General features: G+C 39.1%; 2 protein-coding genes across 7 annotated transcripts; both read right to left on the reverse strand.

Annotated features, from left to right (window-relative positions):
- Nucleotides 1-14,520: 14,520 nt before the first annotated feature.
- LOC135650558 (uncharacterized) lies at nucleotides 14,521-15,666 on the reverse strand. Its single transcript, XM_065170030.1, has 3 exons — nucleotides 15,511-15,666; nucleotides 15,185-15,375; nucleotides 14,521-15,016 (listed from the first exon to the last, which is right to left on the reverse strand). Exons 1-3 carry the CDS (start codon nucleotides 15,664-15,666, stop codon nucleotides 14,521-14,523), a joined length of 843 nt encoding a protein of 280 aa, XP_065026102.1.
- An 8,130-nt stretch (nucleotides 15,667-23,796) lies between these two features.
- Nucleotides 23,797-31,474, reverse strand: LOC103999710 (exonuclease DPD1, chloroplastic/mitochondrial). 6 transcript variants are annotated; one of them, XM_065170968.1, is made up of 7 exons: nucleotides 31,121-31,474; nucleotides 30,836-30,988; nucleotides 28,976-29,130; nucleotides 28,659-28,810; nucleotides 27,905-28,517; nucleotides 26,760-26,965; nucleotides 23,797-24,251 (listed from the first exon to the last, which is right to left on the reverse strand). In XM_065170968.1, exons 5-7 carry the CDS (start codon nucleotides 28,444-28,446, stop codon nucleotides 24,043-24,045), a joined length of 957 nt encoding a protein of 318 aa, XP_065027040.1. In that variant the 5' UTR covers nucleotides 28,447-28,517; nucleotides 28,659-28,810; nucleotides 28,976-29,130; nucleotides 30,836-30,988; nucleotides 31,121-31,474; the 3' UTR covers nucleotides 23,797-24,042. The 6 variants fall into 6 exon arrangements, with proteins under 6 accessions (XP_065027040.1, XP_065027043.1, XP_065027042.1 ...); XM_065170971.1 differs by lacking the exon at nucleotides 30,836-30,988 and having other exon boundaries at nucleotides 28,976-29,059; XM_065170970.1 differs by lacking the exon at nucleotides 30,836-30,988 and having other exon boundaries at nucleotides 27,905-28,447.
- Nucleotides 31,475-72,089: the final 40,615 nt, after the last annotated feature.

Genomic DNA, 72,089 nt, shown 5'->3' on the forward strand with positions numbered 1-72,089 from the left:
CCCCTGAAGAACTCAAATTGGGTCGAATGGTTCAACCCATTCGGACCCAGGTTGCTGTGGGAGGTGCAACCGCCCAGGCAGGGAGGTAGTGTTGAATCTCGGATTTTGATGATGAAACTAATTGATTGTGTTTAAATGTTTGACTACATTTTGAGTGATACAGGTCTACTCGATCAGGATTAGACAATTAATGCAGGAGGAATTGACGTTGCGTCGGAGGAGATCACGTCAGGATATTGGATGGCAGAAGGCTTCGGGCGTCGGGCATCGGGCCAAGAGCGGAATTGCGCCAAGGATATCGGCGTTGTGGAGGTCAACCGCCGATTGGGCAACAAGCCGCAAGAGAGGACGATGCGCCGAAGAATCGGACGAAGCGCCAACCAATGACGTGCCGAGCAACAGAATGTCAATTCGCTTTATAATAATTGTCTAGATCGGAGTAGAGTTTTGGTTTGTGTATGCAGGATTAACTACGATAATGATGAAGACATAAAGCGAAACAAAGTGCTGGAGTCAAGCGCGAAGGATTCGTTGGGAGTTCGAGAGTTCGACGGAAGTCCGAAGGTTCGTTGGGAATGCTGCCGGAACTAGCCGAGAATGAGTAGGGAGCTTGCCGAAGGGTTTTTCGGAAGCTCGCCGGAAGGTTCGTTGGAAGTTCGCGGAGCTCGCCGAGAAAGATCGGAGCTTACCAAAGAAGCTCATTGGAACTCGCCAAGATCAAATCGTGAAGTCTAGGAGCTTGCCGGGAGTCCGCAGAATGGTTTCCGAGAGTTTATCGGAAGACCGTCGGAAGTTCGCTGGAAGCTCGCCGAAAAAAGTCTTGACTTGCGGACTTTGTAATAGCTTAGAAAATGTCTTTAAATTCGTAGTTAGCATGTTAATTAGGGTTAGGATTAGGTGTTAATCCTATAACCCAAGTAGGGGCCAATTGGGCCCAAGTTCGGACTAGTTTGGGGCAAGATTGAAGCCTAACTAGTGGGCTGAAAACACTGTAGTCGGGCTGAAAACACTGTAGGCGGTGGCACCGCCTAGCTGGGCGGTGGCACCGCCCAGCACCCAAGCCCTGGGCGGTGGCACCGCTTGGCTGGGCGGTGGCACCTCCAACAGCGGGAACCCAAAGAGAATTCAAATTTTGAAGCCCAAATTTGAATCCTCTTGAGGCCTATAAATACCCCTCAAATCTCAGCTGAGAGAACAACTTTTTGAGTAGCAAGTGTTTGAGAGAAAAGCCTTAGAAAAGTGTTAGCTTGTCTTGTTTTCAATTTGCTAGTGTTCACCTCCTTCTTTCTTGTTGAAAATCTGTAAGAGAGTGAACCGCTTGTAAAAGTTGTAAGAGGGGTATTCACCCTTCACTTTCAAGAGATTTGCTAGTGGAAGGTGGAAGCCTCATCGAAGAGAGGCCTCGCAAGTGGATGTAGGTCACTTGACCGAACCACTTTAAAAACGACGTAATCTCTTGTTTGCATTTCTTATTGTCATTTACATTACTGCAAATCTTCTTACTTGCTTTGTTTCATCATTACCTTTGCTGCGCAACTTTAAGAATACGCTTTCAAGTTAAGCTTTTCAAGTTCCGTTCTTATCGTACGAAAAATTTGTCGAAATCAACGTTTTAATCCGCTGCACTAATCCACCCCCTCCCCTCTTAGTGCCACTCCGATCCTAACAATTGGTATCAGAGCCACGTTTTTCTACCTTGGTTTAACACCCAAATAGAAATGACTCCTTATGGCTTTCAAGAGGGTCACTCTCTCATTCGTCCTCCCTTTTTCAATGGGACGGACTACACTTGTTGGAAAACTCGAATGAGAGTTTTCTTACTTTCTTTGGATTTGAATTTATGGGACATAGTCGAAAATGGATTTGAAATGTCTTCTCTCCCAATGAACCATTGGAATAATTTGGAGAAGAAGATGTTTTCTTTAAATGCAAAGGCTATGAATGCCTTATATTGTGCACTTAACAAAAGTGAATTTAATCGTGTTTCGATGTGTGACTCGACTTTTGATATTTGGAGAACTCTAGAGGTCACTCATGAAGGCACTAGCCGAGTGAAAGAGTCCAAAATCAATATTCTTGTGCATTCTTACGAACTTTTCCGGATGAAACCAAGTGAGTCCATCGGAGACATGTACACCCGGTTCACGGATGTCATCAATGGACTCAAAGCTCTTGGTAAAAGTTTTTCTAATTTTGAACTAGTCACTAAAATCTTAAGATCCCTTCCAAAAAGTTGGGATCCAAAAGTTACGGCTATTCAAGAGGCCAAGGACCTTAAAACATTCCCTCTCGAAGAACTTATTGGGTCTCTAATGACCTACGAAATGAACAATATGACAAAAAAGAAACTCGAGAACAACCTTCCAAATGATAGGAAGGATTTGGGACATAGAACACATGAAGACCACTCGAGCATAAGCTCAAGTGATGGTGAACTTAAACTACTAATGAAACAAAAATTAAAAAGCAAAAAGAATGGAACTACTTGCTTTGAACGCAAGAAGAACAAAAGTTGGGATGAATTGAGCTCTTTCGAAGACGAGGAGAAAATCAAGAAAGGCGAGGTGGCAAACTATGCCTCACCCTCTTTCAACAATGAGGTAATCAAAATCCCACTAATTTATTTCGATATTACATAATACTTTCTTGAGTTATTTTTAATTTAGTTTAGGATTAATTTTCTTGAAAATTGCATGTGTTATGTTAATGCAGTAAAATGTTAAATATAAATCTAATGCTTATACACCTAGTAAGATTAATCTTATATATGTGCTTGAGAAGCAAGAATTTGTATTTTGACGATTTCCATATTGATTTTCAATGACGATGCATGACTTTTAAATGGAATGCTTGATGATTTTTTTATGAACCTTATCTTTGGTTTTCAAACATGATGTATAGTTTTGACATAAGAACAAAAATTTGAAGCATGCTAATATAAAGTCAATCATATAAAGTAAAACTAAAGAAATTTTAAATATCTATAAGAATCATTCAAAATTATGTTCAATAAGACCTTACTTGATGTTGTAATGAAACCATTGAACGTTTTGATGCTATGATTTGATGATTTTATGCATGAGATTGTAAAGTTATACATGATGATTTTTATGATTTATTGGTCTTGATGGTTTTTATGATAAAATTCATTTTTCGATCCTAAATGTTGATGCACATTTTTATCTAGCATAAATGACATGAATTTAAATAACTAAAAAGAGAAAAGCATTGTTCTTGAAAATTATTTTTCTCTATCTTGTTGATTTATATGAATCCCTTGAAAATGATTTTGGTTTGATGATTTGAATTAGAAATGAGTTATATCAAAATCATGATATTGATTTGACAAAATTGAATGAGTTGAAAACAAATAATGATTTTTCTCTTGAATACAACTTGTAATATTTTTACATATATATTTTCATCTTGATTTCTCGATATTTGATACATGAAATTTTTCCATGAATCAAAATTCTTTCATGATGTGATTCTTCTTGGTATTCACTAAAAATGATACATTCAAATTAACCTACTCTACTTGACATCTTGATAATTTATGACTTGAATATCATGTATAATATGCTCATAATGATGATTGAGTTATGTATGAAAAATGGAAGATATAGTTTTGAAATTTTGCATGTTCGAATTTGAAAATATTTGATATGCATGAAAATATTAAACATTTTGAAACCATGTTTTAGTGTTATGCTTAATGATCATGCTTAATAAATTTCGAAATTATGGATGATGAATCTTTTACGATTTATGGATCATTGATTTTTACCATAATGAAAGTACCTTATTGATTTTTGTTGTAATAAATCTTACTCTTTCGGTTTTAAACATGATAAATGTTTTTATTTGGTATAAATGAAACAAAATCATATGTTTTGAAATAATCGAAAAGAGGATAACATTCTTGAAAATTATTTTGCTCAATCTTATTGATTTTGATGAATCCATTTGTATCATTTTTGTGAATCTCATGGATTTTGATAATGATTTTGATGATTTAAATTTGAATAATATTTTATTGAAATCATGATCTTGATCTCTTGAAATTCATAACATGAAATCCTTTATGAATCAACATTTTCTTTTCTATTTAAAAGAAGATTTGTCGAAATGTTTCATAATCTTTTAGTATTCATAATCTTGACAATTATGTATTGAAACTTTATGTAAACCAAGAATGTTCATCATGATTCTCTCTTTGAATATTTAAAGAGGAGAATTTTCTAGATGGTTCATGATTTTGATGATTGAATATTTGATATGCATGAATTGAGATCTTGTTCTCCTACCACTCTTTTTGCTATTCACCAAAAGGAAGACTAATTCTAATAAACCATGATATGCTATATGAATTTTATTGTATTCATGAAGTAAGATCTCATCACTAATTTTTGTTTATATTCCTTCATGTAATTATATGAATGTATGAAACACTTATGATATGATTTTTTTTATACAATTCCATGTATTCGTGAAATATTAATCTCATCACCCAATTAATTCCTCTTGATACACCTAATGTGATGAAGTGAAATTATGCATGAAATACAAATGGGGATAAGTTTTTGGTAGGATATAATTTGACAAATTGATACCATCATGATATGAAACATTTATGATTTGCAATGATATATGCAATACTTGTGCTTTCTAATTATGATGTGATGTATTACATATGATGTAAATCATGATTTAAAATACTATGAGTTATCGCTAAAATGATGTATTATAAATATTGATTTAATGTTTTGTATCATGAATACTCTAAATGATGAATATTTGGTATCATGATCAAAATGTTGACAAATAGTTAAAAATTTTAGTATCATGTATGATATCCTTATAATGTTGATCGATTTATTCAATATCATGCATGAATGAATATAAGGTTTTTGAAAATGTGCATATTCTAATTTGAAAATATGATGATGCACAATTAAGATTGATACTTACCTTTGTCATAATTGATGTAATGGGTCTTCCCTTCTTTTTGACAATGACAAAGGGGGAGATAGATTGCTTGCACAAGTCAAGAAGATACAAAAACTTGATTGCTTGCTTGCCTATCTTAAGTAGCAAAGATTGCTAACTTGCTTATTTCAAGAAGCAAAAGTTGTCTTCTTGAACATCATTATCTTGCCCATCTCAAGAAGCAAGACTTGCAACCTGCACATTGCAATAGGAAGTAAGAATCGATAGCTTACACACTTCAACAAGAAAGCTATCTTGTATTTGCTTTTGAAATTTTTACTAGCTTGTATGTTACAAAACTTGCTCACTTGTTCAAATACTTTGCTAGCTTGCACTTTGTAAAGGAAGCAAAAATAACACTTCTCAAAAGAGAAGAAAAACTTACTGTCTTGAACATCTTTAATATGCTAGCTAGCATGATGTACAATTTGCTATTTTGAATATTACAAAGAAATACTATCATGCACATTGCAAAGAAAAGCAAAGTGCAATCTTGCACAAGAAGCAAGTGTTGAATTGCCATGATTGAACTTAAGAATCTTGCTATACTTTTGTGCTTATATGTTGTGATGAAAATCTAGCTTTATGTTGCAAAAACTTGCATATCTTTTAAAATAGCTAGAGCTACTTCTCCTTTTTGTTGATGACATAGGGGGAGAAGTATATTGATGACTTCATGCATTGAATTAAATATTTTATATATTTGCATGATAGTTTAAATGTTTTTCATAACATGTGATGAATGTTACTTGGATTTGGGATAATCCAAGTGTTTTATCAATGGCATATTGATAGGGGGAGTTTAGTTAAACTCCGGGGAGTTAAGGTTAACTCCGTTAGTCATCAATTAGTTGTCATCATCAAAAAGGGGGAGATTGTTGAATCTCGGATTTTGATGATGAAACTAATTGATTGTGTTTAAATGTTTGACTACATTTTGAGTGATACAGGTCTACTCGATCAGGATTAGACAATTAACGCAGGAGGAATTGACGTTGCGTCGGAGGAGATCACGTCAGGATATTGGATGGCAGAAGGCTTCGGGCGTCGGGCATCGGGCCAAGAGCGGAATTGCGCCAAGGATATCGGCGTTGTGGAGGTCAACCGCCGATTGGGCAACAAGCCGCAAGAGAGGATGATGCGCCGAAGAATCAGACGAAGCGCCAACCAATGACGTGCCGAGCAACAGAATGTCAATTCGCTTTATAATAATTGTCTAGATCGGAGTAGAGTTTTGGTTTGTGTATGCAGGATTAACTACGATAACGATGAAGACATAAAGCGAAACAAAGTGCTGGAGTCAAGCGCGAAGGATTCGTTGGGAGTTCGAGAGTTCGACGGAAGTCCGAAGGTTCGTCGGGAATGCTGCCGGAACTAGCCGAGAATGAGTAGGGAGCTTGCCGAAGGGTTTTTCGGAAGCTCGCCGGAAGGTTCGTTGGAAGTTCGCGGAGCTCGCCGAGAAAGATCGGAGCTTACCAAAGAAGCTCATTGGAACTCGCCAAGATCAAATCGTGAAGTCTAGGAGCTTGCCGGGAGTCCGCAGAATGGTTTCCGAGAGTTTATCGGAAGACCGTCGGAAGTTCGCTGGAAGCTCGCCGAAAGAAGTCTTGACTTGTGGACTTTGTAATAGCTTAGAAAATGTCTTTAAATTCATAGTTAGCATGTTAATTAGGGTTAGGATTAGGTGTTAATCCTATAACCCAAGTAGGGGCCAATTGGGCCCAAGTTCGGACTAGTTTGGGGCAAGATTGAAGCCTAACTAGTGGGCTGAAAACACTGTAGTCGGGCTGAAAACACTGTAGGCGGTGGCACCGCCTAGCTGGGCGGTGGCACCGCCCAGCACCCGAGCCCTGGGCGGTGGCACCGCTTGGCTGGGCGGTGGCACCTCCAACAGCGGGAACCCAAAGAGAATTCAAATTTTGAAGCCCAAATTTGAATCCTCTTGAGGCCTATAAATACCCCTCAAATCTCAGCTGAGAGAACAACTTTTTGAGCAGCAAGTGTTTGAGAGAAAAGCCTTAGAAAAGTGTTAGCTTGTCTTGTTTTCAATTTGCTAGTGTTCACCTCCTTCTTTCTTGTTGAAAATCTGTAAGAGAGTGAACCGCTTGTAAAAGTTGTAAGAGGGGTATTCACCCTTCACTTTCAAGAGATTTGCTAGTGGAAGGTGGAAGCCTCATCGAAGAGAGGCCTCGCAAGTGGATGTAGGTCACTTGACCGAACCACTTTAAAAACGGCGTAATCTCTGGTTTGCATTTCTTATTGTCATTTACATTACTGCAAATCTTCTTACTTGCTTTGTTTCATCATTACCTTTACTGCGCAACTTTAAGAATACGCTTTCAAGTTAAGCTTTTCAAGTTCCGTTCTTATCGTACGAAAAATTTGTCGAAATCAACGTTTTAATCCGCTACACTAATTCACCCCCCCCCTCTTAGTGCCACTCCGATCCTAACAGGTAGCACCGCCCAGGCTATGTCTCCCAGCGAGACTGGGAGGTGCAACCGCCCCAGCCAAGAGGTGGCACCGCCCCGGGCTCAATCTCCGAGCGAGACTGGGCGGTGCAACCTCTTCTGTCAAGAGGTAGCACCGCTAGAGCTCAAGTTTCGAGCTCTGCCAGGCGGTGCAACCTCTCCAATCAGGCGGTGCAACCGCCTGAGCTCAGTCTTCGAGCTCTGGCAGAGAGGTGCAACCGCCCCTGACAGAGGTGGCACCGCCCAGAGGCTCAGTCTTCGAGCTTTACCAGGCGGTGCAACCGCCTGATCCCGGAATTCTGGGAATTGACAGATTTGAGCTCCAAATTTGAACTGGGTTGGGGCCTATAAATACCCCACCCATTCAGCACTGAAAGCACAGAACACACACTCGAAATCTTGCTGTCTTTCTGTGTTTCTTAGAGCTCAAAACTGCTAGTTCTCCTCTTTCTATTCTTCAAGTTTGAGTTGTAAAGAGAGGAGAGAAAACTTCTGTAAGGGTTGTCTCCTAAGCTCGTCAAAAGGAGTGAATCTGTAAGAGGGTGGTTGGCCTTCGCCTATTGAAGGAAGGCCTCTAGTTGACGTCGGTGACCTCGTCAGTGGAGGAAGCCAAAAGTGGAGTAGGTCAAGATTGACCGAACCACTCTAAATCTCGGTTTGCATTTCCTTTGAGTATTTTACCTTCACTGCAAACTTCTCAATAGCTTACTGCCCTCTGCGATTTTACGAACGAGTTTCAAGGTTTAGACGTAAATCTGCATTTAGACGTAAAACTACGTTTAGACGTAAATCGGCTTTCCTCGTACAATCATCATATTTCAGTTTACATTTACGTTTTGATTTCAATCATAACTGTTTACTGCCTTCTGCGATCTTACGAATAAGTTTCTAAGTTCAGAATTTTCCGAATCTGCGTTTAGACGTAAATCGGCTTTTCTCGTGCGATCATCATATTTCAGTTTACGTTTACGTTTTGATTTCAATCATAACTGCTTACTGCCTTCTGTGATCTTACGAACAAGTTTCTAAGTTCATAACTTTCTAAATCTGCACTTAGACGTAAATCATTTTTTATCGAACGAACGCAGCTTTCGTTTTAATCGCTGAAAAATTTCCGCTGCACTAATTCAACCCCCCCCCCCCTCTTAGTGCTCTCGATCCTAACAATTGGTACCAGAGCGGGGTTTTTCTCATTTCGGATTTACACCCGAGAGAAATGGCTCTTCATAGCTTTCAAGAGGGCTTTTCGGTCTTTCGTCCACCGTTGTTTAATGGATTGGACTACACTTATTGGAAAACTCGAATGAGAGTTTTCTTGATTTCTTTGAATTTGGATTTATGGAATATCGTTGAAAACGATTTTCAACTTCCCTCTAAACCGATGAACGAATGGTCGAATTTAGAGAAGAAGTATTTTTCTTTAAACGCAAAGGCTATGAATGCCTTATTTTGCGCTTTGGACAAAAATGAGTTCAATCGGGTTTCTTTGTGCGAAACGGCTTTCGATATTTGGCGCACTCTTGAAATCACGCACGAGGGAACTAGTAGAGTCAAAGACTTGAAAGTTAATATTTTACTGCATGATTTCGAGCTTTTTCATATGAAACCAAGCGAAACCGTTGTTGACATGTCCACCCGTTTTACGGATGTCGTCAATGGTTTAAAATCACTTGGTAAAAGCTTTTTGGATTTTGAACTCATTAACAAAGTTTTACGCTCACTTTCTAAAACTTGGGATTCAAAAGTAACTGCTATTCAAGAATCGAAAAACTTGAACCAATTTCCACTTGAAGAACTAATTGGTTTATTGATCACATATGAAATGACGTGCAATACACGTGAAGAACTTGAGAACCACCTTCCAAAGAACAGGAAGGATTTGGGACATAGAACATTTGAAGACCACTCGAGCATAAGCTCAGGTGATGGTGAACTTAAACTACAAATGAAACAAAAATTAAAAAGTAAAAAGAACGGAACTACTTGCTTTGAACGCAAGAAGAAGAACAAAAATTGGGATGAATCGAGCTCCTCCAAAGACGAGGAGAAAATCAACAAAGGCGAGGTGGCAAACTACGCCTTTACGCCTTTCGACGCTGAGGTAATCAAAATGCCTTTAATTTACTTTGAAATTACATGATGCTTAAAGCATTTTTCTTTTTTATTTAATTTTCTTAAAAATTACATGTTTAATAATTTTATAATGAAAATACAAACAATTAGGAATCATGCTTATCATTCTAGTAATTTTGAAAATAATCATGAAAATTGCATGTTTATGATAAACAAAATGATTGTGATTAAAAATACCTTATGAAATCATGCTATATGTGGTTGAGAAGTAATAATGTGTATCATTATTGATTTCCATTGTTATTTCTTGATTTTGAGTATATGAAATCATGCTTAATTTGAAGTTATGATTAATGAGTATATATTTTTTATGTATGATGATTCTTGATTATCGATTTTCATGATAATAATAGTAGCTTTAAAAAATTGATGCATGTTTTCATAAATGAAAAGGCATGCTAACATGAAATCGATCACTTAAAATGAAACACTTAAAAAAGGGATAAAATATATTATCAATGAAATCATGAATCTATTTATGTTATAAATTTTGTGAGCCATAAAAATGATTTTGATGATTTAAATTTGAAATGAGTTTTATCAAAATCATGATCTTGATTTTTCTCTTGAATGATTGTGACTTGTATTCCTTGTATTCATGATATGATTTTTATGCAATTCTTTGTATTCATGAAATATTTATCTCATCACCCAATTATTTATTTTTCAATATTCCTCAAGTGATGATATGAATGCATGAGATATTCATGAATTTATTTTGATGTATGCAAATGAGAAGCTTCAATCATGCATGGTAGGATGCAATGTGACAAATTAATACCATGATGATTTGAAATATTTATGATTTGGAATGATGCATATGCTTTTTATTATGATAATGTATGATGTGTATCATGAATGCTTAAAAAAAATTAAATAAATAAATGTTTATATCATGTTAGATGGTTTTACATATTATGCATGATAAGCTATACTGATGAGTGAAACAATGATTGAAATAATATGAATGATGATTTGGAATCATGCATATAATAATGAGTTTATATGTTTTGAAAATGTGCATGTTTTAATTTGAAAATATAATGATGCACAAATGAGATTGATACTAACCTTTGTCATGATTTAAAAATTGATGTAAAGGGTTTTTCCCTTCTTTTTGACAATGACAAAAGGGGAGATAGCTAGCTTGCACAATTCAAGAAAAAAGCAAATTGCACTTCTCAAAAGAGAAGAAATTGCTATCTTGAACATCACCAAGAAGTGCTATCTTGCAAATCTCAAGACACACAAATGCAATCATGCAAAATTTATAATTTTGCACATCATTAAAATTTATGATGCTTTGGTGATTATGCAAGTTCTAAAATGTTATAAAATTCACTAGCTTGCATGATGTAGAACTTAGCTATATTGAACATCACCAAGGAATGCTATCTTGCCTATCTCAAGAGGCAAAAAGTTAACTTGCACATCTAGCAAAACTTATATTTCAAGAAGCAAGAGTTGCTTTCTTGAACATCTCAAAATTGTTAGCTTGCGGGCCTTAAAATATAGAAATTTTTTGCTAGCTTGTATTTGGTAAACTTGCTATCATACTACCATGATGATGAGCATGCCTTATCTTCATGATTATATTTGAAAAACTATGGCAAAAATATGTCCGAATGATTAAACGGGTTAAAATTATTTTTCGGACTTTTTTGATTGAATGATCAAATCACTTGATTGCAATAATGATTTTACACAATTACTTGCCATGATTACATGTTGGAAATTATGTGCTTGAATACAAAAATTTCCATGATAATAAGCATGTTTTACCTTCATGATTGTAATTGAATATCTCTAGTAAAACCCTGTCCGAATGTATGAAAGTGTCAAATTCCATTTTCGGATTTTCTTGATCCTAACAATTGGATTTTCTTGATACATTATCCTCTTCCGAACTTAACAAGCATATGTCATATCAAGTTTAATTCACATTATTGATTTTTGACATATGAAATCATCTAGCAAATGCACTTATCATGTGAAAAATATTTTTCGAGAAACATATTTGATGATTCCCTCTTATAAAAGGAAGATATACAAGGATTTGACTCACTTACATATCTTAATCCTTGCAAAAATGAAGTGTGCTTTAACATCTTATCGATTTGAACTTCACATATGGCTTTCCTCCTTCATGTAAAAAGATAACAAATAAAAAGGAAGAAGCAATAAAAGCTATCTCTATGTCATGTTTTCCTCGAGATGTTTGCATAATTGGTATCCTATCACTCACTGTTGGAAAATGACATGAACCAACTTATGGCATCGCACTTATATTTAAAATTTGCTTATATCGTTCTCCTTGTTGTTGATGACAAAGGGGGAGAAATATATAAATTGATACTATGAGTGCCATATTTGAAGAATATGAATAGATGTCATGAATGCCATATTATGATGAGATATCAAAAGCAGCATTCATATGAATAGGTGCTATGAATGTCATATCATGTTAAGATATCAAGAACTTGAATCGTAATTTTACATATAGATATCTTACCATTTAATAATAGCAAACTTGCATGATGGTAACAATAGATATTATGTTTTTCATGCAATGAGTTAAACTTACATCACAAACACTTGATTGTGGTACTTCTCCTTTTTGTTGATGACAAAGGGGGAGAAGTATGTTGATGACATGACATGTTGCTTGAATTTTTGAATCCAAGAGTTTCTATCAATATGGCATATTGATAGGGGGAGTTTGTTTAAACTCTGGGAGTTAAGGTTAACTCCGTTTATGATGACATGTTGCTTAGATTTTTGAATCTAAGAGTTTCTATCAATATGGCATATTGATAGGGGGAGTTTGTTTAAACTTCGGGAGTTAAGGTTAACTCCGTCATCAAGTGGTTGTCATCATCAAAAAGGGGGAGATTGTTGAATCTCGTATTTTGATGATGAAACCACTTGATATATGTTTATGATTTAATATGCATTTTGAGTAACGCAGGATACTTCGATCAGGATGAGACAATTAAAGCAGGAAAATCATGTTGTGCTGGAGGAACATGTCAGAAGATTGGACGTCGGGCCGGTGGATCGGTCGACGTATCGACAGAAGGCTTCGGGCCGTGGACTCGGGCATCGGGCCAAGAAGTGCGGGTATTGTGCCAAGGATATCGGAGTTGCAGAGTCAACTGGCCAATTGGGCAATAGGCTGCAGGAAAGGACGATGCGCCGAAGAATCGGACGAAGCGTCGAGGGACCAATGACATGCCGGACAACTTGGTTAATTGCTTAGGATTAATTGTCTCGATCAAAGTTTTTGTTTTAAGTGTGCAGGATTAACTACGATGAAAGTAAGACATGCAGCAGGAGTTGCGCCAGAGTCATGACAATGATCACGTTGGGAGTTCGAGAGCTCGACGGAAGTTCGGACAATCGTCGGAGGTTCTGCGGGAACAAATCCGAGAAGTCCAGAAGCTTGCCAAAGGAGCTCGTCGGAACTTGCCAAGTGGATCATCGCAGTTCAGGAGTTTGCCGGAAATCCGCAGGAGCATCACCGAGGGTTCATCGGATGATCGACGGAAGTTCGCCGGAAACTCGTCGGAAGAAGCGAGTGACGCACCGAAGCAAGCTGCAGAATATGTCTTAGGAAATAATTGTAGTTAGCACTTTGATTAAGTTAGAAATGGGAGGTGATCCCATTAGCTTAATCCTGGGGCAATTGGGCCCCTAAAGAACTCAAATTGTGTCGAATGGTTCAACCCATTCGGACCCAGGTTGCTGTGGGAGGTGCAACCGCCCATGCAGGGAGGTAGCACCGCCCAGGCTGTGTCTCCCAGCGAGACTGGGAGGTGCAACCGCCCCAGCCAAGAGGTGGCACCGCCCCGGGCTCAGTCTCCGAGCGAGACTGGGCGGTGCAACCTCTTCTATCAGGAGGTAGCACCGCCAGAGCTCAAGTTTCGAGCTCTGCCAAGCGGTGCAACCTCTCCAGTCAGGCGGTGCAACCGCCTGAGCTCGGTCTTCGAGCTCTGGCAGAGAGGTGCAACCGCCCCTGACAGAGGTGGCACCACCTAGAGGCTCAGTCTTCGAGCTCTGCCAGGCGGTGCAACCGCCCTAGTCAGGAGGTGCAACCGCCTGATCCAGGAATTCAGGGAATTGACAGATTTGAGCTCCAAATTTGAACTGGGTTGGGGCCTATAAATACCCCACCCATTCAGCACTGAAAGCACAGAACACACACTCGAAATCTTGCTGTGTTTCTGTGTTTCTTAGAGCTCAAAACTGCTAGTTCTCCTCTTTCTATTCTTCAAGTTTGAGTTGTAAGGAGAGGAGAGAAAACTTCTGTAAGGGTTGTCTCCTAAGCCTGTCAAAAGGAGTGAATCTGTAAGAGGGTGGTTGGCCTTCGCCTATTGAAGGAAGGCCTCTAGTTGACGTCGGTGACCTCGTCAGTGGAGGAAGCCAAAAGTGGAATAGGTCAAGATTGACCGAACCACTCTAAATCTCGGTTTGCATTTCCTTTGAGTATTTTACCTTCACTGCAAACTTCTCAATAGCTTACTGCCCTCTGCGATTTTACGAACGAGTTTCAAGGTTTAGACGTAAATCTGCATTTAGACGTAAAACTACGTTTAGACGTAAATCGGCTTTCCTCGTACAATCATCATATTTCAGTTTACGTTTACGTTTTGATTTCAATCATAACTGTTTACTGCCTTCTGTGATCTTACGAATAAGTTTCTAAGTTCAGAATTTTCTGAATCTGCGTTTAGACGTAAATCGGCTTTTCTCGTGCAATTATCATATTTCAGTTTACGTTTACGTTTTGATTTCAATCATAACTGCTTACTGCCTTCTGTGATCTTACGAACAAGTTTCTAAGTTCAGAACTTTCTAAATCTGCACTTAGACGTAAATCGTTTTTTATCGAATGAACGCAGCTTTCGTTTTAATCGCTGAAAAATTTTCACTGCACTAATTCACCCCCCCCCTGCCTCTTAGTACTCTCGATCCTAACAGAGTTCATGAGAGTGAGGTTCTCATTGGTTAAGCCAAGCTTCTTGAAGGCGTCGAGGTACAGTACGTCGGTAGAGCTCCTGGTGTCAACCATTACTCTTTTGACCCGAGCATTGGTGATCCGAATGGAGATCACCAGAGCGTCATCGTGATGGGAGCGTTCAACCTCCTCAGTTCCAAAAGTGATTTCGGGCTTAAGCTCGGGTCTGGGGTGTTTTTCCACCGTGCTTCGGGCATAGGCCTTCCTCGCCATTGAGCTGCTATCGCCAGCCTCCGGTCCTCCAGTAATGACATCGATCTGCATCTTAACAGGTCCCCTAGGGCACATAGTTACTTCTCCTAGTTCCTTGAGGTAGCGCCTGAGGTGACCTCTTTGGATTAGCTCCTCAATTTGATTTTGGAGGTCGCGGCAGTCTTTCGTGTCATGGCTATAGTCCCAATTGAACCTGCAATATTTAGACTAGTCCTTGTGAGTGGCCTCTAGGGGATTGGGTTGGCACAAGAGACCTTTCTCCCTAATCTGGAGAAAGATCTCGGTACGGGACATATTCAGAGGCAGAGGTGGGGGCCTTGGGAGTAACAGCTCAGGCCGATCGAGCCTCTTGCGAGGTTACGATGGTGGCACCGAAGCCGCTCCTCGGGACTGGTCCATCCTCGGCCTCTTGTTGTCCTCGTGCCTCCCTGCCATTAGGGCTTCGGCGGTGATGTACTGGTTGGCACGTTGTAACATTTCGGGGATGGTCGCGGGCGGCTTCTCAATCAGTGACCAAAAGAACCTCAAGGGCCTCAAGCCCATCAGGAACGCCTACATGATTAAAGAAGGGTGAGCATCTAGGAATCCTTGGATTTTAGCGGCAAATCATGCCACGAATTGGGAGAGTGATTCACCCTCGCATTGGGATAACGCGAGTAGGGTGGCGATGGAAGGCTTGGGTCACACGCTGGCCAGGAAGTTTTGCTCGAACTCCCTAGTGAGCTGATCAAAGGATGAGACCGAGAATGGGTGTAGCCGGCTTAACCATGCTCGTGTTGATCCCCTGAAGGTAGTCGGGAATGCTCGACATATCAGGGCATCAGAGGTGCCATAAAGGGCCATCTGAGCCTGAAACGCGACAACATGATTCGTGGGGTCGGAGCCGCCATCGTATGTTTCCAATGTTAGCTGCCTGAAGTTGAGAGGTATAGGCTTGTCCTATATTTCCTGAGTGAAGGGGGATCCACCCGAGCTACCTTCGCCCGTCTTGCCCCGCGACTTCTGGAATTCATGTTAGAACTCATCCAGGCGTCAGTTGACCATGGATAGTTGGATCCTGAATGAGTTGTCTGTCGAGTCAGACGATATGGTATCAGGCTCGGAGTGGGGTGGAGCGATCTAGTAGGGTGCATGTATGCTCTGTTCGAGTAGGCCTCTCATGTTCATTGTCTACTCTTGGTCTTCTCCCATCTCGAGTTGCTCCCTGCTTGGCCTTTGCTACGTCGGGTCGGTTGGGGGAGCCGCGAGTTACACAATCTATGGTATAAGTGGGACGATCATCTGCATCATTCCCGCCAAGGCCTGTTCTTACTTAGCCAGGCCGAGAAACGCCTCGGGCGAAATGACTGAGGGTCCTGTGGTGTGTCTAGGGGGAGAAAACCCCAGATCATTAAACAAGCGCCAGTAGTGATCTAGCGTCGAGGCCAGGATTCCCTTGTCTCTAAGGATGGGGAGGGGCTGATCTTCGAGTCCGGTATAGGGGTGACCGGTTGGTGGTTCTCCCTCGGGGAGAATTCCTGCAGGATGCTCCTATGATATGGCCCTCCTTCTAGCGCCAAAAATATTGATGAACTGATGTGCCGTGGCTGATGAGTCAGCACGGCCTGGTCCATGGGTCAATGTTAGGAGTTTTCGGTCGGCTGAGCTGGTTGCCGAGGTCGGTCATGCCCTCAGGACGGGGTGCTGGCGCTAGAATGTTGATTGGCATCTCTCAATCAAGATGCTAGTTAGTGGCTTTTAGTCGGGATGGTCGTGACTCGGGGGATGGCCGCTCTCCTGCACAGAAGGCTCTCGTTGGGTGATTGCTGACTTTGGCCCCTCAATGAGTAAGTTAGTGCTTGGTTGGTTTTATTTGTTTTTACCTCCCCCTAGGCTAGATATAGGCCAGGGTTTTTTATACTACTGTATAAGAGTCGACCGTACGATGGTTTGGTGTGGCGGCCAATCCTTGAGGGACGAGATGGTATCTTTGTGTGGCCATCGTCCCGAGCTTTCCGGGATAGGATGGGACGTACTAAGGAATGCCTTGGTATGGATTCTAGCTCGGCGCATGGGATTGCTCCTCTTACTGACCTGGAAGTGGCGTGGCGCAACGTTGATTGTGACATAGCCCGGACCCAAAATATACCTTATCACCGGACAACATAGGATTCGCTTGTAATCGATTATGTCTAGATCGAGTTAGTTTAGAGTCTAATTAAGTTGGTTTAGAATGTAATTAGACCAACTCAATTAGGAGCCAACTAGGCCCAAGTTTGGCCTGTGTTGGGCTAAGTGAAAGGCCTAAATAATGATCTAATAGGTGGAACCGTCATGGCATAGTCTCCAAGACTATATCAAGCAGTGGTATCGTCAATCTGGGTAGTGGTATCACCAGATTGGGTGGTGGTACCACCTAATGGCAGGGTGTTAGGTGATGGTACCGCCTAGTGTCAGTGCTATTGGCGGTGATACCACTAGGACCTAGGAAACCCAGGATGAGACACTTTTAGGCTTCAAGTTTGAATCCACTTAAGGCTTATAAATACCTCTCTCATCCCTGGTTAACACACATAAGAATTAAGAGCAAAAAGAAATAAAAATATTATTGTAATCTTGTGAGAACTCCTCTCAAGCTCTAAGTGTTAGTCTTGTTTAAGAGAGGAGTGAAGGAGCTGTAAAGGTTCTCTCTTGAACCCGTCAAAAAAAGAATCAAGGTGTAAGGGTAGTTGATCTTCGCCCATTGAAGGAAGATCATTAGTGGATGTCAGTGGTGTCGACAGAAGAGGAATCGGTGGAGTGGATGTAGGTCACAACGATCGAACCACTATAAAATGATTTATATTTTTGTTTTGCTATTTATCTTTATTACTTTTGCTACACACCCTTCTGTATGCTTTCAAAGTTAATATCGTTCCAAAACGGGTTTAATCGGAATGAAATATTTTTAAACCAACATTTTTATCTGCTGCACTAATTCACCCCCCCCCCCTCCTCATAGTGCCGACTCAATTCTAACAATTAATATCAGAGCCACGTCTTTTTCATTTAATTTAACACCTAAGAGAAATGACTCTTTTTAGCTTTCAAGAGGGCTTTTCTATCATTCGTCCTCCCATATTCAATGGGACGGACTACACTTATTAAAAAACTTGAATGAGAGTTTTCTTGCTTTTAATGGATTTGAATTTATGAAATATTGTCGAAAGCAATTTTTAAAAGTCTTCTACTCTATAAACGAATAGAATGATTTGGAGAAGAAAACTTTTTCCTTGAATGCTAGAGCTATGAACGCTCTATTTTGTGCTTTGAGCAAATATGAGTTTAATCATGTTTTTATTTGTGAAATGACTTTTGATATTTGGCATACACTTAAAATTACACACGAAGGCACTAGTAAAGTTAAAGATTCAAAAATTAATATTTTGATGCATGATTTTGAATTATTTCGAATGGAACCATGTGAAACCATTGGAGACATGTACACCCGATTTATAAATATCGTCAATAGTCTAAAAGTGCTTGGTAAAAGTTTTTCTAACTTTGAACTCATTAACAAAATATTGAGATTCCTTCCAAAGAGTTGGGATCCTAAAGTAATGGTCATTCAAGAGGCCAAGGATTTGAACTATTTTCAACTTGAAGAATTTATCAGATCTTTAATGACCTATAAAATGAGTTGTATGGCACAAAGCGAACATGAGAACAATCTTTCAAAGAATAGGAATGATTTGGCACTTCGAACAAAAAAATACCACTTGAGTGATGACTTAAGTGATGATGATGACGACTTTGAACTCCTCACAATGAAGCTTAAAAAAAATTTAAAACAAGAATCAAAGAACAAAAATAAACCTAAAAAGAAGAAGCTATAAAAGAAGAAGAAAACACTCAAGGTGACTTGGGACGAATCAAGTTCATCTGAAGATGAAGAACAAATCAACAAAGGCAAGGTGGCAAACTATGCCTTAATAGATTTCGAAGACATGGTAATCAAAATCCCCTTAGTATACTTTGAAGTTACATGATGCTTTTCATGAGTTATTTTTAAATTAGTTTAGAAAAATTATATGTAAATTGTTAATAAAAACAAATTAGGATCATGCCAGTTATTTTGAAAAAATGATCATGACAATTGTATATTTTATGATAAAGGAACAAAATATTATATTTAAATATAATGCTTGTACACCTAATAAGATTAATTCTATATATATTTTAAGAAGCAATAATATGTATCTTGAGGATTTCTATATTGCTTTTTGATTTTGATTTTAATTGAAAATGCTTTATGTTTAATGAAATCATGTTTGATGATTTAATGATGCATAATGATGTAAGACGTAATAAAAATGTTAAAAGTCTTGGATCTTTGTGATTTATGATTTATTGATCTTTTTCTTTTGATTTTAAATATGATGGATGATTTTCTTGAGCATACTTATATAAAATCAATCACATAAAAAGGAAAATGTATTATCATTGGAATCAAAATGATAAATCAAATCACTTGTTTAAAGAAGCCTTATGGTTAATATGTTATATTTTTTGTCATGATGATTTTGATGATGAGATTTATTTTTCGGTTTTAATCAATAATGCATGAATTTGGCATAAAAACTTGGGCATGCTCGTAAGAAATCAAATCACTTAAATTGAAATAACTAAAAAGAGGAAAGCATTTTTCTTGAAAAAAAATTTTCTTGACTTTTCAAAAAGATGAATCTACTTATGTTATTTTATGAATCTCTTGAACTATTAAAGTGATTTTGATGATTTTGATTTGAATGAGTTTTATCCAAATCATGATTTTGATGATTGAAGATTTCATATACATGAATTGAGATATTTTTCTCCTATGTTTCATTTTGTGATTTACTAAAGAGAATATCTTTTTCGGAATCTATGACTTAAAATTTCTTTTGAAGATATTTTATTATTTGATCTCCTAAGATTTTCTTTTGATTATTTAAAAGGAGATTTGTTAAAATGAATCATATCTTTTGGTATTCACATGATCTTTGATATTATCTTTCATGACATGATATGTAATTCATTTATATTTGTGGTTGTAAACCTTATATTATAAGTAGAGCATTGATGAAAAAAATTAGTACCATTGTATTCACTCTACTTCTTCCTTGTTTATAATAACAAAGGGGAGAAAGAAAATTGCTAGCATATCAAGAGAAACAAAATTGCTAGTTTGAATGTTAAATTTAGGCAACTTGTTAAATCTCACAAATGCATAAACTCTCTTTATACATTTTTCAAATCATGATATTGACTTCTTGATTTTTATGACTTGAGTCTTCTTTTTGAATCAAGATTGTTTCCCTATCATTCCTTCTATATACAAAAGAAGAGATATGTCAAAAATCATGACTTGATCTTTCATTTTTTATGATTGGAATAATGATTGGAATATTGATGTAAATTTGTTATTTATCTTTGTCATGTTTTAAAAATTATTGTAAAGGAAAAAAGAATTACAAGATTATATTCTTCCCTTCTTTTTTCAAATGATAAAGGGGGAGATCTAGCTTGCATGATAATGTATGCAAGAAGAAGCAAAAAACTTGCTAAGAAGCAAAACTTACTAGCTTGTTCATCTCAAAAGATGCAAAAATTTTGCCAACCTTCATATATGAAAAAAAATTGCTAGCTTGCCTATCCGAAGAAGCAAAAGTGCAAACTTGCAAAATTTATAATCTTGCACATCTTTAAAATTAATGATGATTTGGTGATTAGGCATGCTCTAAAGTAATAAAAAATTTTGCTAGCTTGTATGTTGCAAAACGTGCATATCTCTAAAACTTGATAGTTGCACTTCTCCTTTTTGTTGATAAAAAAGGGGGAGAAGATATGATGATAATGTAAAATCATGCATGGGATGATGTACTTGGATATTTTGATTATGCATGATTTTATGATGTATGCAATGATATGATAAATTGGTTATTTCAATACTCATGTTGCATGCAATGTTAAAATACTATGATTTCAAAGTTTATATCAGTATGGCATATTGATAGGGGGAGTTTGTTTAAACTCCGCCATCAATTGGTTGTCATCATCGAAAAGGGAGAGATTGTTAAATCTCATATTTTGATGATGAAACCAATTGATAGTGTTTATCTGATGTGTGTTTAAGTGACGCAGGATTAGCTTCGATCAAAAAAGGTAAATCGATTAAAGCAGGAGGAATCAGACGTTGGACCGGAGCAAACATGTCAGAAGAATGGACGTTGAGCCGGAGGATCGGTTGACGTGTCGGTAGAAGGCTTCGGTCCGTGAATTCGGGCATCGAGCCAAGAAGATCGGACATTGCGCCTAGGAGATCAGATGTTATGAGAAGACAACATGCTGATTGGGCAATACGTCGAAGGAGAGGACGATATGCCGAAGGATCGGACGAAACGCCGAAAGAACCAATGACATACCGAACAATATAGGATTCGCTTATAATCCATTATATCTAGATCGAATTAGTTTAGAGTCTAATTAAGTCAGTTTAGAATGTAATTAGACCAACACAATTAAGGGCCAACTGTGCCTAAGTTTCGACTGTGTTGGGATAAGTGAAAGGCTCAAATAGTGATCCAATAGGTAGAACCGTCGTGGCATAGTCTTCGAAACTGTGTCAGGCGGTGGTACCACCAGTCTGGGCGATGGTACCACCTAGACACAATCTCCGAGAGACTGTCAGGCAATGGTACCGCCTAGTGTCAGTACTACTAGCGGTGGTACCGCCAAGACCCGAGAAACCCGGGATGAGACATGTTTAGGCTCCAAGTTTGAATCCACTTGAGGCTACCCCTCTCATCCTTGGTTAACACACATAAGAATTGAGAGCAAAAAGAAACAAAAACACTATTGTAATCTTATGAGAACTCATCTCAAGTCTTGTTTAAGAGATGAGTGAAGGGGGTTGTAAAGGTGATCTTCCTGTGAGCTTCCGGTGATCTTCCGGCAAACTTCCGACGATCTCTCAATAATGTTCCGGCGGACTCCCGGCAAGCTCCTGGACTTCACGATGATCTTATTGGCGAGTTCCAATGAGCTTCTTTAGCAAGCTCATAGATTTCTCGGTTGGTTCTGGCAGAACTTTCGACGAACGTCTAGACTTCCGACGAACTTTCGAACTCCTAACGAAATCGTGTTCTTGACTCTGGGACTTCATTTTGCTTTATGTCTTGCCATCGTAGTTAATCCTACACACACAAAAACACACTTCGATCTAGACAATTATTACTAAGCATGAATCATATTATTGGTTCATCGATGCTTCGTCCGATTCTTCGGTGCATAGTCCTCTTTTGCGGCCTATTTCCCAATCGACCAATTGACCTCCGTAACTATGATATCCTTAGTGCAATATCCCCTCTTTTTGGCTTGATGTTCGAATCCATGGCCCGAAGCCTTCTATCGATACGTCAACTGATCCTCTGGCTCGACGTCCAATCTTCTAACACATTTTCCTCCAGCCCAACATGATTTTTCCTGCTTTAATTATCTCTTCTTGATCGAAGCATCCTGCGTTACTCAAAACACAAATTAAATCATAAACACTTATCAATTGGTTTCATCATCAAAATCTGAGATTCAACAGAATTTTTTTTATCTAAACTCATCCTTCAATCTCACTTTAAGTATCTCAATATTTAGTAACGACACTCCTTTTTTATTTACATTATCATTTGATTTTTTATTACTCCCTAAGTAGCTTATGATCCTTCATATACATAATATTAAAACTCAAACTTCCTTATGTTAATTATAGTCAAACTCATTCAAGTCTTGAGATTCATTTAAGATCTATTAAAATTCAATTGTCACTTCTAACCATACTATACATACCTATTATCATAACTTAACCTCATGTTTAAGTCCATCCCATTTTGTCTTATTGAGCTATGCTTAACATAAGCATTAATGGCTCAACCAATATTTTGTAAAGCATTCTCTATTTTTAAAAAATATATACTTCAATCTTAAAATTAAAAATATAAATATGTCATTTATCATATTTACGAAACATTCTCATCACAAATCATATCATAAAGTAAAGATAATATATATTATTTGTATTACATACTAGTTGTAATTCAATATGTAACACTATCTTATCTGTCAGCTAGTGATGCATTTGGTTGTTTGATTTACGACTAAAATAAAGAATGATATACCATGAATATATATTGTATGCGTTCTTATAATTTGTACATGATTCCTTGCTGATTCATGTACACCTTCTTTTTTACTAGTTGATAACTTACATATTTATTATTGATTATGTTTATTTTTGACCAACAAGTTATCAAACTTTCTTATGATTTGTACATGAATATATATTGTATGAGTTCTTATGACTTGTACGTGATTCCTTGGTGATTCATGGACACCTCTGTTCCTACTAGTTGATAACTTACATATTTATTATTGATTATGTTTATTTTTTAGCAACACGGTGTTCTCAATCTTTCCATTGATTTGTAACCCCTCCTATATATTTGGCGCTCACTAAATCTACTCCTTAATGATTATAATAGCTAATTCTGAGTTAACGTGGGATGATTTAAAAAGAGCAAGATAGCTAGAGCAATCATAGACAGAACGGGATGGTGGATATAGAGTTTTGTAACTAATCTTTTGTTGCATAAGTGTGTAAAATATCTAAAAAATTATATTGAAAAATAGTATACAATATGCATGGTAGATCATTGAAAAGAGGTTCATTGACAGTATAGTTTTCTCCACGTACAAGTTAGTTCGCACCAGAAATGGATAAAATAAGGGTTAATAAAAAGGGTTTACTTCTTTGACATGTTTCTGTCACGAGTTCGTCTTTACGTGCAAAACGAGGGAAAGAAAATAAGACTAAATTAATTCATCCTTTGGTCAAACCAAAGGGCAAAAAACCAGCTGACTTGCCAATTTTATCAATACTTATTGAAATTCCTTTCAACAAGAAAATTGAGCACACAAATAATATCGAGTAAAAATAATTTAGGATTAACATTCTCACAATATTTTTAGCATTTAAGACAACTAGAATTCTCATTCAATCATGGAGGTATACTAAATGAAATGATAAATAAATTCATTACCATAATGGTAATGAGAAAAATTACCAGAAACCACCTATTGAATGGTGACAGATACAACAATGATTCCAGAGTTAAGGTTAATAACTAACGCATGTTTTTTAGTTTTGCTTTTGAGTTGGACACCTCCATCTTATTTCTCAAGAGGAAGTTTCACAAAGTCCGAAGCCCGGAAAGCTCTATCCATGAGCTCAGGAATAGACAGTTTTAGATCGAAAGTAATTTTCTGGAGCACGTAGCAGAGTGTCGTGACATCCTGCATTGCTCTGTGTGCTGGTCCAACCAAAGGAATTTGGTAGTGCTCACGTAGTGCCTTTAATGAGGAGGAAGTAAGCTTTGTTCCTGCAAAATTAAAGAAGAAACAAAACAGATTCAATTAAATCAAATAAGTTACTGATTAACTTTGACATATATTTGGCTATTTCCCGATTCCCCATCAAGTATTTAGATCTTGATATGATATTGATTTCAAATTTTCAATGACCTATTATCTCAGTATGATATGGATATATCAGATTACCGATTCATACCGCCTGATATCAACAAAAAAATATAGTAAACACTTACTGACCAACACCATCCTATATGGTCCAGAATGATCCTTGGTTTGTAGCAGTCCAATTAGTATTTGATTCCTTGTTTCCCATAACCAGTAAAAGATACTGAAGTACAGTAGAAGCACAAACATCACTGGTGTTTATATAGAGCTAAGAGTTGCACGTGATTTATTGAGAGTCTGTTCCAAATTCAACTAATCCTAAACTAGTGCTAGGCTCAAATTTGGCAAAATCAGGTCAGATCTAGGGGTGTCAACAGGTCACTTCAGGTTAACTTAAGTATACCATGCCTTAACCTGATCTATCAATCATGTCAAAGAGCAAACTAGAACTCAGTTCAGTCAATGTGAATCACATAAAGGATAACATGATTAACCCATTCTTAACAAGATTTGAAATACTTACATACCTAAACTTGACACAGACAATAATCAATCCAGTAAGACCTATTTATAATAATAACATTCACAAACTTATCTAAAAATGGCATGTTTAACACATGTAACAAGACAATCAATTGGTTGATTCAGGTCAGTTGTGCCAATTCCTAAAATTTTTTACCACTTGGGCTTATTGTGTCTAATCTGTTTGTGACCCAAACCCATATAAGCCTAAAAGATACCCGCTAGTCGTGTTGGGTTCTTATAGATTTGAAGTCAAGTATTGATGTCCCTGGTCAAATCAAAAGCATCCTGAATGAGTTTAACCTAGCAAGATTTCCTGAATTACCACATGATAGGGTCATATCCACAAGGGTGATTAAGGATGAATAACAGAATCAAGATCGAGATGACATACTGCTCTTGGAGTTATTTCTGAAATTCAAAATATTCATTACCGTCTCAATGGTCATGTTTTAATTTCCCAACTATTTTCTGTTCCTCTGTAGGCCTTACTCATGATTTACCAGCCAATTACATTCACAAAGCAAATCTGAACAAGATTTGATTGTATAAGGTTGTAGAACAGAACCTGCTGAATAAATTTTCACTCAGGGACTATTGCGTCTAACCTATTTATGATCCAAACCCATATAAGCCTAATCCAAACCTCCTGATTCTGTCTAACCCTGGTCAAATCCAAAGCATCCTAAATACGTTTAACCTATCAAGATTTCCTGAATAACTATGCGATAGAGGCATATCCACCAGGGGGATTAAAGGTGTAAGAGAATCAAGATCGAGATAACATATTGAACTTGAAGTTATTTCTGAAATTTGAAGTATCGTCTCAATTCTCATGGATTATCAGCCAATTACATTCACAAAGCAAATCTAACAAATTTTGACTGCACAAGACGGTAGAAACGGTAGAATAGAAATGCTATACAGATTATAAAAATGCAATATAGACTTTCAAGATAACCCTAAATTGACATATATCAAGATAATCCTAAATTGACATATATCAAGATAAACAAAAATTTAACCTGAAATAATACACTAAAATCCTAGAATTGCCAAAACTCTTTCTAGATTTTACAGTTATTGCAATCTGCATGACACTAACTAATCAAGAAACTCAAGTTATGGCTTGTGACCTACACCGCCATATGTTTCTAGTAACTTACTTGTAAAATGAAGAACTAAATGTGACCTAATTAAATAAGACAAAAACTATGGCATGTCTATTTAAGAGCTAATTGTTTTAATAATGACCACAACAATAGTTAGACATCGGAACATATTCTTGAAGCTATAGGTTCTAGGAGTTATCAAATAGAAGGGGGTATATTATTTCTGTTGAAATACTCTTTTATTCTGGTTAGTGTAATAAACCAAGGTTCACAATTTCGATCTGTATCGATATACCGAGTGTTGATCGGTACAATACGTACCGAGGCATACTGACGGTATGCCAAGGCGTACCAAATGATACACCTAAAATAGCTGAAAACTCTAATACATATTGTATTAGTGTTTTCAGCTATTTTAGCTAAAATAGCTAAAAGGTTAGTAATGGTCGGTTTCGACCGTTACCGCCTGGTTTAGGTCGGTAATGGTTGAAATTGATCAGTAATGCTCGGTATAGGTCAATAATAGTCAAAATTTTGATAGTTACCACCCGATATAGCCCCGTATCACCCGCTACGAGGGCAAAGATTTGGTACCACTCGGTAGCAGGCGGTCCGCATGCCGAGAGGCTCTTGGACTGGTACACCACCTATACCGAGCAGTACATATTGAAATTAAAAACCGTGCAATGTACATTGGCATTAAAATACAATCAACAAATTTTAAACTGGAAAGAGATTTACCATAGAAGAAATAAAATAGATAAAACAATGACCTACCATCTGGCTTCATCAATTGGCGTGCAAGAGGAAGAGTGTCAACAAACATCCAATCTGATGGAATCTCCACCAAACAGCGCTCGAATTCTTTGATGATGAAAGGTACATCAAACTTACGTCCATTGTGAGCAACCCACAAAACCGGCCTTCCTGCCACTTGGCGGCTCCGAACATATTGAAGTAGGACAGGAAGCAACTCCCTAAATCTATGTTAACATAATGAAAGCAAGATACAGGAATTAAAAAATTTATTAAAGAAGCTCTTCAAAGCACCAGCATAGACATGAAATATCAAAAGTTCAGAAAAAGTTCTATAAAGCAAATGTTTCTTCAAAAGCATTTTTCACATGTATTACACATGCTGGATATCAGCAGCCAATCATCTTTCAAAAAAACAATAACAGCAATGATTGCCCTCAAAATAAATGCAGTACCTTAGTTAATACGACAATTTTTGTTCCCATCACAACTTCCAATATGCTGTAACATAATATCACAAAGCAAAATTACAGTCTTATAGTAATTGCTTCATATTTCTATTGCAAGATACCATGATTTTATGTATCATGCCATCAATAAGGACCTCCTTGACTGATGAACGACAACAAAAAATTGCCTGTGATCAGATAACTAAACCAAAATCCAAAGGAAAGTGCAATACCCACTACATAATGCATATTTCAAAGAGAAAAATCAAACAGAGCCTTAACATACAATATGAAGCCTTAAGATACAACATCACTTAAAACAAATATAAACTTTTCCAAATCATGCACATGGCTTACAACTATGAAGATCAAAACAAATATTCCAAACTGTTGAACAGTATTGTCTGCATACACCTGATAAATTGTGCATGTGCATGCATATCTGATTTCATGTGACTGAAAATAATTGAGACAATATGATTACTAATTCTAGCACAATAAAAAAAAATGAAAGCAATTAATTAAAAAAATCATGTTGTTAAAAATTCTTTGTCTAGTTAATAACACTCAACAGCAACATTAACTTTTAACTTGCTAGATAAAAGCAGCTTCCAGAGGTCCACATTTGAGAATTCTGTAAATTGATTTGTTTGCTCCAACATAAATACTGGCAAGAAGATAAGCAAATCTGAATCCTTCAAGATTAGAGATACATACGTTGGGACATCACGCCTGTTGACCATAGATGTGTCAATTCCATGAACAAATGCATTCAGTACATCTTTTTCAGGATTTACAAGGGTTTGGAATGTACTGTTCTTGCCACCAATAAGATCACGAAGTGCAAACTCAATAATCCTTTCATTTTGATGACTGAACCCAGTGGTTTCAATATCAAAAACGAGGATAGTTGCAGGACGCTCAACAGATTTCTTGAGAGTACTTTCTTGGATATTGTAACACTGAACAGCTTTAAGTTCATGAATTTCTTGCTGATGGGTATTCATATTTGTTGTTGACGCAATTGTCACTTTCTCAAGTCTCCAGTCATGGCAGCCACATGATGTAATAAAACTCTGTGGCTCCTGTCTCAGTTCTTCTACTACATTTGTCAACTGTCGTAGTGGGCATCTCCTAGCATCAAATGATTTGTCAGGGACACATTTAGTACTTAACCTGAGAAACTTGATGGTTGAATTGCTTCCGAGACTGCTCCACAATTGATGAAAATTTCCTGACCAGATAGAAGCTAAGGACATTCTGCAAGGGGTGTCAATTCAGCATCAAGGATCTCCCAATGGAAAAAAGGTCATATGCAAATCATGAACATCTGAAATTTTGTCGATCAATGAGCATCAGTACACAATTACAAGATAGCACAGATATATGCTTTTAAATCCTGAATACAAACACAAGTAGATCAAATCAGCATGAGACTTATAAAACATATGTGACCCATTTAGTACTAAACCTGAAACTTGATAGTTGAATTGCTTCCCAGACTGCTCCACAATTGATGAAAATTTTCTGACCAGATAGCAGCTAAGGACACTCTGTAAGGGGTGTCAAGTTGGCATCAAGGATCTCCCAATGGAAAAAAGGTCATATGCAAATCATGAACATCTGGAATTTTGCAGATCAACAAGCATCAGTACACAATTACAAGATAGCACAGATATATGCTTTTAAATCCTGAATACAAACACAAGTAGATCAAATCAACATGAGATTTATTTAAGCAAACATATTGTTTAGAACAAAACATATATGACCCATTCAGTACTAAACCTGAGAAACTTGATAGTTGAATTACTTCCGAGACTGCTCCACAATTGATGAAAATTTCCTGACCAGATAGCAGCTAAGGACACTCTGTAAGGGGTGTCAATTCAGCATCAAGGATCTCCCAATGGAAAAAAAGGTCATATGCAAATCATGAATATCTGGAATTTTGCAGATCAATGAGAATCAGTACACAATTACAAGATAGCACAGATAGATGCTTTTAAATCCTGAATACAAACACTAGTAGATCAAATCGACCTGAGATTTATTTGGGCGCACATATTGTGTAGAACAAAACATATGTGATATATTCTATTTAATTTCTATTCACAAAATAGTTCATTAACCTCTCAACCAAGGTTTGCAGTTTTGCATACTGGTATCGTACTCATCAGAGCTCAGACCAGCATGATATCGGTCCATGCCAATGTCATACCAAGTGTCAGGAGGCTGTTACTTGACAAGTCTTGAAAAAAGCCTAAAAAGGCTTACAAAATAAAAAAGGAAACTACTTGGTTCAGAGCCTATACTGCTCTACACCAGGCAGTACGATCCTATATTGGGTGATACAGGGATTGTACCGCCTGGTACAGGTCCAATATCGGATGTACCACATGGTTTACATAGGTCTGTGTACTGGTAAGCTGTCATACTGGAAAATAGTGCTTGTATCATACCATTCCAGATTGTCACGGACAGTTTAAGGGGAAGGTGTTCAATGTAATGTCTATGGATGTCCTTGCCCTTTGGTTTTGTTCATACATTAAACAGTCTACAAGGGGATAATAGGCTTAGCAGCTCCATTTTGGTTGGATTTTATGGCTTTTTCAGGTTTGTAAACACAGCATATTTGTGGTCATTGCACAAAGGTAAAACTGCCCAAAAACAAGGCCTCCAACCAGTCATTTTAGATGTTTTCCATGAGTAGATAGTGGCCAAAAATGGTAGCTACCTCAGCCCCTTGGGGCTACCTAGGTGGCACATGACTAGATGGGCCTCTGGGGTAGTGTCTTGGGTTGGTTCGTCCCTTGGTTCCGTCATTGTGTCATATGGGCACTTGTTCATGCGGACTTTTGGGCACGGCAGACTATCTTAAACCCTTTGTTATATGACCGTTCAGAGCTTGCGAAGTTCATCTTCATATTTTACATTTTCTATCAAATGTTTGTTGAAATGTTTACTTGTTGGGTCCCGAGTTTAACACTTCTACTAACCCGTCTTCTCTTTTGTAGACTACAAGGTTATGAGGAAGCTGAGCCTTTACGACGGACAAATAAAAATATTGCACGACTTAGGCAAAACCAGCTATGTCTATGATATGATGGTATTGCAAACCTTACTCCACTACTGAAAAACACATAAGGTCCGCTTCACAGTAGGAAAACTATATTTCTTTTATGTCCATGGTTTTGAACACCATCCAAGTACCAAAGTGTTAAAGGGCATCTTCAGATAAAGAGTCACTATCAATTCACAAAAAATATTAACTTAAGTCTCACCTAAATTAGAAATACAAATAGAGTCAGATCAACTTACTGATACTGCCGTAAATAATGAAGTCTAGCACCATATATAAATCAATTATCCCTCATTGCACAATGAAATAAACTTTAATACAGACATTACAAGGAAATGGACTTGTTGCCACAGTAAAAAAATTACTATACTCGAAGTACAGTTATAGGGTGTATCCGCACAGCAATATTATAACAGGTTGCGTGGCAAAGTGACCAATAAAGCTTCTTTCACAGTATCACCACAATTGCTAGTGACGACAACCATAATCTTAGTTCACAGATAGAAGAAAACAACAAATCCATCTCAGAAAAAGCAATGCCACTTCATGCTCGACGAAATGCTTACACGGAAATTACCGCACGAGTGGATCTATCCACGAAAACTGCTATATACATATGGTTACAGCTTATGTAGAACATTAAAAAAACAAGCATCATGAGCACCCAATCAAGAACCACGAAGATCATAATCCAAACGACGACCTGCTTGACGATATTCCTAAAAGAAAACAGAAACGAGATATTACCAACAAACCCAATCGAATAAAATGAGGAATCACACGGGGCAAATCTAAGAGAAAGAGGCTACAAATTAGTAAGACGAGCGTGAGGAATGTGAAAGGAGGAGCACCTGAGATAGCTGCTTTGGTCTCTGGCAGGGGAAGAAGTGACAAGAATACAATCGGAACAGTGTCTGGGAGGCTGAGGGTGGAGGGGGAGGAAGGAATAGAGAACGATTAAGACAATAGGGGATAGTGGTGATTATAAAAGGTTTGCTTGGGGTGCGGGAGGAGGTAACGATTAAGACAATAGGGGATTGTGACCTTCCAAGCTTTTCTCGGATTGAGACTGCTACTTTCGGCTTAGAACCACTTGACATGGCACGTGCCACCGGCTACGAGACCTGCGATTAGAGGTGATCGGATTGGGAAGAGGTCGAAGAGGGAGGGACATGGTGATCCGCCGACCGCGGAGGTGTAAATGGGTCGGAGGTGGTTTATCCCGAACTCGATCCAATTAGAACTCATGGTTCACATCCAACTAAAACTTTAGTTCTGCTCGGCCTCCAAAATCAAGCCCAAATTCAAAATCCTATTCTATGTCTGTTACGGCTCATCGTATTGTTGTGTCGACGAAAAACTTAGCACGTTCATTATCGATTAAATCATTAGGATTTAATCATTAGTCATCGAAACTGAAAGTCTTAAATCATTGGGTTTTTTTTTTTTGCTGCAGCAACTGATGAGGGTAATAATGGCGATAAGACTCGGGTTGACGCCTCGGTTGACCTGACATCACCTGGTCAAACGGATCGAAACGTCGACCGAGGCACATTAAACATCCTGCTCAGGCTCGGTCCTTCACGCCACGCCAACACCAGTGTCAAACGCTACCAGGAGTACGAGCTTGCCCCATGCAAGTGGGCACATCAGGAAACAGTAAGCTTCCCTATAAATACCCTCGCATTCTAAACGGAAAGAGGGAGAGGAGACAACTTAGCTAAAGAAACCCCCTTTACCATCCATTGACTTGATCGTCGGAGGGGCCGGGCCGAGCTCCCCGACCCGACCTTTGTGCATGTACGAAGCCGAAGGTCCCAAATGGACGCGCAGGCGAGGAGTTCTTGCCCGGAGGAAACGACGACCCCGTCCCGATTGGACCACCGTAATCGGCCACCTCAATAGCCTCGAGGAACGTCCCAGGGAGATCCCCGTCATCCGGACCCGAACCAAGCCGCGTCGGTCCCGAGGCAATGGCTTAAGGTTGTTTACACTAACATTTTAGTGCTAGAAGGAGGGACGGGATGTCAAGGGATCACCCAATTGGCTCGGACGAACCTACGGCTGAGGGGTCACATCCGATTGGAGCTTCAAGGGAACATTCCCCACACGGAGATCTTCGTGACGAACACCCTGCCATGACCTCAGAGCGCTATTAGCGGGTATTCAACGACCCGGGCTGGTCGTCGCCCGAAGGTGCCCCAGCCGACCCGTCGCCCGTGTCGTCCGAAGCCTTTCTGGACCTCGCCCATCAAGTCCGAGCTCTGACGAGTATGGTGCAAATCGTTATCCCGCTCGTTTCTCATCCAGCGCACCCGCTTGCGATTCAACCACTACGGCAACAGGAGCCGCCCGCTCAGGCCCACACGCCACTTCCAGAGTTCCCTACTTCGCCTCGAGTCCGATCTGCCCCACTCGGGGATCGAGTGATGGAAAACCCGAGCGGCCGCCCGAAACTCGAGGCATTATCTTCCGATTCAATGGACTCCCTGCGAGCCCAGCTATGCTTTGTTAGTCAGCGGCTCGACGTAGTGGAGAAGGAGGTTCGCAGGTCAAAGGGAGAGCTCGGGGAGGACGCACACCAAGGGTCTCCATTCACACCCGAGATACAAGATCAAACAGTCCCCCCGAACTTCCAACTCCCCTCCCTGGACGCTTACGACGGCTCCACCGACCCAGTGGACCATGTAGCCGCTTTTCGTGCCCAGATGGCACATGGTACAGCGGCTTGAAGACCGGGACTATCACCTCCTTTGATCAGCTCGTCGAAGACTTCAAGATTAATTTCTTGGCCTACGCCTAGCCAAAGCCGTCCGTTGCATTGCTCCTCGGACTCAACCAAAGGGAGGACGAGCCCCTCTCCCATTTTGTGAATCGCTTTACAACACAAATCTGGGGGTTGCCGGATGCTCATCCCTCTTTATTAGTGCAGGCGTTTATGACAGTCCTACGACCTTCCAGATTTTGTTAGTCCCTCGTGGAGCGACCCCCCACCACAGTATCAGATATGCTCCAGCGAGCTAACCAGTACATCGCGGCGGAGTCCTAGGTGGCCATGAGGAGAAGGAGCGACTTTTGGCAGCGGGCTCCATAGAAGAAGTCAAACACCCGCGGTGGCTATCCGATGTAGTCCTCGTAAAAGGAATCTAGGCCCTGCCTTAGTCTATTCTGAGTGAAGGCTCAGTATCTACCTGACTGTCTCCCGGCTCGCGGTTAGCTCCGGCCTAACCCCCTTCTGTATCTACATGGCTTGGCCGTAGATTGCCCGAGTCCACCTCAGCGCGGCCTGCCCGCCTGAGCCGTGTCCCTCGACCACATGTTGCCCGAGACCACACCTGCGCAGCCTGCCCGCCTGCGTCGTGCTCCTCGGCCGCATGTTGCCCGAGACCTCGGCCCCATGCCCCCCGAGACCACACCTGCGCGGCCAGCTCGCTTGCATCGTGCTCCTCGACTCCAAGCTCCCCGAGACCATGCCTGCGCGGCCAGCCCGCCTGCGTCGTGCTCCTCGGCTCCATGCTCCCCAAGACCATAGCCTCTGCTCGGCTTGCTCTACTGAGTGTGCTCCTCGGCCGCATACTACCTAGGGTCACCGCTGCACATCCAACCCTTCTTAGTTGCTAAACTCCATGATTCCCACACCCCTAGCAACAGACCGGCAAAATGCCTCAGCCGCATAGCTTCCTTCGAGGGGAGAATATGATGAGGGTAATAATGGCGATAAGACTCGGGTTGATGTCAGCTGCCCTAGATGACGCCTCGGTTGACCTGACACCACCTGGTCAAATGGATTGGAACGTCGACCGAGGCACATTAAACATCCTAATCAGGCTCAGTCCTTCACGTCACACCAACACCAGTGTCAGACGCTACCAGGAGTATGAGCCTGCCCCTTGTAAGCGGGCACATCAGGAAATAGTAAGCTTCCCTATAAATACTCTCGCATTCTAAACGGAAAGAGGGAGAGGAGACAACTTAGCTAAAGAAACCACCTTTATCATCCACTGACTTGATCGTCGAAGGGGTCGGGCCGAGCTCCCCGACCCGACCTTTGTGCAGGTGCGAAGCCGAAGGTCCCCACTAGATGCGTAGGCGAGGAGTTCTTGCCTAGAGGAAACGGTGACCCCGTCCTGATCGGAGCACCGTAATCGGCCACCTCAGTAGTCTCGAGAAACCTCCCAGGGAGATCCCCATCATCCGAACCCGAACCAAGCCGCGTCGGTCCCGAGACCACGACTTAAGGTTGTTTACACTAACAACAACCCCACCATTTCAATTCAAATGCCTAAGTAGTATGAGAAGGTCTGCTCCCACCGAGTGTATTAATTTTTTTTTCAAAAAAAGAAATTTATTGTAAAATCATACCAGTACTATAAAAACCCTGCACATCAACATAAAGTTGATCCTAAAAAAAAACCCTGCACATCAACATAAAGTTAATCCTCAAAAGAGGTAGGCCAATTCATCTTGCCAAAGGGTAATGATCCTATGCAATCGAACCTAGTTAGTAAGCCAATGTGCAGGTTTGTTTGCTTCCCTATATACATATGTACTATGAACATCATCAGAAAAATCAAAGAGTGAAATATGTTCCTACACCTATTTAAAATTGACCAAGGAGGTTAAGGGGCCTTATTAAGAACATCAACCAAGAGCTTTGTATCGGTCTTAATATGACTTTTTGTTACTCTTAGTTGCATCACCACTAATAAGTGATCCAAAATTGCTTTAGCTTCACAATATATTACAAAACATATTTGAACAAATAAACAATAGAAAATTAAGCAAGAACTAGTATATACTACGAGAAAATATCATTCACATCCTGACTAGTTGATCCATACTCATATATGTAGGAATATTTGAGATATAAGTATTATGTTTTTAAGGTATAAGTATTATGCTCTTGAGGTGCCACCTAGATAAAGATTAGGGTCGAGGGAGGTTTCTTGATCCGATCCATCTGATATTCAAAGATGTTGAATCTCGTATTTTGATGATGAAACCACTTGATATGTGTTTATGATTTAATCTTCGTTTTGAGTGACATAGGATGCTTCGATTAGGATGAGACAATTAAAACAGAAAAATCATGTTGTGCTGGAGGAACATGTTAGAAGATTGGACGTCATGTCACGGACAAACTTCGAAACAGGATGTTTGATGTAATGCTTATGTATGTCCGTGTCTTTTGGTATGTTCATGCTTTGTACAGCATGTAGAGGGATGGCCGAAGGCTTAATAGTCCCATTTTAGTTGGGTTGGTGGCCGCTTTAGGTTGGTACATAAAAGTTATGTCATGTGGACATGTGTGAGAGATTTTTGGTCTATAATGGACCATTTTACCCTTTGTTGTGCAACTGTTCAGAGCTTGTAAAGTCTGTTTGTAATTTGCTTTGTCTATGAAGTGTTTTCGGAGATGTTTACTTGTGGATCCCGATTGAGGCGTTCTCTCTAACCCGTTCTCTCTTTTGTTGGTCCTAAGGGACAATGGGAGGCTTCGGGGAGGCTGACCTTTGCGGACGGACACGCAAGGGTACCGCACGACTTAGGCAAAACCAGCTAAGTCCGTGATAGATGGTATCAGAGTGGGACAAGCACTCATAGAAATACTTATCATGCTAACGTGGGGGACCTAGCGGGGCTGCGTTGAGGGCAGTCAGTACACACGCGATCGTTTGGGGGAAAACGAGCATGGAGATGTAGGGAAAAGGAGTCTCTCAGAGGAGCGGGCATCTGAGATTGGCATTCAAAGGAATGGCCAACCCTTCGCGCAAGTGGCACCACAAGAACAGATAAGCTTGGAAGAATGCGGAGTGTACAAAGGTTGGGATGGCTGAGTTTGAGTTATGGCTCAACGTTGACAACTATACTTGATGGTGCCTAAGGCAAACGAGGTGCTTGGTAAAGGATAAGACCATCCAAGGTGGAATGAGTTGCTCAGCGAACGAAAGAGTTGTGCAAAGCTCACAAAGGTGAGGGGAATTGCTAACTCAAAGAATTCGGTACTCATGCATGGGCTTGTATGCAGACGATGGAATGTTCGTGGCCATCCCAAGGCGACCGAAACTCAGCTCCATGGAGCATTGAAACTTTCTCTTTGGCATATGAAGGATACGTCCGTAGGAGGCTGAAGTGTGCATCGAGTTCAGCATGTTGCTAGGCCTTGAGTGGTGCAACAGGGGCTATATTGACGTGGAGTCACAATCTAGTAAGGGTGTTTACAGAAGGTAGAACAATGCACAGTTTGTTTAGTAGATCGGAGTAGTCCAAGGGGATGGTGGTCTCCGAAACGAAGAGAGATGTTGCTCCAACGGGACAGTTATCCAAGAGGGATAAGTCCCGGCTCTCCAGAGGGAGAATCATGTGGGACGGACCTCACAAGTTGAGGAGGAGTACCTCAACAAACAACAACTCCATGAAGCTCAATGGACTGAGCAAGCGGCGAGGAGTCATCGCATGATCTCGCTCGAGAGAATGCATTGGTAGATGCATTACGAGATCAAGTGGGAGAGCGACCCAAAGCAACACAAATGAAGGCACACTTGGAGTCGATATGGAGATCGAACTCAAGGGAGGGCTGACTCGTGGAATGGTGGGCGCGAGGGCCACCATCAACTCAATGCAAAAATGAGGAGCGGAGCAACTTGGGTGTAACTTGGTGAAGTACCCAAGCCACATGAAGGGAGCCAGCATAGAAAATGGAACATGGAGCGGAGGCATAGTGCTTTCCTTGGACAGAGGTCAAGGACATGAACTCTTGCAGAGGCAAGAGCAGGATCATGTTGTTCCATGGGTCATTCATTCTGACGGAGCGGACTCATATTGCATGGTGCCAAAGACGAAGGGAACTTCTGGGCACATGCACCTTATCTCGGAGGAGCATTTGATGGAGGAACTAAGGTGACTCAATTTGCGGAGGCGAAGTTGGGTTCAGAAGGCCTTAGCATGGGGCAAGAGGACGCAGAGGCGGGTACTCTTGAAGAATATTCCATAGTGTTGCCATTCAAGTTGCCATGAAGGAAGCAGAGCGCAGTGGAGATTGTGCTGGTAGGGGCAAAGGCCCAGGATTCAAACAATGGTGCACTAATTATAGCGAAGTCGGTGGACTTTGGGAGCTACTAGGCGACGGACTGTCCTAGAGCGGTGCTTCATCTAGGTGTGACTCAAGAGTAGGTGGATGAAGGTCGATTGCCAAAGGAGCAAACAAAATCGAAGGTGGAAGAGACCCTGCGATGTATTGGCAAAGGCCACACATGGAGGGATCACAATTCGAGTTCATCCCACAAGGATCATAATGCAATGGAGATGTCACTAGGAGGCGACATGGTGCAGCGGATCATGGTGGAACAGTTCGTGATAAATGCGATACACACGACATAGTCCCGTGAGGGACTAGATTATATGGAGGTATGATCGGGAGCTACTGGAAGCTCCACTTCGGTGAACAACACGATGGCAAGAAGGGCTATGGATTCAAGGAGTGAAGTGTTATAACCCTTTTTTTGAGCTTTTGAATAATGTTTATTGAGTCTGTTTAGTCTAATTGTTTATTGAGTCGGTTTAATTTAGTTAGAGTTAAGTAGAGGTTTATTTAATATTTATTTATTATTAGAGTTCAAGTCCTGATGGACTCTGGGTGGAACTCTATAAATATGGATGTAACTACTTCTTTTCAGTTATCTATGAAAAATACTATTATGTCTTTTGACAAATCCTAAGAGGCTGATCCCCTCGAAGTGATCAAGGAGGGCCGATCCCCTCGAAGTGATCAAGGAGGCCGATCCCCTCTAAGTGATAATCCCCTTTCTCTTCTTCTTTTTTACGATAAGACTTTAGGGTCTTATCATTTGGTATCAAAGCGACGATAAGACCTTTAGGGTCTTATCATTTGGTATCAGAGCATCTCCATTTCTTCCATTTCTTCTACGATCTTCCATTTCTTCCATTTCTTCTAGTTAACAGAGGGCCAGCCCACCCGCCGCCCGTCGTTGCTCTCCGGCCAGCAACCAACTTTGCCCCACTTCCGGCCAGAGTCCACCGCCGCCTCCCACCTGAGCCACCACTGCTGCCATGAGACGACACTGCCAGCGTCCCACTCTACCGCAGCCCTGCTCCTCTTCTCTACCGCCGCTGCAGGGCAACTCCTTCTCCATCGCCGCCGCTGCTTCTCGGCCGATCGATCACTGCCGCCCGCCTCCCAGCCGTAGCTATAAAAAAAAAGAACTACCAAATGATAAGACCCTAAAGTCTTATCGTCGCTCTGATACCAAATGATAAGACCCTAAAGTCTTATCGTCGCTATGATATCAATTGATAAGATCCTAAAATCTTATCGTGGAAGAAAGAGGAGAAAAGGGAATGATAATGATCGCTTCGAGGGGATCAGCCTCCTTAATCGCTTCGAAGTGATCAAGGAGGGCCGATCCCCTCGAAGCGATCAAGGAGGCCGATCCCCTCAAAGTGATCATTATCATTCCCTTTTCTCCTCTTTCTTCCACGATAAGACTTTAGGATCTTATCAATTGGTATCAGAGCGACGATAAGACTTTAGGGTCTTATCATTTGGTATCAGAGCGACGATAAGACTTTAGGGTCTTATCAATTAGTATCAGAGTGGTGATCCTTAGCGTTCTCGCTGCCGTAGCTATCAAAAAAAAAAAAAAAAAAGAAAGAAAGAAAGAAAAAAGAAAGAAAGAAAGAAAGAAAGAGAGAAGAAGAAGCAGCAACCACCCGCAGCCACGCACCCCTACTTCCCCTGCTTCCGGACAGCCCACCCGTCGCCCGTTGCTGCTCTCCGGCCAGCAACCGACTCTGCCCCACTTCCTGCCAGAGTCCACCACCGTTGCCAGGAGACGACGCTGCCAGCGTCCCACTCTGCCGCAGCCCTGCTCCTCTTCTCTACCGCCGCTGCAAGGCAACTCCTTCTCCACCGCCGCTGCTGCTTCCCGGCCGATCGATCACTGCCGCCTACCTCCCAGCCGCAACTCTAGCCGTGCCCCACCCTTGGGTCGCAGCCGCAGCCGCTGGTTGCCGCAGCCCCTCATTGCAACGGTTGCAGAAACATTGTTCCTCTATTGCCGCAGCCCCTCGTCGATCGCAGCCGCGCCTCCACCAGCCGCGCTGCCTCCAGCACTCCTCTTCCCCTCCAGCGCCGTCGCCGCCCAGCCGACCCATCACTGCTGCGGGCCATCGTGCGACGACCGCCGCACGCCTCCCAACAGCCGATCCTCCTTGCTCTGCATCCGTAGTGCTAGAAATAGTGCAACTCACCGGTTGCCCTTGTTCCCAACCGTGACACCACCGACTCCTCCTTCTCCACTACTGCCGCTGCTTCTCGGCTGCACGATCACCGCCGCACCACCGTTGCCAGCATCGCCAGCGGCTCCGGCTATGGTGCGATAGAAACAGAGCACCCTGTTTCCCATCTCCAGCATCACAACTTCTCGGCTAGCGATGACGCTCGCTGCCTTTTTCTCCACCGCCAACGCTGTGCTCCGGCCAGCGACCACCGCTGCTGCCAGCCACCGCAGCCTTCTCCTCAACTGCTCGTGATCCTTCCGGCCAACTCCTTCAGTGGTGCGACAAAAACAGAGTACGTAGCAACCACCACGCAGCAACAAAAATAGTGGCACCCTCTGTTGTCGTAGCCGCCGATTGTAACCACCGTCGTCGCTCCCAGCCAATGACCAACCCCTTGTTCTGCAGAAGCCGCCCTCCAACAGCGAACGCAGCAACCGCAGCAAGTACGCTGCCTTGCCTCAACCCCAGCAGCGCACGCAACACCGATTCCTCTTCTTAACCTCGACCGCATCAATGCCGCCTCCCCCTTGCTTAGCATATTCTGCCACAACCACAGGTTGCCATCACCATAGGTTGCCATCATCACAGCCTCAACCCCGTTGCTCGCCGATCGCCCCTTGGGTCACAGCAGCTATAGCCACATCAACGCAGTCGCCTTCCAACCCCGACGCTCTCACCTCACGCAGCGATAGAAACAGGGCAGCTACTCTTCCTCCAACGCAGCGACCGCAGCATTGCCCTTGGCGTCCACCTCCTTGGCAATTTTGCATTGACAGTGTTGATGCCCTTGATCGACACTAAAAACAGGAGTTGAGATTACAGATTTGCAGTCTTACGCAATGACCACTGATAACTCGGTGAAAGCACAAATGGAAGCATTAGAAATCAGAATTGAGAACCGATTGCAAAAAACACTTAATGATTTCAAAAAAAGCCTACTGGAGAGCCTCAGCAAATTTCAACAAAATGGGGGCTCAAGTTCTACGTTGCACAGATATGAAAATATAGGAAAAGGGCCCCAAGATTGTGACACAAATTACTCACACATGAAGATGGAATTTCCAAGATGGAAAGATGGAGATTCGACCAATTGGATCTCTAAGGCAGAAATTTTTTTCCATTTTCATAGAACCCCAGAAGAATCCAAGGTAGAAAAGGCTTCAATCTAGCTTGAGGGAGATGCACTCCAGTGGTACGATTGGTATGAAACTTTCCATGGAGTTCCTTCGTGGGAGCAGTTCAAAAGAGGGCTTCTTATTCGCTTTGGCCCATCCGAATATGAGAATGTTGATTACCAATTCGCCAAAATTCATCAGACTTCTATAGTGTTAGAATATCAGAGTAGGTTTGAAAGATTGTCAAATCAAGCTAGAGATTGGTCGGACCGATAACTTCTGGATACATTTATTGAAGGGCTTATTCCAGAGATCCGGTGTGAAGTTAAGGCTCATCAACCTCATACTATGATAGCTGCAATCTCATTTGCAAATCTATATTAGAAAAAAATTAGCAAGGAAAGATCAGCAAGGGGTTTGTATTATGATGAAAAATGGAGTATGGAGCACCAATGTAAACAAGGGCAACATATGATGATTGAGCCAATTGGAGAGGAATCAAAAGCAAAAGAGTTGGACTCCGATTATGAAGGTGTGGAAACTGATGAAGATATTGAAGCCATCACACATACAGTGCATGCATTGGATAGCCATGCTAACCCACAAACTATGAAAATCAGAGGAACTTTGAAGCATCAGCCTGTCACTATGTTGATTAATATGTGCAGCACTAATAATTTTATGGACAGGAAAGTTGCAGCCCGATTAGCTTACCACATTGAAGGCTGTGATAGATTTGAAGTAAAGATTACTCATGGACGAATTTTAACTTGTGATAGCAAAAGCCAGGAGTTTCCTGCAATGATTACTACACTAAAAGATCGACCTGTTGCTTACACTGTCAAAAAGTAGAGACCATACTTACTTGATCAATGGGTTGTGATGCGTTGCAGATAGCCTATGATTGAAGTGCTGAAAGAGAAGCTCCCCAAGATTGATGCTGCTCAGCCTTGAGGACAAGGCTGATTTGAAGAGGGAGGAACTGTTATGACCCTTTTTCTGAGCTTTTGAATAATGTTTATTGAGTCTGTTTGGTCTAGTTGTTTATTGAGTCGGTTTGGTTCAGTTAGAGTCAAGTAGAGGTTTATTTAATATTTATTTATTATTAGAGTTCAAGTCCTGATGGACTCTGGGTGGAACTCTATAAATAGGGATGTAACTGCTTCTTTTCAATTATCTATGAAAAATACTTTTCTGTCTTTTAACAAACCCTAGGAGGCTGATCCCCTCGAAGCGATCAAGGAGGACCGATCCCCTCGAAGCGATCATTATCATTCCCTTTTCTCCTCTTTCTTCCACGATAAGACTTTAGGATCTTATCAATTGGTATCAGAGCGACGATAAGACTTTAGGGTCTTATTATTTGGTATCAGAGCGACGATAAGACTTTAGGGTCTTATTATTTGGTATCAGAGCGACGATAAGACTTTAGGGTCTTATCATGAAGGCCATGGTATCGCAGAGGCGGGTCTTCCATGCATGCATCGAATTTTGCATCGGATGAAAACCTTGGTCATTAGCATATGGGGGCTGGGTTCCACCAACGTAAAAGTTCGAATGCAAGTACCAGTGAGTCCCATGGGAGGGACTTGATCATACAGAGGTATGATCGAAGCAGATGGAGTGTTGGACTGCTCTAGAGCTCATATTCGCTTAAGGGAGCCCGGCATGTCAGAAGACAAGGTCGAGTAAGCGAATGTTGCTACCAAGGAAGATAAGGAGAACATAATTGGTGCAAACCCTATAATGCGATGGCAGAGGCCATGCATGGGAGTTGCAGTCTGTCTTTCCATTGACTAAAGAGAGCTGCTTGGAGAACACAGAGGTGTTGAAGTAGGGGGTCGGAAGGGGCGAGGAAGCGACGACGAGTCCAGAGGGACTTAGTTACCCAAAATCAAGCATCAATTAGAATGGAGGTGGACTCAGAGGAGTGCCACGGAGACATATCTACTGATCATGAAGAAAAAGGATGCAGATGCGAGGCAACGGATAGTAGGGCCATGGGCATGACAGCGCCATGGTACCACAGAGGTGGGACTTCCGTGAAAGTCATTGATCCCTTGCTCTCATGGAGGGAGAGCGCTTGGTCGTGAAAGGGGCCGAGGAGGTGGAGCATACAGAGACAAACTCCAAGTACCGAGACAAGACTGAAGTGCAGAGGCCAAGGATCTTCGTAAGACCGGTGTCAATGAGCTTCTCATCATGATAGCCGAAAGTGAAGGACTTCGGGTCAGGCAAGAGTGCATGACCAAGGAACGAAGCAGACAGGGATCAACATAACTCAGCCAACCCCACACTAGAGTCAGAGTCATTGGAGAGTTGAAGCAGCATAGCAGATTAAAGGTATGACTACTCAAAAACAACAGCGGAGAGCAGCTAGGAGCGAAGAGGCACATTACAGCTTGGAGTAGAAGATTGAAGACTCAGTAAAAGCGAGGAGTTGCAGTGTCGACAAAGGCTTCGACGAGGACGTCGAAGGAATAAATGGCGGAGAATGTCACAGACAAACTTCAAAATAGGATGTTTGATGTAATGCTTATATATGTCCATGTCTTTTGGTATGTTCATGTTTTATACAGCATGTAAAGGGACGACCGAAGGCTTAATAGTCCCATTTTAGTTGGGTTGGTGGCCGCTTTAGGCTGATAAATAAAAGTTGTGTCATGTGGACACGTGTGAGAGATTTTTGATCTATAATGGACCATTTTACCCTTTATTGCTATTCAAAGCTTGTAAAGTCTGTTTGTAATTTGCATTGTCTATGAAGTGTTTTCGGAGATGTTTGCTTATGGATCCCGATTGAGGCGTTCTCTCTAACTCGTTCTCTCTTTTGTTAGTCCTAAGGGATAATGGGAGGCTTTGGGGAGGCTGACCTTTGCGGACGGACACGCAAGGGTGCCGCATGACTTAGGCAAAGCCAGCTAAGTTCGTGACAGTCGGGCCGGTGGATTGGTCGACGTATCGACAGAAGGCTTTGGGTCAAGAAGAGCGGGTACTGCGCCAAGGGTATCGGAGTTACGGAGTCAACAGGCCGATTGGGCAATAGGCCGCAAGAGAGGACGATGCGCCGAAGAATCAGACGAAGCGTCGAGGGACCAATGGCATGCCAGACAACTTGATTAATTGCTTAGGAGTATTTGTCTAGATCGAACTTTTGTTTTACATGTGTAGGATTAACTATGATAGCTTGAAGACATAAAGCAAGTCAACCGGAGTCCAGTTCGATGGGTGTTCGAGAGTCCGTAGATTCGTCGAAGATGTTGCCAGAACCAATTGAGAAGAAATCGAGGACTTGTCGGAGTTTTCGGAAGACAGCCGAAGAGATCGTCGGAGGTTCGCAGAGATCACTGAGAAGGCTCGGCTACTAGCAGAACTCATCACAGGATCGGGAAACTGCTAGGAGTCCGTCGGAAGAAATCCAAAGGTGTATCAGAAGTCCGCTGAAAGATCATCGGAAAGATTGCCGGAAGGAGAATTGATGTTTGCCGGTAGAAAGCTTGCTTAGGAATATGTTTTCAGTTGCATAATTTACACATAATTAGGGTTAGGATTAAGGGATAATCCTATATCCTGATTAGGGGCCAACTGGGCCTGATATTACCTAGTTTGGGCTAGATTTGAAGCCCATCTAGTGACCCATAGAATCGGGCAGTGGAACCGCCGGACTGGGCGGTGGCACCGCCTAGATCCCCAAGATCGGGCGGTTGTACTACCGGACTGGGCGGTGGCACTATCTAGCACCTGAGAGGTTCGACGGTGGCACCACCGGACTGGGCGGTGGCACTGCCAGTACACTGTCAGTGTCAGACACTGACAAGCGGTGGCACCGCCACTGACAAGCGGTGGCACCGCCACTAACAAGCGGTGGCACCGCTAGCACCGGGAAACCCAAAAGTAATTCAAATTTTGAGCCTAAATTTGAATCTTCTCGGGGCCTATAAATACCTCTCAATTCTCAGCAGAGATAACAACTTTTGAGAAGCAATATATTAAGAAAAAAGAATTAGCAAAGTCTTTAGCAAGTCTTGTTTTCAATTGCTTGAGTGTTCACTTTCTTCTTTCTCCTTGAAAATTTATAAGAGTGTGAACCACTTGTAAAAGGTTGTAATAGGGGTATTTGTCCTTCCCCTTCAAAGTGATTTGCTAGTGGAAGTTGGGAGCCTCATCGAAGAAGGCTTCGCAAGTAGATGTAGGTCATTTTGACCGAACCACTTTAAATTGGTGTTTCCTTGAATGTGTGAGTATTTATCTTTCTGAAACCATTATTACATAGCAATAAAGCTTTCGGTTTTCATCTTCTCACTTTACTTGAGCTACTTATTATCGAATCGAAATCTCCTTGCATTTATAAATTTGGTTTCAAACTTATAAGTTTTAATCCGCTACACTAATTCACCCCTCCCTCTTAGTGCCGCTCCGATCCTAATAATTGGTATCAGAGCCATGGTTTTTTACTTTAGTTTAACACCCGAATAGAAATGACCCTTTTCGGCCTTCAAGAGAGTTACTTTCTCATTCGTCCTCCCTTTTTCAATGGGATAAACTACAACTTATTGGAAAACTCGAATATGAGTTTTCTTACTTTCTTTGGATTTGAATTTATGGCACATAGTCAAAAATGGATTTGAAATGTCTTCTCTTCTAATGAACCATTGGAATGATTTGGAGAAGAAGATGTTTTCTCTAAATGCAAAGTCTATGAATGCCTTATATTGTGTACTTGATAAAAATGAATTTAATCGCGTTTCGAATTATGATTCTGCTTTTGATATTTGGAAAACTCTTGAGGTCACTCATGAAGGCACTAGCCGAGTGAAAGAGTCCAAAATCAACATTCTTGTGCATTCTTACGAACTTTTCTAGATGAAACCAAGTGAGTCCATCGGAGATATGTACACCCATTTCACGGATGTCATCAATGGACTTAAAGCTCTTGGTACAGATTTTTCTAACTTTGAATTAGTAACTAAAATTCTAAGATCCCTTCCGAAGAGTTAGGATCCAAAAGTTATGACCATTCAAGAGGCCAAGGATCTTAAAATATTTCCACTCGAAGAACTAATTGGGTCTCTAATGACCTATGAAATAAACAATATGACAAAAAGGGAACTCGAGAACAATCTTCCAAAGGACAAGAAGGATTTGGGATATAGAACACATGAAGATCACTCGAGCATAAGCTCAAGTGATGGTGAACTTAAACTACAAATGAAACAAAAATTAAAAAGCAAAAAGAATGGAACTACTTGCTTTGAATGCAAGAAGAACAAAAATTGAGATGAATTGAGCTCCTCCGAAGACGAGGAGAAAATCAATAAAGGCAAGGTGGCAAACTACGCTTTAACGGCTTTCATCGATGAGGTAATTGAAACCCCCTTAATTTATTTTGAAATTACTTGATATATTTCATGATGTATTTTTTTTTAGAATAATTATTTTTGAAAATTAAATGTTTAAAAAATTTAAAATATGAAAATTAGGAATCATGCTTATCATTATAGTAATTTTGAAAATAATAATGAAATTTACATGTTTTATGTTAATGGAATAAAATGGTAGATTTAAATCTAATGATCATATGTATGATTTTCTTAAGAAGAAAAAATGTGTATCTTGATGATTTTTTATTTTGATTGAAACCATGCTTAATATCTTAATGAAAATATTAAGAAGTTTAATATCATGCTTAATTATGATGCATGACTTTTGTATGGAAAACTAAGCATGAAAAGATAGATTCACCCAAAAAGAAAAATGCATGACTATAACAAATAACAAAATGAATTTGGTTGAAAATACCTTATTGCTCAATGAAACAATGATTGATGAATATGCTTTATAATTTCTTTGCCTTGAATGTCCTATCATGATAAATATTTTGAAAAGAAATGAAAGCATGTTTGATTTGAAGTAATGTATAATGATCATGCTTAATGAGTTTTCTTTCGAAATAATGCATAATGATTTTTATGATTTATGAATTATCGATTTTCACGATAATAAAAGTGGTTTTTTCGATTTAAAAAATGATGCATATTTTGATTTGACATAAATGAAATAGGTATGCTTATATGAAATAGTATAAGTGTCATGCTTGATGATTGTATACTTAATGATGTATAAAGTTATAATGAAAATATTGAAATTTTGATACTATGATTTGACAATTTTATGCATGAGATTTTAAAGTTATACATGATGATTTTTGTGGTTTATTGATCTTGATGGTTTTCATGACGAAATTTATTTTTCGATCCTAAATGTTGATGCATGGTTTTAACATAAGAACAAATATTTGAGCATGCTAATATAAAATCAATCACATAAATTGAAACAACTAAAAAGAGAAAAGTATTTTTCTTAAAAATTCTTTTTCTCTATCTTATTGACTTTAATGAATCTATTTGATCATCTTAAAAGTGATTTTGATGATTTTGATGATTTGAATAAGTTTCATCTAACCACAATTTTGATCTTGATTTCTGAAAATTATAACTTGAAAATTTATTTTATAAATCAAGATTGTCTTTTATGATTCTTTTTTTTCACTATTTGAGTTATTCAAAAAGAATCATAATATGTCTCTTGATATTCAAAATTTATGTTCACTATTTATGCATCTCATCACCAAAATTCTTTTTGAGATTCTTCATGTGATAATATGAATACATGAAACACTCTTGATATGATTTTTATACAATTTCGTGTATTCATGAAATATTTATCTCATCACCTAATTAATTCTTCTTGATGTTCCTAATGTGATGAAATGATTATTATGATAAATTTATATATACCATTTTGAATCTCTTGAAAGTAATGTTGAGATTTTGATGAATTTGACGATTTAAATTTGAATGAGTTTGTATTCAAATCATGATATTGATTTTTTGGATTTACTACTTGAGATTTTTTTTTAATCACGATCTCATCTTTGTACACCTAAAATTTTTATTATTTATAAAAAGAAGAGATTTGATAAAATGAATCATGTCTTTTGTAATTCAAGAGGTCTTATCTTTCATGACATGACATGATGCCATTGGATTTATGGCTTGTATGCCTTGAAATAATTGAAATATTTTACACTATTTTGTTCTTCGCTTATTTTTTCTTGTTTACAATGATAAAATGAAAAAAGTTATGATCATGCATGGTAGGATACAATTTGATAAATTAATACCATCATGATTTGAAACATTTATGATTTGAAATTATGCATTCAATTGCTTTTTATTGTGATGATATATGCATATATTGTGTATCATGAATACTCTAAATGATGAATGCTTGGTATCATGATCAAAATATTGATAAATGCTATGATTTATTAGCAAAATGATGTATCATGTATGATATGCCCATAGTGATTAATTTATTTGTATAATGCATGAAGTAAGGATACAAAAGTAAAGTTTTGAAGTTGTGCATATTTTAATTTGAAAATATAATGATGCACAAATAAGATTGATACTTACCTTTGTCATGATTTAAAAATTGATGCAAAGGGTCTTCCCTTCTTTTTGACAATGACAAAGGGGGAGAAATGGAAGTGGAGAAGCTTTGGAGGTGTAAAGAGGGGAAGGGAGTGAGTTGGGGTTGGTTCCACCGTCGGCCCTAGCTCGGTTTAAAAAAGGGGGCAAAGTTGCGGGCAGTGGCACCGCTGGCTGAGCACTTGTTCTGATGGTTATGTGGTCTGATTTAAATGTTTTTGACTTGAGAAGAGTTTTCATTTATAGAGCAATCAACTTTACGTAATTACGTAAGAATTTTCATTTTAAGATGAGAAATTATGCACGATCAAGATAGATCTTGTGACGTGCATACTCTACTTTAAATGTTGTACACATGTTTATGACAGGTTATCTAAGTTGGTAAGCTTTGCAAGTTCATGATAAACTTTGCTTACAAGACATAAGTTCATGATATAGTTGGACTCGAAAGTAACGAACAAATCAATTTGATGGGTTCGGAAATCCAGAGGATATGTGAAAGGAGAATCATGGGTTTCCAATTCTGAGGGATCAAATAGGATTGTATCTGTATCGCTCTTGTAATTTTAATTTTCTAATCCTCTTTTTATTATTTAGGCTAGGGAGCATCGCATGTTCTTTTTGGATCTCGGATCATGAATATCGAGTATCCAAAGAGTAGGATATTATTTCTTGCTCCCAGCTTGTGATGGTTTACGTCTCTATAAGATAGGATAATTTTTAGGTATCAATTTGCTTTTGGGTGCCTAAAAAATTGATCTACATTGTTTATCATGTTGCATAAAGTTTATCATGGTTCCTTTAGGAACCCAAATTAATTTGTTCAGACTAATTTTCTTGAATGGACACTGATGCGTTTTGTGTCCATGTTTGCAACAAAAGTTGCATTTGCTTTGGTGTCGAACATGTAAGATGAGGACTTTTATGAAGGTGGTTGGATTTTGGTGAGGACTTCTCACAAATCCGATTCCACTTCTTTTGGGAACGTGACCCTTGTTTGCAAGGATCATGTTCAAAGACTTGCTACCAACCTCGAATTTCTTCAATGTGTCCTTAAGTAGCAAGTTTTCCTTTTGGAGAGTTTCTATATCATGGCATTTTATACATGGAGCTAAACTATCATGATATTCAATTTTTAATTGATCAAAATTACTAATAAGACTATCATGCTCCTTTTTTAACAATTTATATTTTCTACTAATTGTTTTGCATTCATTGTTAGGATCGGAGTGGCACTAAGAGGGGGGGGGGGGGGGGGGTAAATTAGTGCAGCGGATTAAAACTCATAAGTTTGAAAACGATTTCATAAATACGTAGAGATTTCGTTTTGATAGTAACTTGAGTAAAATGAGAAAATGAGATCCGAAAGCTAGTAGTAGTGTAAATGACAATTTTAGGAAGGTAAATACTCACACATTCAAGGAACACACCAATTTAAAGTGTTTCGGTCAAAATGACCTACAGCCACTTGCGAAGCCTTCTTTAATGAGGCTCCCAACTTCCACTAGCAAATCACTTTGAAGGGGAAGGACAAATACCCCTCTTACAACCTTTTACAAGTGGTTCACACTCTTACAAATTTTCAAAGAGAAAGAGGGAGGTGAACACTCAAGCTATTGAAAACAAAAACTTGCTAAAGACTTTACTAAGACTTTTATCTCAATCTCTTGCTTCTCAAAGGTTGTTTTCTTTGCTGAGAATTGAGGGGTATTTATAGGCCCCAAGAGGATTCAAATTTGGGCTCTAAATTTTGAATTCTCTTGGGTTTCTGAGGCTGGTAGTGCCATCGCCTGTCGGTGGCGGTGCCACCGCCTATCAGTGTTTGACACTGACAGTGTACTGGCGGTGCCACCGCCGGACCTCTCGGGTGCTGGGCGGTGCCACCGCTTAGTCCAGCGGTGCCACTGCTTGGTTCTCAGGTTCTGGGCGGTGCCACCGCCTACACTATTTTAGCTCACTGGTTGGGCTCCAAACTTGGCCCAAACCAGTCCGAACTCGGCCCAATTGGCCCCTACATGGGTTATAGGATTAACACCTAATCCTAACCCTAATTAATGTGCTAACTACGAATTTAAAGATATTTCCTAAGCTATTACAAAGTCCGTAAGTCAAGACTTCTTTTGGCGAGCTTCCGGCGAACTTCCGACAGTCTTCCGATAAACTCTCGGAAACCATTCTGCGGACTCCCGGCAAGCTCTTAGACTTCACGATTTGATCTTGGCGAGTTCCGACGAGCTTCTTTGGCAAGCTACGATCTTTCTCAGTGAGCTCCGTGAACTTCCGACGTACCTTCCGGTGAGCTTCCGAAAAACCCTTCAGCAAGCTCTCTACTCATTCTCGGCTAGTTCCGACAACATTCTCAACGAATCTTCGGACTTCTGTCAAACTCTCAAACTCGCAATGAATCCTTCGTGCTTGACTCTGACACTTTGTTTCGCTTTATATCTTCGTCGTTATCGTAGTTAATCCTGCACACACAAGCCAAAACTCTACTCCGATCTAGACAATTATTAAAACGCGAATTGACATTCTATTGCCCGGCACGTCATTGGTTGGCGCTTCGTCCGATTCTTCAGCGCATCGTCCTCTCTTGCGGCTTGTTGCCCAATCAGCGGTTGACCTCCGCAACCCCGATATCCTTGGTGCAATTCCGCTCTCCTTGGCCCGATGCTCGACATCCGAAGCCTTCTACCGTCCAATATCCTGATGTGATCTCCGCCAGCGCAACGTCAATTCCTCCTGCATCAACTGTCTAATCTTGATCGAGTAGACCTACATTACTCAAAATGCAGTTAAACATCTAAACACAATCAATTAGTTTCATCATCAAAATTCGAGATTCAACAATCTCCCCCTTTTTGATGATGACAACTAATTGATGACTAACAGAGTTAACCTTAACTCCCCGGAGTTTAACCAAACTCCCCCTATCAATATGCCATTGATAGAACACTTGGATTATCCCAAATCCAAGTAACATTCATCACATGTTATTTAAACCATCATGTAAATATATAAAATATTTAATTCAATGCATGAAGTCATCAATATACTTCTCCCCCTATGTCATCAACAAAAAGTAGAAGTAGCTCTAGCTATTTTAAAAGATATGCAAGTTTTTATAACATGAAGCTAGATTTTCATCACAACATATAAGCACAAAAGCATAGCAATATTCTTAAGTTCAATCATGGCAATTCAACACTTGAATTTTTGTGCAAGATTGCACTTTGCTTTTCTTTGCAAGTAACAATATTTATGATGTTTTATATAGCAAATTTCTTCATTACAATGATCGAGCTAGCAAATTCTTCATTCAAGTGTGCAAGCTAGCAATAACTTTCTCCCCCTTTGTCAATGTCAAAAAGAAGGAGAGGAACCAATGATTTAGACTTTTACAACAACTTTGTATCAATCAATATTTCAATCATCACATGATATATACAAGACAAAAATGCAAAGAAATCATGTCATTAAAGACATCAATTGTTAAACATGATATGATAATAGTCTCAAAAATTTTAATTTGCGATACATGTGATACATTGCGATACTAAAAAATTTAATGCGATGCTTTTAAGGATATCAACCTGTTTTTGATACAAAGCATGGCAAGAGCATTTATATTGCAAGTTTTCTAAGTTTTGCATTTTTTGCTTCTTTCGAGATAGCAATTCTTTGCTTCTCTACAAGTTAGCAACTTTTACGATATGTAAGTTTTACTACATACAAGCTAGCAAATTTAAATATGTGCAAGTTGGCATATTTGCTTTTCTTTGCAATGTGCATGATAGTATTTCTTTCTAATGTTCAAGATAGCAAATTGTAAATCATGCTAGCTAGCAAATTAAAGATGTTCAAGAAAGCAAGCTCTTTCTTCTCTTTTGAGAAGTGCTATTTTCGCTTCCTTTACAAAGTGCAAGCTAGCAAAGTGTTTGAAAAAGTGAGCAAGTTTTGCAACATACAAGCTAGCAAAAATTTCGAAAGCAAATACAAGATAGCTTTCTTGTTGAAGTGTGTAAGCTATCGATTCTTGCTTCCTATTGTAATGTGCAGGTTGCAAGTCTCGCTTCTTGAGATAGGCAAGATAGTGATGTTCAAGAAGACAACTTTTGCTTCTTGAAATAAGCAAGTTAGCAATCTTTGCTACTTAAGATAGGCAAGGTAGCAATCAAGTTTTTGCATCTTCTTGACTTGTGCAAGCTAGTTATCTCCCCCTTTGTCATTGTCAAAAAGAAGGAAAGACCCTTTACATCAATTATGACAAAGGTAAGTATCAATCTCATTTGTGCATCATTATATTTTCAAATTAAAATATGCACTATTTCAAAAACCTTATATTTCATTCATGCACGATATTGAATAAATCAATCAACATTATAAGCATATCATACATGATACATCATTTTGGTAATAAATCATAACATTTATCAATATTTTGATCATGATACCAAGCATTCATCATTTAGAGCATTCATGATACACATTATATGCATATATTATCACAATAAAAAGAAATTGCGTGTATAATTTTAAATCATAAATGTTTCAAATCATGATGGTATCAATTTTGTCAAATTATATCCTATCATGTTCATAACTTTTCATTTGTATGCATCAAAATAATATCAAGAGTATTTTATACATAATACAAAATCATCATTTATAATTACATCAATATTCTAATCATTATTTCAATCTACACATCATTATAACAATAAAATTGCACTATAGACAATCTCATGTTTTATCATTCAAGCTAGCGTATATTTTTACAATTAGCAAGCTATCAAATTCCTTTTTCTTTTATAACAGTGATTCAATCATATCAAGGTATTTGTATCATAGATACAAAGAAATCATATCATCAAAGATAATACCATTTGAATACCAAAAGACATGATTTATTTCAACAGATCTCCTTTATTTTTATAAATATCAAAAAGAAATGTAGGAGATCAAATGTTATAGTACCTTGATTCTTGCATAAGAAGTCATAAGTTATAAATTTCAAAAAATCAAGATAAATCTTATTCAAATTCAAATCTTCAAATCAAAATCATTTTTCAAGAGATTCATAAAAAGAAAAACATAGAGATTTTTTAATCTCTTAATTCTTTATGAATCATAAAAATTATAATTCCAAAAATTCATGATTTATTTCAGAAATTTTCTTCTTTAGTAAACAATAAGAAGAAATATGGGAGTTCAAAGAACAAGATCTTGATTCACAATAAAATTTTTGAATATCGAGAAATCAAGATGATGATTCATAAAGAATATCATAAGTTACATTCAAGAGAAAAATCATCATTCATTTTTAAATCATTCAATTTGTCAAATCAACATTTCTTGGGTATGCATGATATCAAAACATGGTTTCAAATCTTCAACATATAACATGCATGAATTCAAAAATCGAAAGGAGAAGGAAAGAATTCAAGAGTACAACGATTTCAACCATCTCATAAACAAATGAAGGATCAAGTCATGAATCCAAAATTCCATGAATCATTTCATCAAATCTTCTTTTAAATAATAAAAAAGATCATCAAAGGAAATATCATATTATTCCAAAAAATCAAGATCATGATTTTGATAAAACTCATTTCAAATTCAAATTATCAAAATCATTTTTATGGTTCACAAAATTCTTAACATAAGTAGATTCATGATTTCATTGATAATAGATTTCCTCCCCCCCCCTTTTTTTTTAAGTGTTTCATTTTAAGTGATTGATTTCATGTTAACATGCTTTTCAAACATGCATCAACGTTTAGGATCAAAAAATAAATTTCGTCATAAAACCATCAAGACCAATAAATTACAAAAATCATTTTATATTACTTTAAAATCTCATAAATAAAATCGTCAAATCATGGTTTCATTGAACATAATTTTGAATGATTCTTATAGATAACTAAAACTTCTTTAATTTTAATTTATATGATTGACTTTATATTAGCATGCTCAAATTTTGTTCTTATGTCAAAACCATACATCATGTTTGGAAACTAAAGATAAGGTTCACAAAAAAAATCATCAAGCCTTCCATTCAAAAGCCATGCATCGTCATTGAAAATCAATATGGAAATCATCAAAATATACATTCTTGCTTCTCAAGCACATACATAAGATTAATCTTACTAGGTGTATAAGCATTAGATTTATATCTAACATTTTATTGTATTAACATAACACATGCAATTTTCAAGAAAATTAATCCTAAACTAAATTAAAAATAACTCATGAAAGTATTATGTAATTTCGAAATAAATTAGGGGGATTTCGATTACTCATTGTTGAAAGTGGTTGAGGCGTAGTTTGCCACATCACCTTTCTTGATTTTCTCCTCATCTTCGGAAGAGCTCAATTCATCCCAATTTTTGTTCTTCTTGCGTTCAAAGCAAGTAGTTCCATTCTTTTTGCTTTTTAATTTTTGTTTCCTTTGTAGTTTAAGTTCACCATCACTTGAGCTTATTGATAGAACCCTTGCAGATTCTAAACTTAGGGTTGATCTCTTTAGGGGATCGGCCTCCTTGGAACTCTATAGGGGTTCCTCCCTCCAAGTTGCTGCTCAAAAGCTGCAGAAAAGATTCATCTATTGCTTATGAAAAGAGAAGGAATACATGGCTATTTATAGGGCTTCTAAACCCTAACTCCTAATAGGACTTCAACTTAAGACTCTTACTTCTAACCAAACTCCTAGTAGGACTCCTAGTCAAGACTCCTATTCCCTTACAACTCCTAATTCTTCTCTAAGAAAACACCTCCTACATGAATGCCCCTTTCAATTAGGACTCTCTTAGCTAGAGTCCTAACAGAATGTCCCTCTCAATTAGGACTCTCCTAGCTAGAGTCCTAATAGTTTTACATGAATGTTCCTCTTAATTAGGTCTCTCCAAGCTAGAGTCCTAACAGACCTGCCCTCTTCAAATCAGCCTTGTCCTCGAGGCTGATGATTCATGAATTCTGGGAATTTGATCTTCAAGTCGTCATAGTTCTCCTAAGTGGCATCTTCTATTGGTAGGTTCGCCCACTATATTAGCACTGTTGAATCTCGGATTTTGATGATATAATCAATTGGTGGGTTAATTGATCTAATCCATATTATTGAGTTAAGTGTGCAGGATTAACTATGATAACCAGAAAATATAAAGCAAGGATACCAGAGTCAAGTTCGATGGACGTTTAAGAGTCCGAAGAATCGTTGGAGATGCTGCCGGAACCAACCGAGAAGAAATCGGGAACCTGTCGGAATTTTCGAAAGTTCGTTGAAGAGATTGTCGGAGGTTCACGGAGATCACCGAGAAGGCTCGGCTACTCGTTAAAGTCATCACAAGTTCGAGAGCTTGATGGGAGTCCGTCGGAAGAAGTTCGTTGGAAAGCTCACCGGAACAAGACTCGACGTTCGTGGTTGAAAACTTGCTTAGGATGTGTTTTGTTATGTAGTTCACTTGTAATTAGGATTAGAATTAAGAGATAATCCTATATCCTGGTTAGGGGCCAACTGGGCCCAAAGTCAGATTTAGTTTGGGCTAAAATTAAGCCAAACCAGTGAACCGGAGAGCCAGGCGGTGGCACCGCCCAGCACCCGAGAGCTGGGCGGTGACACCTCCTAGGCTGGGTGGTTGCACCGTCTAGCACCCGAGAGCTGGGCGGTGGCACCGCTTGGTTGGGCGGTGGCACCGCCAGCATCGGGAACATAAGAGAATTCAAAATTTTTGGAGCCCAAATTTGAATCCTCTTGAGGCTTATAAATACCCCTCAAGTCTCAACTGAGAATACAACTCTTTGAGCAGCAAGTGATTGAGAGAAAAGTCTTAGAAGAGTCTTTGCTTTTCTTGTTTTCAATTTGCTAGAGAGTTCTCCTCCTTCTTTCTTGCTGAAAATTTGTAAGAGGTTGAACTGCTTGTAAAAGGTTGTAAGAGGGGTATTTGCCATTCCATTTCAAGAGATTTGCTAGTGGAAGGTGGGAGCCTCATCGAAGAGGGGCCTCGCAAGTGGATGTAGGTCATTTGACCGAACCACTCTAAAATCGGCGTGATCTCTAGTTTGCATTTCATTATTGCTATTTACATTACTGCAAACCTTCTTACATGCTTTAGTTCCTTATTACCTTTGCTGCGCAACTTTAAGAATACGCTTTCAAGTTAAGCTTTTCAAGTTCCGTTCTTATCGTACGAAAGATTTGTCGAAACCAACGTTTTTAATCCACTACACTAATTCACCCCCCCCTCTTAGTGCCGCTCCGATTCTAACAATTGGTATTAGAGCAAGGTTATCTCTCATATTTGGTTTAATACCCAAGAGAGATGGCTTACTCCGGCATGCAAGAGGGCCATTCTATTGCACGACCACCTTTGTTTAATGGGTCGGATTACACATATTGGAAGACTCGCATGAGGATCTTCCTCATTTCTATGGACTTTGAGCTTTGGTCTATTGTCGAGAATGGATTTCAAAAATCTTCTCTTCCGATGAGCGAATGGAATGAATCGGAAAAAAAGGTTTTTACTTTAAATGCAAAGGCTATGAATGCCTTGTTTTGTGCACTAGATAAAAATGAATTTAATCGCGTTTCAATTTGTGATTCGGCTTTTGATATTTGGAGAACTCTTGAAGTCACTTATGAAGGCACTAGCCGAGTGAAAGAGTCCAAAATCAACATCCTTATGCACTCTTACGAACTTTTTCGAATGAAACCAAGTGAGTCCATCGGAGACATGTACACCCGGTTCACGGATGTCATCAATGGACTCAAAGCTCTTGGTAAAGGTTTTACTAACTTTGAACTAGTAACTAAAATCTTAAGATCTCTCCCAAAAAGTTGGGATCCAAAAGTTACGGCCATTCAAGAGGCAAAAGACCTTAAAACATTCCCTCTTGAAGAACTCATTGGGTCTTTAATGACCTATGAAATGACATGTCAAGCTCATGACGAGCTCGAGAACCCCCTTCCAAAGAATAGGAAGGATATGACACTCATATCACAAGAAGACCACTTGAAAGGAACATCAAGTGATGAGGACAGTGACAATGACATTGCACTTTTGACTAAAAAATTTAAAAAATATTTAAGAAAGAATAAATTTAAAAATAATATAAAAAATAAATTCGAACACAAGAAGGACCAAGTAATTTGCTATGAGTGCAAGAAACCGGGACACTACAAGAATGATTGTCCACAAGCCAAAAAGAAAGCATCAAAGAAGAAGGCGCTCAAGGCAACATGGGATGATTCAAGCACGTCCGAAGAAGAGGAGTCCAACACCGAGCAAGTTGCTCATTACGCCCTAATGGCCTTCGAAGAAGAGGTAACGGATTTAATTAATGCAGATTTACCTTATCATGAATTATTAAATGCCTTCCATGAGTTATTTGATGAATGTAAGACAATTAGTAGAAAATACAAATAGCTAAAAAAGGAGCATGATAGTCTTACTTATGATTTTGATAAATTAAAAACTGAATATCATGATAGTCTAGCACCATGTGCTAAATGCCATGATCTAAAAACTCTCCAAAATGAGAACTTGGTACTTAAGGACACCTTGAAGAAATTCGAGGTCGGTAGCAAGTCCTTAAACATGATCCTTACAAATAAGGGTCACATTCCTAAAAGGAGTGGAATCGGATTTGTGAGAAGTACTCACCAAAATCCAACCACCTTCATTAAAGGTCCTATCTTACATGTTCAACACCAAAGCAATTGCAACTTTTGTTGCAAATATGGACATATAACTTATCAATGTCCATTCAAGAAAATTAGTCCGAACAAATTGATTTGGGTTCCTAAAGGAACCATGATCAAGTCTATGCAACATGATAAACAAGTTAGATTAGTTTTTGAGGCATCCAAAAGTAAATGGGTACCTAAAAATAATTCATTCTTGTAGAAACATACACCATCACATGCTCGGAGCAAGAGATGGTATCTTGATAGTGGATGCTCAAGGCATATGACCGGAGATCCATCCCAATTCTCCTAGCTCACTAGCATTGACGAAGGTTATGTCACCTTCGGAGACAACAACAAAGGCAAAATCATTGGCAAGGGAACCATAGATAACAAATCAAGTTTTTCTATTGATGATGTGTTACTGGTTGATGGATTGAAACATAATCTGTTGAGCATTAGTCAATTATGCGATAAAGGTTATATCATTAGATTTGAATCAAATATGTGCATTATTGAAAAACCAAATCATAACATGACTATGATTGCTTTAATACAAAATAATGTCTATGCCATCAATCTTAATGAACTAAGTAATGAAATGTGTTTCTCCACCGTAAATGATGATGCTTGGCTTTGGCATAGGAGATTAGGCCATGCAAGCATGAAAACAATATCTAAAATCTCATCTCAAGAATTAGTACGAGGGATTCCGAATATGAAGTTTATTAAGGATAAGGTATGCGATGCATGTCAACTAGGCAAACAAATAAAAACAAGCTTCAAACCAAAAAATCAAATTAGCACCACTAGACCGTTACAATTGATCCATTTGGACTAATTTTGACCAATTGATACAACAAGTCTAGGTGGAAGCAAATATACTTTTGTGATTGTGGGTGACTACTCTAGATACACTTGGACCTATTTCTTAGCTCACAAAAGTGATTGCTTCAAGTGTTTCTCTAAATTTTGTAAACTCACTCAAAACGAAAAAGGCTTCATGATTTCATCAATTCGGAGTGATCACGGTGGTGAATTTCAAAACCGTGACTTTCAAAATTTTTACGAAGTTAATAGGTACAATCGCAACTTCTCAACTCCAAGAAATCCTCAACAAAATGGAGTAGTTGAAAGGAAAAATAGAAAACTACAAGAAATGGCAAGAACTATGTTAAATGAACATAGTTTACCCTGTTAGGATCGGAGCGGCACTAAGAGGGGGGGGGGGGTGAATTAGTGCAGCGGTGAAGTGCGATAAACTTTTCACGATTTAAACACTTTTTAGAAACTTCGTACGATAAAAGCAACGTTTTCGTTTAAAAACGTTTCGATTGCGTTTTAACTTGAAGAGATAAGTAAGATGGAGACAAAGCAGTATAGCATTAAAGTGCAAATGGTTTGCAGTAATATAAATGACAATAAGTAAATGCAAACCAGAGATTACGCCGATTTTACAGTGGTTCGGTCAAATGACCTACATCCACTTGTGAGGCCCCTCTTCGATGAGACTCCCACCTTCCACTAGCAAATCTCTTGAAAGGGAAGGGTAAATACCCCTCTTACAACTTTTACAAGCGGTTCACTCTCTTACAGATTTTCAGCAAGAAAGAAGGAGGTGAACACTAGAAAATTGAAAACAAGACTAGCAAAGACTCTTCTAAGACTTTTCTCTCAATCACATGCTGCTCAAAAAGTTGTCTTCTCAACTGAGACTTGAGGGGTATTTATAGGCCTCAAGAGGATTCAAATTTGGGCTCCAAAAATTTGAATTCTCTTATGTTCCCGATGTTGGCGGTGCCACCGCCTAGCCAAGCGGTGCCACCCCAGGAGGTGTCACTGCACAGCTCTCGGGTGCTGGGCGGTGCCACCGCCTAGGCCAATTCAGCTCACTGGTTGGGCTCCAAACTTGGCCCAAACCAGTCCGAACTCGGGCCCAATTGGCCCCTACTTGGGTTATAGGATTAACACCTAATCCTAACCCTAATTAACGTGCTAACTACGAATTTAAAGACAATTTCCAAGCTATTACAAAGTCCGTAAGTCAAGACTTCTTCCGGTGAGCTTCCGGCGAACTTTCGACGGTCTTCCGATAAACTCTCGGAAACCATTCTGCGGACTCCCGGCAAGCTCCTAGACTTCACGATTTGATCTTGGCGAGTTCCAACGAGCTTCTTCGGTAAGCTTCGATCTTTCTCGGTGAGCTCCACGAACTTCCAACGAACCTTCCGGCGAGCTTCCGAAAAACCCTTCGGCAAGCTCCCTACTCATTCTCGGCTAGTTCTGGCAGCATTCCCAACGAACCTTCGGACTTCCGTCGAACTCTCGAACTCCCAACGAATCCTTCGTGCTTGACTCCAGCACTTTGTTTCGCTTTATGTCTTTATCGTTATCGTAGTTAATCCTGCACACACAAACCAAAACTCAACTCCGATCTAGACAATTATTACAACGCGAATTGACATTCTGTTGCCCGGCACGTCATTGGTTGGCGCTTCGTCCAATTCTTTGGTGCATCGTCCTCTCTTGTGGCTTGTTGCCCAATCGGCGGTTGACCTCCGCAACCTCGATATCCTTGGCGCAATTTCGCTCTCCTTGGCCCGATGCTCGACATCCGAAGCATTCAGCCATCCAATATCCTGACGTGATATCTTCCGGCGCAACGTCAATTCCTCCTGCGTCAACTGTCTAAACCTAATCGAGTATACCTACATCGCTCAAAATGCAGTTTAAATCATAAACACATATCAAGTGGTTTCATCATCAAAATACGAGATTCAACAATCTCCCCCTTTTTGATGATGACAACCACTTGATGACGGAGTTAACCTTAACTCCCGGGGTTTAAACAAACTCCCCCTATCAATATGCCATATTGATAGAACCTTGAATTCAAACTGAATTCAAGTCATTGCAATATTCATCATGAATACGTATAACACATCATCATGAACATATGCATAAACTTATGCATATCATGTCATCAACATACTTCTCCCCCTTTGTCATCAACAAAAAGGAGAAGTACAACTATTCTTTGTGTTTGTAATATAAGTTCAACTCATTGCATGAAAAACATAATATTAAGTTTTATCATCATGTAGTTTTGAAGCTAGAAAATTTAGCAAGTAATGCATCATGCTTAGGACATTCAAGCTATCAAGTTTTAGATATGCAAGTTTTACAGCATACAAGATAACACTTTTGGTAATGTTCAAGATAGTAAGTTCTACATCATGCAAGCTAGCAATATTGAGATGTTCAAGAAAGCAACTCTTGCTTCTTGAAATATGCAAATTTGTCAAGTTTTGCTAGATGTGCAAGTTAGCATTATTGCCTCTTAAGATAGGAAAGATAGCACATTTGCTTCTTTTGAGATAGCAACTTTTTGCTTCTCTTTAGACTACAAGCTAGCAATTTTTACGATATGTAAGTTTCACAATATACAAGCTAGCAAAAATTTTGAAAGCAAATGCAAGGTAGCTTTCTTGTGTAAGCTCATAATTCTTGCTTCCTATTGCAATGTGCAAGTTGCAAGTTTTGCTTCTTGAGATAGGCAAGATAGCACTTTTGCAATTTTTGTTTCTTAAGATAGGCAAGCTTGTGATGTTCAAAATAACAAGCTCTTTCTTCTAGAAGTGCCATTTTTGCCTTCTTTGCAAATTGTAAGCTAGCAAAATGTTTGAAAAAGTGATCAAGTTTTGCAACATACAAGCTAGCAAAAATGCCAAACTAGCAAGAGATAATGTTTTACATGAGGCAAGCAAACAATTTGGCAAATGTTACATTTGCATCTTCTCTTTTGAGAAGTGCAATTTTTGCTTTAATCTTAAATTGTGCAAGCTAGTTAGTTTGCCTCTTTTCATGATGTCCACGCTAGAAATTCTTGCTCCCCCTTTGTCATTGTCAAAAAGAAGGGAAGACCCTTATATCAATTTTCATATTATGACAAAGGTAAGTATCATTCTTATTTGTGCATCATTATATATTCAAATTAAAACATACACAATTTCAATAACCTTATTTTTCATGCACGATACCGAAAAATAAATCAATCATCATTAATAAGCATATCATACATGATACTCAAACATTAAAATTTTTAAGCATTTATCAACATGTTGATCATGATACCAAACATTCATCATTTAAAGCATTCATGATACACATCATATGCAATAAATACATCATGTACATCATTATCATAAGTATTACATACATCATTTTAACTTTATGAATATTTCATCATTGCATGCATTATACCAAAACATTTCAAGCCATGCAAGCCATAAATACAAAGAAATCATGTCATGAAGGATAAAATCATTTGAATACCAAAAGACATGATTCATATAGTAAATATCTTCTTTAAATAAAATATCAAGAAAAATCATAGGAGTACAAAGAAGAGATCTTGTTTTAAAAGAAAAATCAAGTAATAACTCCAAGAACTCACAAGGAAAAATCATGATTCATTTAGAAAATCTCCTCTCAAGAGAATATCAAGTAAAATCGTAGAAGATAGATTAATGAGAAATTTTGATTTATAATAAAATCTCATGTATCGAATGTCGAGAAATCAAAATGATAATTTATATAAAAAAATATCCCAAGTTATATTCAAGAGAAAAATCATCATTCATTTCCAACTTATTCAATTTGTCACATCAATATTTCTTAGATATGCATGATACCAAAACATGGTTTTAATTCTTTAACATATAACATGCATAAATTGAAAGGAGAAGGGAAGAATTCAAACGTACAAAGATTTCAACCATCTCATAAACAAATGTAAGACCAAGTCATGAATCCAAAATTCCATGAATCAAAATGATCATCAAAGGTAATCTCATGTTATTCCAAGAAATCAATATCATGATTTTGATAAAACTCATTTCAAATTTAAATCATCAAAATCATCAAAATATCAACATTACTTTCAAGAGATTCAAAATGGTATACATAGATTTATCATAATAAACATCAAGATCAATAGGATAGAGAAAAATATTTTTTCAAGGAAAAAATATTTTCCTCTTTTTAGTTGTTTCAATTCATATGATTTTATTTCACTTATACCAAATAAAAACATGTATAATGTTTAAAACCGAAAGTGTAAGATTTATTACAACAAAGATTAATAAGGCACTTTCATTATGGTAAAAATCAATAATCCATAAATCACAAGATTCATATGCATAATTTTGAAATTTATTAAGCATGATCATTATGCATGACACTAAAACATGGTTTCAAAATGTTTAATATTTTCATTACATCATTATGCAATGGTTTCATTGAACATAATTTTGAATGATTCTTATAGATAACTAAAACTTCTTTAGTTTTAATTTATGTGATTGACTTTATATTAGCATGCTCAAGTTTTGTTCTTATGTCAAAAACATACATCATGTTTGAAAACCAAAGAGAAGGTTTAAAAAAATATCATCAAGCCTTCCATATAAAAACCATGCATCATCATTGAAAGTTAATATCAAAATACACATTCTTGCTTCTCAAGCACATATATATGATTATTTAAATCTAACATTTTATTCTACTAACATAAAACATACAATTTTCAAGAAAAATAATTATTCAAAAGAAAAGAGAAAATGCATCATGGAAAACATCAAGTAATTTCAAAATAATTCAAGAGAGTTGAGTTACTTACCTTGTAGTCGAAGCCCGTCAAAGCCCAATTCGTCGTTTCACCTTTGGAAGTTCTTGATTAATCCTTGGTTGCCTTCCTCTTCTTTGGCCTCTTCCTCTATTCAAGTACATTGTTTATTTTAGATTTTTGTTTAATAAACTTATTAAGATTTAGTATTCGAAATTCAAGTTCATCATTGTCCTCATCACTTGAGTCATTGCTCAAGTGGTATCCATTTGTCCGGAGTTCCAAATCCTTCCTGTTCTTTGGAAGGTGGTTCAAGTGTTCATTGTGTTCATCATGTGCATTGCACACTATTTCATATGTCATCAATGAGCCGATAAGTTCTTCAAGTGGAAAAATATTTAAATCTTTTGTTTCTTGTATTACCATTACTTTTGATTCCCAAGCTTTAGAAAGTGATCGTAAAACTTTACTAACAAGTTCAAAATTCGAGAAACATTTGCCAAGAGCTTGTAAACCATTGACGACATCCGTAAAACGGGTGTACATGTCAACAATGGTTTCGCTCGACTTCATTCGAAAAAGCTCGAAATCATGCATTAAAATGTTAACTTTAGAGTCTTTGACTCTACTAGTTCCCTCATGCGTGATTTCAAGTGTATGCCAAATATCAAAAGCCGTTTCGCACATAGAAATCCGATTGAACTCATTTTTTTCAAAGCGCAAAATAAGGCATTCATAGCCTTTGCGTTTAAAGAAAAATACTTCTTCTCCAAATCCAACCATTCGTTCATCGGTTTAGAGGGAAGTTGAAAACTGTTTTCAACGATATTCCATAAATCCAAATTCATAGAAATTAAGAAAACTCTCATTCGAGTTTTCCAATAAGTGTAGTCCAATCCGTTAAACAACGGTGGACGAAAAACCGATAAGCCCTCTTGAAAGCCATGAAGAGCCATTTCTCTCGGGTGTAAATCCGAAATGAGAAATACCGGGCTCTGATACCAATTGTTAGGATCGGAGCGGCACTAAAAGGGGGGGGTGAATTAGTGCAGCGGTGAAGTGCGATAAACTTTTCACGATTTAAACACTTTTCGAAAACTTCGTACGATAAAAGCAACGTTTTCGTTTAAAAACATTTCGATTGCGTTTTAACTTGAAGAGATAAGTAAGACGGAGACAAAGCAGTATAGCATTAAAGTGCAAATGGTTTGCAGTAATATAAATGACAATAAGTAAATGCAAACCAGAGATTACGCCGATTTTACAATGGTTCGGTCAAATGACCTACATCCACTTGCGAGGCCCCTCTTCGATGAGGCTCCCACCTTCCACTAGCAAATCTCTTGAAAGGGAAGGGTAAATACCCCTCTTACAACTTTTACAAGCGGTTCACTCTCTTACAGATTTTCAGCAAGAAGAAGGAGGTGAACACTAGAAAATTGAAAACAAGACTAGCAAAGACTCTTCTAAGACTTTTCTCTCAATCACTTGCTGCTCAAAAAGTTGTCTTCTCAGCTGAGACTTGAGGGGTATTTATAGGCCTCAAGAGGATTCAAATTTGGGCTCCAAAAATTTGAATTCTCTTATGTTCCCGATGCTGGCGGTGCCACCGCCCAACGCTCGGGTGTTGGGCGGTCCAACCGCCCAGCCCAGGAGGTGTCACCGCCCAGCTCTCGGGTGCTGGGCGGTGCCACCGCCCAGCCTAGGCGGTGCCACGCCTAGGCCAATTCAGCTCACTAGTTAGGCTCCAAACTTGGCCCAAACCAGTCCGAACTCGGGCCCAATTGGCCCCTACTTGGGTTATAGGATTAACACCTAATCCTAACCCTAAATAACGTGCTAACTACGAATTTAAAGATATTTTCTAAGCTATTACAAAGTCCGTAAGTCAAGACTTCTTCCGGTGAGCTTCCGGCGAACTTCCGACGGTCTTCCGATAAACTCTCGGAAACCATTCTGCGGACTCCCAACAAGCTCCTAGACTTCACGATTTGATCTTGGCGAGTTCCAACGAGCTTCTTCGGTAAGCTCCGATCTTTCTCGGTGAGCTCCGTGAACTTCCAACGAACCTTTCGGCGTGCTTCCGAAAAACCCTTCGGCAAGCTCCCTACTCATTCTCGGCTAGTTCCGGTAGCATTCCCAACGAACCTTCGGACTTCCGTTGAACTCTCGAACTCCCAACGAATCCTTCGCGCTTGACTCCAGCACTTTGTTTCGCTTTATGTCTTCATCGTTATCGTAGTTAGTCCTGCACACACAAACCAAAACTCAACTCCGATCTAGACAATTATTACAACGCGAATTGACATTCTGTTGCCCGGCACGTCATTGGTTGGCGCTTCGTCCGATTCTTTGGTGCATCGTCCTCTCTTGCGGCTTGTTGCCCAATCGGCGGTTGACCTCCGCAACCCCGATATCCTTGGCGCAATTTCACTCTCCTTGGCCCGATGCCCGACATCCGAAGCATTCAGCCATCCAATATCCTGACGTGATCTCTTCCGGCGCAACGTCAATTCCTCTTGCGTCAACTGTCTAAACCTGATCGAGTAGACCTGCATCGCTCAAAATGCAGTTTAAATCATAAACACATATCAAGTGGTTTCATCATCAAAATACGAGATTCAACATACCCAAATATTTTTGGGTCGAAGCCGTAAATCCGGCTTGTTACATCATGAATAGGGTCGTAATAAGACCATCTCTATCAAAAACTCCCTATGAATTATGGAATAATAAAAAAACCAAATATTTCTTATTTTAAAGTTTTTGGTTGTAAATGCTTCATTTTAAATGAAAAGGATGCCCTAGGTAAATTTGATGCTAAATCCGATGAAGGTATTTTTCTTGGTTACTCCTCCGTTTCTAAAGCCTTTCGTGTCTTTAACAAAAGGACCTTAGTAATAGAAGAGTCTATTCATGTAGTTTTTAATGAAATTTTTGATTTAAAGAAAAATAATTTTGATGATGATCTTGGTTTTGATAATTTGAATTTAAATGAACCCCCTCCTCAAAATAGCCATTTGAATGCATCTTCTTCTGAAATTTCTTTACCCAAAGAATGGAAGTATGTAGATGCTCATCCAAAGTAGCTAATTATAGGAGATACAACAAAAGGGGTTCAAACTCGTTCTTCTTTTAAGAATTTTTGTGCTAACGCCGCATTCCTTTCTCAAATTGAACCTAAATGCATTGACGAAGCCTTAAAAGATGATTTTTGGGTCATTGCAATGCAAGAAGAATTGAACCAATTTGAGAGGAATGAGGTATGGAAGCTTGTTCCTAGACCAAGTGACCACTTAGTCATAGGTACTAAGTGGGTCTTTAGAAACAAGCAAGACGAAAATGGTATTGTGGTTAGAAACAAGGCTAGATTAGTGGCCAAAGGTTTCAACCAAGAAGAAGGTATCGATTACGAAGAAACCTTCGCTCCCGTGGCTCGATTAGAAGCCATAAGGATGCTCCTTGCCTATGCTAGTAGTAATAATTTTAAACTATTTCAAATGAATGTCAAAAGTGCTTTCTTGAATGGTTTTATTTTCGAAGAAGTATATGTCGAACAACCTCCCGGATTTGAAAATTCTCTTCTTCCTAATCATGTATTCAAATTGACTAAAGCTCTCTATGGCTTGAAACAAGCTCCTAGAGCTTGGTATGAAAGGCTTAGTTCCTTTCTTATTTTAAATAATTTTACTAAAGGCAAGATTGATACTACATTGTTTATTAAATATTTTAAAAAAAATTTTCTTATTGTGTAAATTTATGTTGATGATATTATTTTTGGCTCTTCGGATGAATTACTATGTGAATCATTTGCCAAATGTATAAGTCATGAATTTGAAATGAGTTTAATGGGTGAATTAACTTTCTTTTTGGGATTACAAATCAAACAACTTAGTGATGGTATATTTCTTAACCAATCTAAATATACATTAGAATTGTTAAAACGATTTAACATGGATAATTCAAAAGCAATAAACTCCCCTATGAGTACTGCGACTAAGTTAGATATGGATGAAAATAGTGAAAATTTCGATCAAAAAACATATAGGGGAATGATAGGTAGTCTACTCTACCTCACCGCGACTAGACCGGATATTATGTTTAGTGTAGGACTTTGCGCTAGGTTTCAATCAAATCGTAAATTATCTCATCTTAAAAGTTTTAAAAGAATATTTAGGTATCTTAAAGGAACTCCAAATCTAGGACTGTGGTATCCAAAATCTGAAAAATTTGATTTAATAGCTTATGCAGATGCCGATTTTGGCGGATGCAGGATAGATAGAAAAAGTACATCTGGAACATGCCAATTTTTAGGACATGCACTTGTTTCTTGGACTTCCAAGAAACAAAATTCAGTTGCACTATCTACAGCGGAAGCCGAATACATTGCTGCAAGTGCATGCTTTGCACAAGTTGTTTGGATGAAAAATACATTAGAAGACTATGGAATTCACTTTAAAAACATTCCCATAAAATGTGATAATACTAGTGCTATATGTCTTACTAAAAATCCAATTCAGCACTCTAGAACTAAGCACATCGACGTTAGGCATCATTTCATACGCGATCATGTCCTTAACAATGATGTTGTATTAGAATTTATTGACACAAAGCATCAATTAGCAGATATTTTTACAAAAGCCTTAAATGAAGACCAATTTGAATTCATCCGAAGGGAATTAGGCATGTTAAATTGTCCCTAAAATGAGCTTCACGAAAAATGACTCGTCCTATTCCTTTCTTTTGTGAATTTGATTTCTTCCTTCTTCTTTAATTCAAAATGATCCATTAAAGTATAACTTATTATCTTGAGGGAAAAAGCTAAACAAAAGGGAGGAAGAAAAATTTTTTTCTTTCCTCCGCGAGATGCCAGCGGTGGCACCGCCAGATCCGGCGGTAGCACCGCCTAAGCGCTCGAGTGCCAAGCGGTGACACCGCTCGGTTTGGCGGTGGCACCGACCGAGCGACCCTTATTAACGAGGGGTTAGGGCCGGTGGTGACACCGCCCCCAACCCGAAGAAAAAGCTCTCAAAGCCCTCTCCCATTCCCCCTAACCCTCATTCTAACTCTTAGAAGCATTAGAGAAGGATTCTTGGTGGTCCAAGCTCTCCATCTCTCAACCTAATCTCCATAAGGTAACACTTGAAATCCCTCTTTTCTTTTCTCTTTCCCTTGCTTATTTTTCATAATTTCATCATCATCTTGTCTAGATAATGGCTCCTAAGAGATCAAAAGGAAAAAGGATTGAAGGAGATTCATATGACCATGATCTTTTTAGATCAAAAGAGGTAGCCCTTAGCTTTCCAAAATTTGAAACACGATGTATCCATAAGGGAAAATATGTTGATCTGGATGAACTAGAGGACTTAGAACCCATTAGGTGGTTTGCACACCTAGAAGCTCTACCTCTACTACAAATAGATGAACCAATCTATCCGCGATTAGTTAGATTGTTCTATGCCAACCTATATGAGGACAACGATAGCCTAAGCACTTACCTTCTAGGAACACCCATTAGAATATTCGACAGCACTATTTATGAGCTAATTGGCATAACTGAAAAAGATAGGGGATGCTATTTTAAAGGTAAATGGGACGTCAACACAATAGGAGCAACCTATACCGAAGCCGCAGAAACAATTTTTGCAAATCCAAACCTTGGCTTCCTACCTAAGAGTTGTGAACACTTACTACCTTTCAACTCTAAAATTCTTCATCACATTATCACAAGTATCATATTCCCCAAACAATTTCATCTTGACGAAATAAGTCAAATAGAGATAAGTACCATGTATTGGATTATGACCGGTCAGCATAATTGTTTTGGGTGCTCAATTCGATAACACATGCAGGATATTATGGCTAAAGATACTATATTGCCATATGGGAGGTTAATCACTAGATTTCTTCATCCCTATGACATTTGCATCCCACTCGATGAAGAATCTATTCAAAATGATCGATATAACATAATAAATAAAAACCTATTGAAAAGATTGAGGTGCACATTTAGCAATGGCATATGGGTTAGGCAGCCTAGAAGGACTAATCCAATTCCTCCACCAATAGAACACCCCGAAACACCAATTCTTATGGGAAATGAATCTCCTCCTCCTAGTCCCTTTGGCGCAGCACCTTTAGCTCCTGTTTCCTCCTCTGAAGATCTCATTATGGCGGAACTGTCTCAGATCAAATTCCAGCAAGATCAACTCAAATCACAGCAAGAACAAATTCAAAATCAACAAGTTGAAATTTTGAAGACACTACGACAAATGAATGAAAAAATAGATATCATGTATCAGCACTATGGATTACCTCCTAAGGATTAAATTGATGTATCTTTTTATTCTGTTCTATTTACTTTTAACAACAAGTTCAAAGTTTGTCATCGCTTGAATGATAACTGATACTTCCTTTTAGATAACTACTGTTTTGATCTGCATAAATGATGATCTCTTTTGGATAAACTATTTCTGGCAAATTTGAATGATGAATTTTGTTTACTATCAAATGCTAAACTTTTTTAATGATTCAATGATCATTTTTAGTGAATTCTATGATCATCAATTAGCTGGCTTGTCTCTTTTTGTTGATGACAAAGGGGGAGAAGTGATGACTAAGTGATGACTTACACCATATCGATAGCATGACTTATATGAATTACAAAAACTTGTGTGACTTATATGCCTTGCAAAATCTTTGAAAATATCACAAGATTGATTGATCATATTGAAAGTATGCCTTACATCTATATCATGAAATTTATATTGAAAATCTTTATCTTCTGTCGTAGTAAAATTCGTCCCTAATCATTTAACTTATGATTTTCATCGAAGTTTCGTACTTACTATTGTTTAATGAGGATTACGATAAGCTCTACGGTTAGAACTTATCGGGTTATGCTTGAATCCAATGTGATGGAATTCAAGTGTTTTTATCTTCTCATAATATGGCATATAGATAGGGGGAGTTATGTTTAACTCCGTCATCAATTGATTGTCATCATCAAAAAGGGGGAGATTGTTGAATCTCGGATTTTGATGATATAATCAATTGGTGGGTTAATTGATCTAATCCATATTATTGAGTTAAGTGTGTAGGATTAACTACGATAACCAGAAAACATAAAGCAAGGATACCGGAGTCAAGTTTGATGGACGTTTAAGAGTCCGAAGAATTGTCGGAGATGCTGCCGGAACCAACTGAGAAGAAATCGGGAACCTGTCGGAATTTTCGGAAGTTCGTCGAAGAGATTGTTGGAGGTTCACGGAGATCACCGAGAAGGCTCGGCTACTCGTTAAAGTCATCACAAGTTCGGGAGCTTGATGGGAGTCCGTCGGAAGAAGTTCGTCGGAAAGCTCGCTGGAACAAGACTCGACGTTAGCGGTTGAAAACTTGCTTAGGATGTGTTTTGTTATGTAGTTCACTTGTAATTAGGATTAGGATTAAGAGATAATCCTATATCCTGGTTAGGGGCCAACTGGGCCCAAAGTCAGATTTGGTTTGGGCTAAAATTAAGCCAAACCAGTGAACCGGAGAGCTAGGCGGTGGCACCGCCCAGCACCCAAGAGCTGGGCGGTGACACCTCTTGGGCTGGGCGGTTGCACCGTCTAGCACCCGAGCGCTGGGCGGTGGCACCGCCAGCATCGGGAACATAAGAGAATTCAAATTTTTTGGAGCCCAAATTTAAATCCTCTTGAGGCCTATAAATACCCCTCAAGTCTCAGCTGAGAATATAACTCTTTGAGCAGCAAGTGATTGAGAGAAAAGTCTTAGAAGAGTCTTTGCCTTTCTTGTTTTCAATTTGCTAGAGAGTTCTCCTCCTTCTTTCTTGCTGAAAATTTGTAAGAGGTTGAACTGCTTGTAAAAGGTTGTAAGAGGGGTATTTGCCCTTCCATTTCAAGAGATTTGCTAGTGGAAGGTGGGAGCCTCATCAAAGAGGGGCCTCGCAAGTGGATGTAGGTCATTTGACCGAACCACTCTAAAATTGGAGTGATCTCTGGTTTGTATTTCATTATTGCAATTTACATTACTGTAAACCTTCTTACATTCTTTAGTTCCTTATTACCTTTGCTGCGCAACTTTAAGAATACGTTTTCAAGTTAAGCTTTTCAAGTTCCGTTCTTATCGTACGAAAGATTTGTCGAAACCAACGTTTTTAATCCGCTGCACTAATTCACCCCCCCCTCTTAGTGCCGCTCCGATCCCAACAAGCACTTCATTAGTGGGTCATCATCGTCGAGTCACGATCCGTCGATCAATAATGGCACTTGGTTGGGTCTGGAGTTCTCTGTGGGTAGTCATATTTGGTGGGTGGCTTTGGGCCGTCTCCAAGCACCTATTTAAAACTTTCGTCTGGCCGTCGGTTTGTGGGTGATATGTCATACTCCTTTTCAATTTAGTACCCTGCATATGGAATAACTTTGTCCAAAATCTGCTCGTAAAGATGCAAGTAGAATTTATCGTAAGCACAATGCGTCCCTTATAGTGTAATTCTTTTGAGTCCCAATTGTAATGAGCCATGGGGCTTGGTGCTTCCTCCAATTTTTTTATAATCTTACTAGTCTCTGAATCTTCCTGTCATTCCATCTTAATATCCTTAAGAAA

This window comes from Musa acuminata, chromosome BXJ3-10 (assembly GCF_036884655.1).
Source record: "Musa acuminata AAA Group cultivar baxijiao chromosome BXJ3-10, Cavendish_Baxijiao_AAA, whole genome shotgun sequence".
NCBI classification, from domain to species: domain Eukaryota; kingdom Viridiplantae; phylum Streptophyta; class Magnoliopsida; order Zingiberales; family Musaceae; genus Musa; species Musa acuminata.

What these genes read in the sequence shown, in the direction of transcription:
- LOC135650558 (XM_065170030.1), bottom strand. Translation starts at nt 15,666, where the DNA reads ATGGCCCTTTATGGCACCTCTGATGCCCTGATATGTCGAGCATTCCCG. An exon ending in AGCAAAACTTCCTGGCCAGC is followed by an intron (nt 15,376 to 15,510) that starts GTGTGACCCAAG and finishes TTAATCATGTAG; the next exon opens with GCGTTCCTGATGGGCTTGAG. An exon ending in GCGGCTTCGGTGCCACCATC is followed by an intron (nt 15,017 to 15,184) that starts GTAACCTCGCAA and finishes TAAATATTGCAG; the next exon opens with GTTCAATTGGGACTATAGCC.
- LOC103999710 (XM_065170972.1), bottom strand. Translation starts at nt 28,446, where the DNA reads ATGTCCTTAGCTTCTATCTGGTCAGGAAATTTTCATCAATTGTGGAGC. An exon ending in AACAGGCGTGATGTCCCAAC is followed by an intron (nt 26,966 to 27,904) that starts GTATGTATCTCT and finishes ATGTTAACATAG; the next exon opens with ATTTAGGGAGTTGCTTCCTG. An exon ending in CCAATTGATGAAGCCAGATG is followed by an intron (nt 24,252 to 26,759) that starts GTAGGTCATTGT and finishes TTAATTTTGCAG; the next exon opens with GAACAAAGCTTACTTCCTCC.